This window comes from Pongo abelii, chromosome 19 (assembly GCF_028885655.2).
Source record: "Pongo abelii isolate AG06213 chromosome 19, NHGRI_mPonAbe1-v2.0_pri, whole genome shotgun sequence".
In the NCBI taxonomy this organism is placed as follows: Eukaryota; Metazoa; Chordata; class Mammalia; order Primates; family Hominidae; genus Pongo; species Pongo abelii.
In genome coordinates, this window is record NC_072004.2 from 27,038,439 (window position 1) to 27,110,527 (window position 72,089).

Genomic DNA, 72,089 nt, shown 5'->3' on the forward strand with positions numbered 1-72,089 from the left:
CGGAAACTCACCTACCCCATCACATTTCTACCACTGTGGCTGAGCTGCAGTCTCCGACATCACCGACAACCACAGCGAGGCGAGCCATGGTGGCACAGGTTTCAGCCTCCAGCATGTGGCGGTGCCTTTTCCTTCTAGTCCTCAAGCCCAGCAGGAGAAGCTCCTGCTGCCCACCGCCCTCCTACTGCTCTATCGCCACCACCAACCGTAGCGAGGTAGTGACCCAGGCTCCAGGCTCCATCCATCCTTCAGCCTCCATCCATCCTCCAACCTCCAGCAGGCGGAAGGTTGCGGCCTCTTCCAGTCCTCTAAACTAGGCACAGAGTAGCTCCTCCCCTCGACACAGAAGAGCCTGAAATGACCTGATGCGACCTCAGCATACTTTATATAGGAGGTTATGCAAATGCAGTTCCTGGATTACATGTTCTGATTGGACAAGAAGAAAACCTCTAGGTCTACTCTGATTGGACTTTATTTTCATGCTGTGATTGGTTGTGTTAAGACTTGCTCTTATCCAATCAGAACATGATCATAAAGTCCAGTCAGAGTAAGCCTGGAGGTTTTTTTCTCATCCGTCAAAACATGCAGTCCAGGAACCTCCGTGGGCATAACCGCAGCATATAAATGATGCTGAAAAGTGATCATGTGTTTTCAGGTTCCCGTATATTCCTGTCGAGTTGCTTGCTGCCCAACATAGAGGACTAAGAATCAGGAGTCATTGGCCGTATGCTGGAGGCTGGAGCCGCTGGAGCGCGGCTCGCCTCGCTGCAGCTGTTGGCAGCAACGGAGAGATAGCAGCGCGGCTGTAGCGGTATGAGAAGCAAGACAGTTTTGGGATAGATGGAGGGGAGTAAGGATGGTAGGTAGTGCCAAAGCGAAAAAAGGATAACTTAGCCAGAGAAGGCGTTGCAAAAAGATGGCGGCGAAAAGATGGTGGGGGAAAAAAATTTTTGGGTAGATGGAGGTGTAAAAACAGGGTGAGGAGTGGGAGAGAAGGAAGGTTTTGCAGAAAGACGGTGGGTAAAAAGTTTAAGGGTAGATGGAGGGGGAAAAGAGGGTGGCAAGTGGGAGGAGGAAAAAGAGGGAGGTGATGGGGGAAAACGGGGCGACCAGCAGGGCGAGAAGGTTTTGTGAAAAGACGGTGGGGAAAAAATACAGTGGAGGGGGGGGTTTGGCTTGAGGAGCAAAAGAGGGTAGCAGGTGGGAGAAGGGAAAAGAGGGTAGCCAGCAGGAGGAAAACAAGGTTTTGTGAAAAGACAGTGGTAGAAAAGAAAGACGGTGGAGAAAGAAAAGACGGTGGGTAAAAATGTGTTTCGATAGATGGAGGGGGGAAAGAGGGTGACGAGGAGGAGGAAAGAGGGTGGCGAGAGGGAGCCAGGGATAGGGGGTTGGGAAAATGACGGAAAAACTGTTTGGGGTAGATGGAGGGCAAAAAAGAGGGTGGCAAGCAGGATAGGGGAAAGAAGAGCACGAGTGGTAAAGGAGGGAGACTTTGAAAAGGGGGAAAGTTTTGGGGTGTAGATGGAGGGGGAAAGAGGGAAGTGAATAGGAGTGCCCAGAAGGCTTTGTGAAAAGACGGGGGAAATGTTTTTGGGTAGATGGAGAAGGGAAAGAATGGCAAGGAGGAACAGGGTGGATGAAGGGGGAAAAGAGGGTAGTGAGCATCAGGAGTGCAGAGAAGGTTTTGGGAAAAGATGGGGGAAAATGTTTTTGCTTAGATAAAGGAGCAAAAGAGGGTGATGAGAGCGGGATGGGAAAAAGAGGGCGGCCATGGATAAGGGGGAAAGACGGTGGGAAGAAACTGCGGAAAGGGTTTGGGTGGATGGATGGGGAAAAGGGTGTTGAGCAGGAGAGTAGAGAAGGCTTTGTGAAATGAGGGTGGGCAAAAAATGATGAAGTTTGGGGGGCAGATGGTGGAAGAAAATGGGCGGTGAGAGGGAGGGGGCCAAAGGCGGTCGGGAAAAGAAGGTAGGGAAATAATGGTGGGGGACAAAGGTTTTGGGTAGATTTTTTAAATAAGATCATTTGTATTTTTGCTTTTGAGTAGTTTGAGTTCTTTATATATTTCGTGTATGAACCCCTTGCCTGATGCATAGTTTGCAAATACTTGCTTCCATTCTCTGGGTTGTTTTTTCATTTTTTAAAAGTTTTAATTTAATTTAATTTTTTTTAGACGGAGTCTTGCTCTGTCGCCCAGGTTGGAGTGCAGTGGCGCGATCTCCGCTAACTGCGAGCTCTGCCTCCTGGATTCACGCCATTTTCCTGCCTTGGCCTCCAGAGTAGCTGGGACTAAAGGCCCCTGCCACCACGCCCGGACATTTTTTCTTCTTTTTAGTAGAGACAGGGTTTCACCGTGTTAGCCAGGATGTTCTCCATCTCCTGGCCTCGTGATTGGCACCCCTCAAGCTTCCCAAAGTGCTGGGTGTACAGGCGTGAGCCGCCGCTCCCGGCCTGTTTCTTCATTTTACTGATTGCTTCCTCTGCTTTGCAGAAGCTGTTTTTTTTTTGTTTGTTTTTTTTTTCCTGTTGCCCAGGCTGGAATGCAATGGCATGGTCTCAGCTCACTGCAAGCTCCGACTCCTGGGTTCACGCCATTCTCCAGCCTCAGCCTCCCCAGTAGCTGGGACTGCAGGTGCAGGTTACCAAGCCCAGCTAATTTTTTGTATTTTTAGTAGAGTCAGGGTTTCACCCTGTTAGCCAGGATGGTCTCAGTCTCCTGATCTCGTGATCTGCCCACCTCGGCCTCCCAAAGTGCTGGGATTACAGGTGTGGGCCACTGCTCCCGGCCTGGAAACAACTTTATTTTCTAGTGTTGTATTTGTATATATACATTAATAGCCCTGAGTTTTAATAAAGTTGCTTTTAAAATATGTATCTTATTTTTCAGAAATACACCCCTAAGGCATGTGATTAGTTGGGTGTTATGTTCTTTAGTTTTTACAATTGAAGGATTGTCATTCCTTTATACAAAAAAAAAAATCAAAGGTGAATTTTTATCACATACTAGAGAAAAGAAGGCAGATACTAAATAATAAATACCGTATGCTTCCATGTAAATAACATTTGAAATTCCCAAGACAGAATGCATTAAACCTTCTGGGGTTGAAGTGGGGAATTTCATTGGCAAAGGTCGTCCAATAAATGTGTAGGTGAAGGGAATATTCTATATTTGATTGTGTAGGTGATTATCTAGCTTTATAAATTTGTAAAACAACTGGACTAAAATGTGTGCCTTATACGCAAATTCTATGAAATTGATTAAAACTAGTTAGGAGACAATCAGTCAATGGGAAAAGAAAGAAAAGGCACGTGAAAAAACAATGCCAATGCACTAGAATTATCTTGGATGACATTAAATATAGCCTGGCCTTCTCTTAATCCTTTTTAAAATTTGTGCAGATTTCTCAATCCTTTGATACTTTTTCCTCAACGCATCTTATATTCTTATATATGTTAATGTATGGCAACGTAAGAGAGGGCTCTCTTACAGTTGGACTGGAACAGCTGGATATTTATATCTAGAGATGCATTGGAAGCATAACACTGACAGTGAGCAAGATGAAAATGGCATGTGCTAGTTACTGATTCATAATATGTTGCTTTAAGTTTAGTGCCAACTGGTCTACATCGTTTAGAATGTTTAGTTTGATGGTTTACACAACGTGGCTTAAGAAGTATATGACCAACAATGTATGAGGGAGCCTGCTATAAAGACTTTTCTGCACTTCTCTTAAATTATTATAGTAAGCTCAAATCTTGAAGGTTCATAATATGCAGATAAAATGTGTCCGTGAGACTGAGAAAGGATCCTGAAAGACAGACTTTCAATGATTTCCTGCATTTTATTTCTGTTGTACTTTACCTTTACCTTTATTAAACATTAACAGGGTTCTTATAGGGCCTCATAGGCCTTTTTAGTTTTCCAACCTATTTATACTTGCTGCAAACCTAGTAATTTTTTGCATGATAGTATTGGGATTTTACTCTGAGGCTAGGCTTCACACTGTAAAAACAGCTTTTTGGGACGCTATCATTTTCAGTCTTTCCATCGTGTTCCATTGTCCCAGCCACACACACACCAGATAAGATGAAAAGCAACCTCAAAAGGAAACACATCTGTACTAGATGTTTTTACCTCTTGTAAAATCTAAGGAAAATATACTAAAAATGAAGGCATCAGTAAAATAGTATCATTTTATGTTGACCTCGAGTATTTCAACATAAGTCTAGCTTCAGAACAATACATTTGCAAGGGGAAATGGGGTACTTTTGTGTTTTTTTACACCTGTTATTTCAATTGAAATAGAAAAAAAGAACTAATTTGAACTAACTATAAACATAAAAAGATTTTATCAGTATTGAAATAAAATAACAGAAAATGCATTTGTGGGTCTGACCTCAGGAAGGATTTTAAATACTCAATGCTACCTCTCTCATTCCCTCTTCTCTGAGCATCAGCTTTATTCTTATTCCATCTTTCTTATTTTGGCACTGACAGATACAGACTCATTCTTACAACATATACCATCAGAAGTGAAACCTTCACTCTCTCCAACTCTTGAAAAATCTGAGATGCACTTTGACTATTCTCAGATCATGGATCTATTACTTGGATCAAAAAGTACTGCACAGGGAAGTAGATACTATAATCTCTGACATTACAGTTTCAAGGTTGGAGTGACAAAGGGATAGCTCCCATAAGGAGGGAGTATCATAGAAATGATATTTTCATGGTCATACTTTCGTGAACTAGGCAGACATCCCTTCATGTCAACTACATCTCTACTTTGAACAGATAAATATCCATGCATATACAAAATTATACAGTAATATAAGATGACTTTTCATTAAAATTTTAACCAAAACAGTCTATTTAGGTGAATAAATACCGATACAGGAGATATTTCTGCTTGAATGATCCTTACCCTTGGGGAGACATAAATAAAATAATGTCATACTTTATTATGAAATGACTATCCAGCATATTTATGTGTAAACTTTCATAATAAATTTCTTTATTGTCTAAAATAAGCACAAAAGCCCTTTTAATTAATGTCTCTTTTTAATATACAGAATAAATATAAGAAAATAGCACAAATGGTATTATGCCAGCACACAGAAATAGTTTCAGTTAAAAGCCAATCCTGTATTTTGAGAACTTGACAAAATCATAATTGAAAATAGTGTATTATCTTACATGCAGATGTTGTGTAATCAGGGACATCCAAATAACTTACATCCAACTATTTCACAATTAGTCTTTGACATATTCTGTGAAGTATTACAAAATCATGCCCTCAGGAATATAAAAGCACAAAGGGAGGCAGGACTCCATATAGCCATTTATTCGTTTCCTAAGGTTAGGTACAATGAGGACTGCATTTTCAGCATTATCAGGGCCATACAGACATTGGAGCTTAAGGATAAGATCCAATTTCATAGCAATCTGTTAAAGTATAAGCCAGTGTAATGACCCAAATGTTCACCATAATACCATCTTGAGTGATGATGCTATGAATACAAAGGAACACTGCATCTCTAAAATAAACTATGTTTATATGACATGAGACCAATTTGATGAAAAGAAGGCAAACTGTGAATGGTAATTTTGTTTTTTTAATTGTTCTCATTGTGTGTACTCATATCTGAAAATATAGTACCATGTAATTAGAAAAGTTATAACAAAATAAAATAAGACTGGAAGCCTTAACTTTTTATATCAAATGTTTTGCACACAAATATAGCCTTTTACTGATGATTTATGGCTCCAAATTATTGGTAGCTATAATTATGCTTTGTAAAACAGAAACTATGAATGCCTTACTACAGAAAGACACAAAATCATTTCCTTACTCATTCACTGCTAGTAGACCCTGCGGCACAGCATTTCCTGCCCAGATACCTGATTATTAATCCAGTTTTGGGTAGGGGGTATACTAACATTAACTAACGGAGATCGGTGTTTAAACCAGTTAATGTAAAGAAATGCGTAAGAACTGAAATATTCCTTTTAAATTAACAAAAGTGTTCTTTCTAGATAGACAAAGTTACATGAGAACCAAAATGCATACCAGAACATCATTTGATGAATATGGAATTAATAAAAGAATGTTTTGTTATATGGTTTTAGTACTTCGTTGGTGCCAGGTTAAAGACATGTGGCCCTAGATAAGATAACTCTACAGAAGAGAATTTAATTTGTTTACCTGCTTCACCAGAAATCCAACAATGAAGTCAGTGACTCTATTTTCCAATATTCATTTCCTCCATTTTCTCATCTCTTTTTGATTGATGGTATCATTTCGTTATTTTATTTTCATTGACATGGAATTCATTTTGGCTAAGATGACTTTTTGACTACTTGTATATATATACATGCTTTTAAAATCAATGAACGATATTGTTTCTCTATTTCCAAGATTATCCCTCTATATTCTCTAAAGTCGATACTGTGAAACAGTCCAGATATGCGTCTAGGAATGGCAGTACAAAATACTGTAAAACTGGAAGCAACTTAGTAGGTAATCAATAGGGAAAATGAAACTCAGTATAATTGACTCTAGTTAATGATGCATTTATTTTATATTTTTCTTGCATTCCTGAGATAAGTCCTGCCTGGTTATAGTATATTAGGTTTTATGTATTGCTGGATTTTGATCATTAGCATTTTGCTGAGGACTTTTTTTCATCTATTTTTGTTAAAGATATTGTTCTGTGGTTTTTTTTGGTTTTTTTTTGATGCTTTTGTCTGGTTTTGTTATTACGGTAATACTAGCTTCATAGAATAAACTGGGAAGTGTATTCTCTGTATTTTTTGCAAGAGTTTGTAAATAATTGTATTAATTCAACTTTAAAAGTTTGGTAGAGGCATTCTTGGCTAGAAGATTTTGTTGCTGTTGTCATTGTTTCCCGAGGTGGTAGCTTTGATTACTAACTTAATCTCTTTACTTGATAAGATTTTATATTTCCCCTTGACTCATTTTTGCTAATTTGAATGTTTCTTAGAATTTGTCCAGTTCTTAAAAAATATCTAAATTTTTGATATAATTGTTCGTAGGTACTTTTATAATAATTTTTTATTTAAGTTTAGTGTCCTTTTAAAAATTTCATTAATACTTGAATAGTTTCTCTTCCTCATTGGTCAGTCTATTTAAATTGTGGCCACTGTTGATGTGTTCAAAGAAACAATTTTTGGCTTTGTTGAGGTTCTCAATTGTTTTTCTATTTCAGTAATTTGTATATCCCTAATACTTTCTTGTGGTTGCTGTAGTTTCAATTCGCTCTTTTTTCAGTGCCTTATGGTGGCAGGTTAGAGAATGTAATTTTTGAGTATAAGAACTACTTTTATTGCATCACTTAGGAGATATGCATTCTTAAAGTATTTTCTAATTTATTTCTTCTTGGACCCATTGGTTATTTAATAGCATGTTGTTTAATTTCCACATAATTCTGAGTTTCCCAAATTTTCCTATTGCTGATTTATTATTTTACTCAATTATCGTCTGAAAATATACTTTGTATTATTCCAATGTTTAAATTCATTGAGGTCTATTTTATGGCCTGGGATATGGTATTCCTGGATAATGTTGCGTGTGCACTTGAGAATCTACTGTTGTTACAGTGTTCCTTAAATATCTAATCAGTCTGGTTATGTTATAGTATTGTTCAAGTGTTGTATTTCTTTGTTGATCTTCTGCCTAGTCATTTTATCCATTTGTGAAAGTGAGTATCCAAGGCTGCAAGAAGTATGTTAAATTGTCTAATTAATCTTCATTTTTGGAGGTTTCTATGTCAATGGATTTTGAAGCCTTTCATCACACACATATATATGCTTATAATTATTTATTTTTGAGATATTGGTCCTTTTATTTTTATGAAATCTCTCTTTACCTCTGTAACCCCTTTTGTTTCAAAGTCTATTTTTTTCTGATATTAATATAACAATTCCAGCTTTCTTGCGGTTACTGCCTGCATCATATAACATTTCCATCCTTTTTTGTCTATGAATTTTCATCTTCAGATCTAAAATGTGTCTCCTGCAGACAACATGTAGATGGATCTTGTTTAATTAATTTGTTTTTCCTCCAGTCTGACAATATTTCCTTCATTTGAATATTTAAATTCATTTTCACTTGAGGTTACTAGGATAGTTAGATTTACATCCATCATTTTACTTCAGTTTTCTGTATACCTTATGTCTTTTCATCCCTCTATTCCTCCTTTACTGCTTTCTTTTGAATTAGGTATTTTTTATAAAACATTTAATTTAAATTTAATAATTTATCTATATTTTTTCAATGTTTCCCTTGTTACTTTAGGGTTTACTGTATACATCTTAACATAATCAATTTTAGATGCATAACAATTCTAGTGATCTATGTATATATAAATTTTTCTTTTGTTCACTTTTGTATACTTTGGCTCTTCTTCTGTTTGTGCTATTATTGCTGTACACATTACATCTATATATGCTATATACCCAATAATTTATTGTTATAACTGTTACTCGATGATATGGTTTGTTGTTTTGTCCTCTCCAAAGTTCATGTTGAAACTTAATTTCAATGTGACAGCATTAAGAGCTGGAACCTGTCCTCATGGATGGTATGAGTGTCTTATAGAAGGGCTGGAGGGAGTTAGAACCCCTTTGCCTTTTCATCCTTTTCACCATATGAAAATACAGCATTCATCCCCTCTGGAGGATGCAGTATTCAAGGCACCTGAGCAGACATCAAACCTGCCAGCAAATTGGTCTTAAGCTTCCAGCCTGCAGAACTATGAGAAATAAATTTCTTCTTTACAAATTTCTCAGTCCCTGGTATATATATGTGTCAGCATGAACAGACTAACACACTTGACATAATTTTATATCTTAAAAAAAGAGATAAAAAGAAACATACTATGTATTTACAGCTTTTGTTATATTAACAGTCTTATTTATTATTTCAGGTCTTTTCATTTGTTCAGCATTTGAAACTTGTTCCTGACACCAGAAGGGCTCTTCTTAGCTGTCTTTTTCCTGGGTTATTCCTGGTAAACTAGCTGACTTTTGTTTCAAAGCATATGTCTGTAATAAAGTGCCAGTCTCTCTTACTTGCTTTTTACCATCACTTCATTGTTCAATGAAGTTGAAATTTCCTCAGACTCTTCTTTTGGGAAAAGCTTTACACTCTCTGCTGTATGTTCTGCCCCTTCCTTTGGGCAAAACTTCTGAACTTTGGCTCTGGTGATTGCAGCAAAGAGAGCAGCATTCTCCTCTCGGAGTGACAGCCCTACATTGAGACTGGGTCACTGGGATGAGAAGTAGCCATTGGTAATCTCAGCCTGCGACTCCTGGAATGAGAACTTTGCCTTACAAACCAGAAAGAAGGCAATCAGGGCTCAGTGTTCTCAGTGTGTTGCACCCAAACAGTCCTCATTCCATGAATTAAAGCTGGTAGGAAGAAGTGACATCCTACTTCTTGGCCACATTCAACAAAAGCTTAACCTCAAGAACAGGTGGTAGTGGCAGCAGGTGGGGGTAGAAATGAAAAATTCTATTGTACTGTTACTCCCAAAAAGATACTACAGCCTCTCAATAGGGTCTAGTAAAATTCCTGTGTTCTTGGCTACATTGCATTGAGTAGAGTTTATATCAAGATAGGCTGTGAGAAAGAGAGGTAAGAATGGGTTGTGGATCAAATGCAAAAAAAAACTCTCACTGTTCTTAGTGAGTTTCAGTAGATTTTCTTGAATAAATACTTCATTTTCTACGTACCATTATGACTTTTCAAGTGACATAGGTGATGGTTGTTTTATAATTTTCAACAATTTTATAAAAGATCCATGGAGCTCTTCACATTGCCATTCTAGAGGTGGAACATCTGCATTTATTTCTTATGCAAGGAAATTAAGGTTTTCTTTTATTTTTCTTCTTTCTTCTAAAATATGCATTGGAATCTCACTCTCTACAGCAAATTGGGTCTCAGTGTATTTCTTTCTCCAAGAGAAGTCTACAAGATATTCAAATAATTTTTGTTTTATATTGTTATCTTTGAAAAGTTGTTTTGTTGTTAAACAAAAGACAATAGGAAGATCAACATGAAACCCTGACATTCATTGTATGAATATTATCTTTTCATTCAGAAAGAGTTACAAAATATATTTGAGTGCTCATGAAGCTTTAAAAAGAAGTGGATTAAGTAATCAATCTCCGTAGACAGATAAAAAAGCACATGATATTTTGGTATTCCCCAACTTCTATTATTTGACTTTCATATTCTAGCAAATAACTTTCAAGAATTTGTCAACTTATTTGCACAGTCATTTGTATTTTATATTATTTCCATTATATATGATATAATGGAATTATATTAATTCTATTATGCATGTGTTGAATAGACTTTAATATATAGAGTAGATGTTGACACACTCGAATTTGTAACAAAGTGAAAAATTACTTTGTCAGAAAAAAAGTATGTATCAAAATTCTGAAGTGCTTTTCCATGTCTTCTAAAACAACATATAGAAAACGTTTTTTTCTCATTATTAAACATATGACTCGGAATACAGCAAAACTAATTGGGTATAAAGCAAACCTTTAAAAGAGAATAGTTTGATGAAAAATATAAGCATTCTTAGTTATACATAAGATCCCACAGAGCCAATTTAACTTTTTGTTTCAGATTTATGTCCCAATTTAAAACTTTTAGTTCTACTGTCTAAGCATTGTGGCTAAAAGTTTGAGATAATTAATTACTCCTGACATCCAACTTTTGTGATCATAGTAGGTGACATTCCTTTGAAAAAAATAACTTGAAAATTTTCTGGTAAATGTTATGTTTGTGTGTGGGTGTAGAGTTTCATTTTCAAAACAAGCTCTCACATATCAAAGTTAAGTGTTTCAGTTATATTGTAAGAGTATGTCCTTGGATGCTATGCTTATGCCAATATTTATACATGTTGAATATACTCAACTTTCATTTAACTTACATAGCCATAATGTTTAACTTTAATCAGAGATTCCTTACTAAGTCTGATGAATGTTGGTAGAAAATATGCTGAAAATAAAATGTTCGAATAGTTTTTAATAAAAGGATAAAAGGAAAGAAGCTAGCAGAAGAGCCAGCACCACAGAAAGGAAAGTCACATTCTGGATCCAAGCAACCTTTCCATGAGCAAAGAAGCAGCAAACTGAATTCATGAGACAGGGAGCAGAAGCAAGAGAGTGAAGAGGAAGTAGACTTGTTTTTGTTTTTGTTTTTTGTTTGTTTTCTCATGAGAAGAGTGTACCAGTAGTAGAAATAAGTTCTATGAATGAGACCAGAAAGACATAGGTAGAATATCTGGACCCTCTGTATAGGATAGGTAGTTATTATATTGTGTGTTCTGGAGGTAAGATTTATATAAATTCAAGCCTACAGTAGTATCAAGGCCTATTAAGCAAACATCCATTAGACAGCAAGAAAGACTAAGAGGCTTTCAAACTACAAGTGTCAATAGTTAAATGTGAAGCAAATATATAGACATTTGAAACTATGACAAAAAATAATATGAGAGGTTTATCATAATATAATATTTTGTTCTTCAGTTTAGTAATTATATAAAGCTACATACTAGTTTTTCAAAACTTAACCAATCCTTTTAATTTCTATGAAATTTCCTGCTATACTTGGGATAGAGTTTGGAGTGTAAACTCAGTTTGTAGGATTTTTTTTTTTTAAATCATGAAACAACATAGCGATAAATTTAAATAGTTTTGCCAGTTGTATCGTGTGTGATAAAAAGGCTTTATATTTCTGTTTCCTAAATCAGGGCATGACAGTACAAATCATAAATCAAGTATTCTTATGTCTGTTATATAATTATAGAAGAATAATGCCCAAACTTTTTTGAATGAGGGTATGTCGTGAGCATCAAAAGGGAAAAAAAAGTATGAAAATCCCTAAAAGTTTTAGTCTGGAGAGTCATATAGATTGTGCATTCTTTAGCTAACATTTTAAAACTAATATCTGAAATCACTTGCTTAACCCCTTTGAATAATATACTATTGCCCTTAAGAGAAATTTGGTAATCTACTAAAGGTCCTTTTCATATAGCCCTGACTTCTCTCTCCAGTCACGTGTGCTTACTGGTGTCTATGACCCAAACACACTAGTTGTCTCTCAATTTTGCTAAGATGTTCTGCATTCTTTCTTCTCACAGCTTTTATGTCTATTGCTGCTGCTTCAAGGCATACTTCTCTAATATTCATTAGCTACTGTTTATTATTTTGAATCAGTTTAATGGTTTATTTTCAAAGAGACAAGGGCAAATTTTGCTGCTCTATATTCCTATACTATTGTGGTCTTTTTATTAAAAATTCATCAGGCTAAAAATTGTTTGTGATTCCCATTTATTTACCTGCTAGATTCTAAATTCCATGAGGACTGGAAATGCAACCATTTTATTTACCTGTGTATCTCAAACTTTGTATTCTTCCTGTGAGATAGTCATGTGTTTATTAAAATGAATGATTTTGTTATGTCTATAGACTGCATTACCAATACCTCTTGCACTATGAAATTTTCCTTAATTTCAAAAAAGCCAAACATTATTTTTTTATTTATATAGTTTGAAATTCTTTTCTGGCACTAATGTTTCACCTATAAAAGGACCTATTAAAATTTATTTAATAAGGGGAGGGATGAAATAATTATGCATTTTTTTGTTGAAAGCAGAGTTATGTCTGATACTTTAATTATGCTATCTAATTTAACCTTTCATAAATGCCCAGAATATGAAAATATCATCCATGATTTAAATACCAATTGCCAAAATTGACAGCCATGAAATGGAAGACTCAGGTTTGTCCTATGCCACATTTTCTCCTCTTTCCTTTTTGTCTTACTTAAGACCATCATCTTCCAAATTGTGGAGAAAGAAAACATTTCTATTTGTGATTGCTTCTGCTAGTTATTTCTGCAAAACAAACTGCTCAAATTCAGTGGCATGATGCAATAACCATTTTGTCATCCTCATATATTTTGGGGTCAGGGGGTTGAAAATGCAAAGCGGGGTGACATTTCTGTGGTCTACAGCATTTGGGGCCTCTGAGAAGTCCTAGATGTCTAGGAATGAATTAAACGTTGGACAGTGAAATCTTCTGAAAGCTTCTTCATTTACATGTTTGCCTTCTACATTGGTATGACTTAAAAGCTGGGCTCAAAATAATCTCTTAACCAGAGTGTCTGAATATTGCTTCTTCATGTAACTTGAGCTGCCTCCCAGCATGGAATCATACAGGTAGCTGTCCTGAGTGTTTCAGTTAATGGGTCAATGTATTGCCTTTAATAATCTTGCATCAGAAGTCACATAGAATTACTTTAATGCTCAGTTAGTTTAAGCAATCACAGCCTGTCTGACTTTAGGGGGAAGAAACATGATGTCTACCCTTTGATGTCAGGACATTCAAAGTATTCGTGGCTATATTTTTAAAATGCCACAGTTATCTTCTTTTTAAAGAGATGCCATATCCTTCTTATCAGCAATAGAATCAGGATATGAAAATAGTTTTTATGCTACATATGCATTTTTATAATCATTCTTGTTGTTATTATCTTTTTCAGAAAGGGTGATGGGGTAAGGATTATGTTTCATTCTTAAATCTTGTGCTCTATTAGTATTTTTATTTTTTGTCCATAATTGATTATGGCACAAAGGTAACTCAAAACTACAGTGTAGAAACATAAAAAATACAAGTTCTCATATCCAAGCTGTGGATAAGATATTCAAATATAAAAAAGATTTTGAATTTGTTTTAAAAATTAAGTCTTCTTATTTTGTAAAAAGAACTAAGATAATTGTCCAGTAATCACCCATTAAGCCTTCTCCTTAGTTGTCCTTCCACGAAGGATATTACCATCTATGATTAATTTGGATTCCAGAGGAAGAAAATATAGTTTGAGGAAAATTGACTGTGGAGCAATCTCAATGCTAACTACTATAAAATAGCGTATTACTTGAAAAATGAGGATATTGTATGAATTATCACTAGTCAATCGGTAGCAAAAACAAAATTTAAGTGATTGTAAATATGTCATATTTAAAACTATCTTGTAAAGATGATATATACAGAGATACTATATGTTACTAGCTTCCGGATTCAGAAAAATATCTACCTGGAATAGGTTTAAATTGGGTAATTGTAGTGTGTTTAATAATTTCAATACAAGGTAAAAACATTTTCTGTTGAAAATCAGTTTTAATATTTAGGTTTTATTTAGATTTTGAAAATTTAAGGACTCTTGAATATTCTCAATTAAATTGCAATTTAATGCAATTGTAGTTATACTCAGTAGTATAGTTACACTTGACTAAAGCCATTATAAAGGAGATGTAATCCCATACTGATGATCTTCACGTTTCTTTGGGTTAAAGATCAGTTTATTTCAGTGAGATTACAGTTCAGGAGAAAGGTTATTGACTACATGTATCAATAGTGTGGTCTAAGCAACAGTTAGGAGTTTAGTTTGCATGTTTACTATTTTTGAGAGTACATCAATGTCATGAAATATATTTAAAATGTCAATGTAATGAAATATATATTTAAAATATCAATGTAATGAAATATATTTAAAATTGTACATAATATATACATAATTATATATATATTTATTTTTTACAACAGTGTTTATCCTTGGAGATGATTCAATCAAATTGCAGAAGAGACACTTCTAATTAGTTATTGGGAAGTACAAGCTAGGATTATTGTTTTCCTGAACATTTGTGACTAGCAATGTTCTCTTACAGACATGGGGGTCAGGACACTTGGACCTTAAATTGGAAATGGTTAAAAAATTGTTATCCAAAGAATGACAATGGTTTGTTTGCCAAGACTTTTTGTTTTGTTGTGCTTTGTTTTTTTTTTTTTTTTTTTGAGATGGAATCTTGCTCTGTCACCCAGACTTGAGTGCAGTGGCATGATTTTGGCTCACTGTAACCTCTGCCTCCTGGATTCAAGCAATTCTCCCACCCTAGCTTCCTGAGTAGCTGGGATTACAGGCAACCGCCATCATGCCCAGCTAATTTTGTATTTGTAGTAGAGATGGTGTTTCACTATGTTGGTCAGGCTAGTCTTGAACTGCTGACCTCAATGAATCCATCTGCCTCAGCCTCCCAAAGTGCTGGGATTACAGGTGTGTGCCACCGCGCCCAGCTACCAAGTCTTTTTGTGTTAGAATTGGTGTTAAATATATCTGGTGTTTTCATTGAAGGAAATACTTAAAAGCCATTTTAGGGGCTGGGTGTGGTGGCTCACGCCTGTAATCCCAGCACTTTGGGAGGTGGAGGCTGGCGGATCGCAAGGTCAGGAGATCAAGAGCATCCTGGCTAACACGGTGAAACCCCGTCTCTACTAAAAATACAAAAAATTAGCCTGGCGTAGTGTCAGGAACCTGTTGTCCCAGCTACTCGGGGGCTGAGGCAAGAGAATGGCGTGAACCTGGGAGGCAGAGCTTGCAGTCCAGTCTGGGCGATAGAGCCAGACGCTGTCTTCAAAAAAAAAAAAAAAAAAAAAAAAAAAAAAACAAAGCCATTTTAAGGTAAAATAAGCTTTCTCAGAACTATCACTATACACATCTTCCTGTTTCTCTGATCCCTGTTCTCTCCTTTAGTTTTAACCTTTTGTAATAGCTCTTTATGCATCTTCTCCTTCTGGGGTCATTGGAGATGTGTTCTGTCTTATTGATGTCTGTTACCACTAAGTACTTCTTATCCCTAAACAGGTAGTTTGATTTTAAGACCACCCAGACACAGACAACTCTTAAATAAAATGCAAGCATGTGCTACTTTTCTCTACTGTACACTCATAAACTTCAAACAATTCCCTCTTCTGCCCGCATCTTCCAATAAGGATATAGACTTAGAACTTTAAAAATCAGTAGATAACCACTCTTTACTGCAAGAGTGGAATACTATATTGGACGATGATTTGGGCAAGATCACCTAAACAGAATGGATAACTTTAACTCTACCCTGTCGGTAAGTACTCACTGTGCACTCTCCTAGTAGTGTCTATTTGACAGAGAAAAGTATTAGAAGAAAAATGAACAACTTCATTGTCATGATTTCTAATATGTCATCATAAATATGAGGTCCTTCATTTCTGTTAAGTGGAAAACCAATGATGATACTGCTTAAAGAAAGATCTGTCCATGTTCATCTATATCAACAAACTTCCAGGCATTGTGCATTGGCAAATGCTGTTATTTTTGTCTTTGCCAGTGTTTAACAATGTCAGGTGATTGTACTTCTTCCCAGGCAGCATATTCTATAAAATTCTCAATGACATGTTTGATACTCTGGAAAGATATTTTTATTCTTCACAGGGTAGAACATGCATTACAAATTCTGTAATCAGTAAAATACGTGCAATGAAACGGTTTCAATTTCATGTATGAATAATTTTTTGATGGTTATATAATCTAAAATATTTGTATTTCAATTAGTGTTTTACTTAATACTTTGTATTACTCCCTTTTAATCAATCAAAAAGGAGACATTACCTGTCCAATGGAAGCTTAGCTATGTATTACCCATTGGAGACTACATTAAGGAATTCACTAGGCAATGAGTTCTAGGTGTTAAAAGAGGCATTAATTTAAAAAAGAATATTAAAGATGCGAAATTTTTAAACCCTCAGTCTTAGATATTTCAGGATTGGTACTGGTAAACTAAAAGACATGAATAAAAAGTTTAACGAAGAAAATACTGTGTTGATTGAACAGTATTTACTTTTTCCCAAATGACTAAGCTTTCAAATCAGAGACTAATCATGAAGAACCACATGACTTATTTTTAAATTAAAAACCAGATTGAAATATATTTTTCTGGTTGTGAAGAGAGTGTTATTCTAAAAAGAAAAAATGTCTATGAAGCAAAAAAGTAAAGAAAACATATGCTCTCTTATGTTTGCTCAAGCAGAATTTACCTCTGCAACTCATATAATTGGTGCTATAATTATGTACAGATATTTTGATACTTCAAAGAATCTATAAAATTCCCTAAATGAAAATTATTTTAGATTAAACATGATCTTAATGATCAAGACAGCTTTTTGTGTTTATAAGCAAGTTAGATTATATTGCTTATGAAAGTTAATTTCTTATATTTTTATTCCATGGGTCATGCAAAAAATCATGCTAGACAATGAAAAGATATCGTGTTTTCTTCTTTTTGCCTTATCATTTTTTTTCTCTGCTTAATTCTGCCTTTGCTATATAGTTTGGAAATATAAAGAATTACAAGAATTGCTCAGATGTCTTTTTCAAACCTCCAGGTTGCCAATATATTCACCTCATCACTCTTACCTGATTACCACACATTCCTCTGTGATCCTACTGAGCAGTATGTTTATTGTAAAATCTAACAGACCACCCAACTATGGTTTGCAACATCAAACTATATGCTTCTTGTACACAATATATTAGAAAATTGGGTTTTTGTATATCAGTGTAGAAATATATTTCATACATATTTGAGGCATACTGTTATATTTTTAAATAAATAATATTTTATTTAATTGAACCAACATGATTTTTACTATGATGTAATTACTGACTGACCATCAAGTCTACAGACAGCCTCTACCAGAATCAAGATACACATAGGTAATCTATTTGGAATATTTTTTGAAATCAGGGGTGCTCAATTTGATCCACTCAGATTACCTTAACTAGTATACATGTATCGGTCATTGGCATACTTTTTAAAATGAGATATAAAATTATACAAAGATCTATAAGTTCTCTACAACATCTTTTCCTAGCAGCATTTTACAGCAGACAGAGGAGGTTGCCAGTAGGTAGACAAAATGAAAAACAGAAACACTTCTTTTTAAGCATACTTTTTTTTACATGTCATAACATGAATCTACTATCATTTTTTTTACTTTCATATTCTGAAAAATGTTAAAATTGGTTATTACCATTGTTTCTCTGTTCTTTCCTAATCATGTCCTTTTTCTCTATCGTCAGCATTTTAAAAAACATTCTTGATCTCTAACACCTTTCTAGAAAATTCTGCTGACAAATTAAGTGGCAGCTAGAACAAGAGGAGATATAAAGAATTGTTGATAATGAAAACAATGAAGTATATAGTTGGCATGGGCAAGTTGCATGTTGACAATGTATCATTGCATAAATGTTTGAAATTTTTTTTATGAAGTAATTGTCATCAAGATTGAAGCTATTGAATATATTTCCTGTATAACATTTTATATAAAATAGATTTATATTGCTTTGAGCTGATACAAAATAGATTTATATTGCTTTGAGCTGAGCAGATATTTGCAATGAAATTGTGCTTGGTTAGAGATGCTATGCCCATATTATTTTAATTTTTTCTACTAAATGTCATTGGCAAAAATGTATCTAATACCTTATCTCTCTCCTCTTCTCTTTCCCCAAATCACATACAACTGAAAGTTGCTAGATGTTAACAGTTCTGGTAAAGTAGTCTTCTAAAATACTTTTTCATTTATTTCTAGAGAGAAAAATGTACAAAAATTCAGGACAGATTTTTCTTCAAGGTATCAAGAGTAGACGATACATATATTTTTTTCCAATAAATTTCTAAAGCTATATTTTAGAATTCAGAAAAGAAATATTTGCATTAAGACCATTATTCCCTTAAATTTTTAGAGGATTCTGTTTGACTTTGGCATGAATAAAGTCCATTCTCTTATTTGCAGTGCTATTAGATATGAGGAGTTTTAGCAGAGATCCTGGAACAACTGCTGCCTATCACGGTGTGAAATCAATGACATGGAGTCCTGTAGAAACTATTTACTTTGCTATATCTACTCAATATATGTATATACAAACAAGATCTTTGGCACTGGCTGGAAATCCACAGCAAGAGGTACACCAGGAAGCATCAAAAACTATTAAGTATATACAAAAATAGTTGAATGCGTACCTCAGTTAGCAATGTTAACAGAGTTTGTGTCCCACAACCATTAGATTTTGCTACCCACTATTATCAGACCAAATTAAAGTAATATGAACACTCCACTCAAGGACAGTATCATTGCAAATATCTGCTCATTTCAAAGCAATATAAATATGTTTTATACAAAATGGCACATAGTAAATGTATTTGATAGATTAAATCTTGATGCCAATTACTTCATAAAGGAGCAGATGTTGTCAAATATTTATGTAATGATGTATCATCAACATGCAGCTTATGTCCCTTTAACATAGTAAATGCTTTCTTCTGAGAGAAAAGGGCCCTTGATTCTTCTATTTACTCATTCTTGCTGGAAAATTTTGCAAATATAGGAAGAAAAATGAATCTAATTTTCTTTTTTTTTTTGACGGCATTTTGATTTTGTTGCCCAGCTTGGAGTGCAATGGTACAGTATTGGCTCACTGCAACCTCTGCCTCCTGGGTTCAAGCGATTCTCCTTCCTCAGCCTCCCAAGTAGCTGGGATTATAGGTATGCGCTAGCACTCCTGACTAATTTTGTGTTTTTAGTACAGACGGGGTTTCTCCGTGTTGGTCAGTCTAGTCTCAATCTCCTGAACTCAGGTGATCGCTGCCTCGGCCTCCCAAAGTGCTGGGATTACAGGTGTGAGCCACTGTGCCCCGCCAAACCTAACAAATTTTTAGAACCTCTTTCATGCAAGCCAGACATTGTCCTAAGCATTTTAGAGACACTATCTCATGTATGTGTTTGAAAAAGTTATCTCTATGAAAGCTAATGTTTCTAAACTGTGAAAGATACCTTATTTGCTGCTTTAGATTCATGTGCCATTTTTTCCCATTACCTTTTTTAATGTACATTGTGTCTTCTGCATCCTCTGACTCCTGATTGGCCTCAGCTCATGGTGAACCTGTAACAGGAGCTGCGAAGGATGAAGAGTTAGACCAATATACTAATCCATCTTACCTCTTCCCTGTAAGTAGCTACATCTTTAACCACTGATTCAAACAAAACACAGACTGTACAGGATGTTTTACTTCTGATTATGAGTAATGCACCTTCTCCTTCAGATGTGCTTGTGGTAAGGAAATGGCTGCTAGAAAGTGACAGGTTACTTCACTATCCTTTGTGGTATCTCTGCCCCAACCCTAATCCATCCATTTGTAAATTAACCCTTCAGGAATTATACTAGTCTCCATGTTCTGTGTGTACTGCTTATGAACTGACATCTGTGTAAACTATTGAGAATTCGAGAAGCTTAACTCAAACATTGTTTGGACATCTTATGGAAATAGAGGGTGTGTCTCCACATTTCCATGAATATTAAGAATGATGATTTCACTCTGTTGATTTTTAGCTTCTGTAAAGGTAATTTTTATTTTTGTATACTTATTTTTATCATATGACTATTAATGGCTCCCAGGTAATGTGGACTAAAAGGGCTTTCTTAGTTTATGCACACTCATGGAAACACATACACAGATATGTATGCACACACGTGAGACATTTGCAATTGTAAAACCTACTACGGAATGAAAAGGAAAGGGCATAGGCAAAATGCCATGGCTTACCTACAACTACAATTTGGATATTAGATATTTATCTTTTGTTCTTTCTTCATAGAATTGCCTTGACTACTCAGGCTTTTAGAGGCTCCAAATGAATTTTAGAATCGTCTTTTTTTTTTTTCTAATTCTGTGAAAAATGATATTCATAGTTTCATAGGGATAGCATTGAATCTGTAGATTGCTTTGGACAATATGGCCATTTTAACAATACTGACTGATTCTTCCAATTCATAAGCATGGAATAATTTTGCATTTGTGTCATATATGAGTTCTTTTACCAGTGTTTTACAGTTTTTAGAGATCTTTTGCCTCCTTGGTTAGATGTATTTCTAGGTATTTTAATTTTTGTAACTATTTTAAATGAGATTATGTTCTTGTTCTCAATCTTAGCTTGAACGTTATTGGGGTACACAAATGTGACAGATTTTTGTACATTGGTTTTGTATCCTGAAGCTTTCCTGAAATAATTTATCAGTTCAGGAGCCTTTTGTAGGAGTCTTTAGGTGTAGAATAATATCAGGTGAAGAGAGAGAGTTTGACTTCTTTTTCTATTTGGATGCCTTTTTTTTTTTTTTTCTCTTGCTGATTCCTCTGGCTAGCACTTTCAGAACTATGTTGAATAGGAGTGGTGAGAGTGGCCATCCATAATTTGTTACAGCTCTTAAGGGAATGCTTCCAGTTTTTGCCTGTTCGATATGATGTCAGCCATGGGTTTGTCATAGATGGCTGTTATTAAGGAGCATGTTCCTTTAATATCTAGTGTCTTGAGAATTTTTATCATAAACAGATGTTGGATTTTATTAAAATATTTTTCTGCATCTCTTGAGATGGTCATGTTTTTTTGTTTTAAATTCTGTTTATGTGGTAAATCACATTTATTAAATCCCGCATGTTGAACCAACCTTGAATCCCAGGAATGAAGCCTACTTAATCTTGGTGAATTAACTGATGTGGTATTGAATTTGGTTTCCTAGTAATTTGTTGAAGATTTTTGCATCTCTATTAATCAGAGATATTGGCCTGTAGTTTTCTTTGTTGTTGTGTCTTTGCCAGGCATTGATATTAGGGTGATGCTGGCTTTGTAAAATGACTTGTGGGGGAGATCCTTTCTTCTTAATTTTTTGAAATAGTTTCAGTAGAATTTGTAACAACTCTTCTACATACATCTGGTAGAATTTGGCTGTGAATCCAGTTGGTCTAGAGTTGTTTTGATTAGCAGGTTTTTTTTTTTTTTAAATCACTGATTCAATTTCAGAACTCAATATTGGTCTGTTCAGTGTTTCAATATCTTTCCCATTCAATTTTTAAAGATTGCATGTTCTCAGGAATTCATTTCTTCTAGATTTTCTAGTTTTTGTGCATAGAGGTGCTTATAATAGTCTCTGAGGATCTTCTGTATTTCTGTGTGATTGGTTGTAATGTCACCTCTCATTTCTCTTTGTACCTAATTAGACCTTCCCTCTGTTCTGTTAATCTAGCTAGTGGTCTAACAATCTTGTTTATATTTTCAAAAAATAAACTTTTGGTTTTGTTAATTCTTTGTATGGGTTTTGGGGTCTCAATTTCATTCAGCTCCACAATGATTTTAGTTACTACTTCTCTTCTGCCAGCTTTGGAGTTAGCTTGTTATTGTTTTTCTAGTTCCTCTAGATGTGATGTTAGATCATTAGTTTGCAATCTTCCTAAATTTTTGAGGTAGGTGTTTAGCTATAAACTTTCCTCTTCACACTGCTTTCACCATATCCCAGAAATTTTAATATGTTTTGTCTCTCTTCACTTGTTTCAAAGAATATTTTTCACTTCTGCCTATATTTTGTTGTTTGCTTGAAAGTTATTCAGGAGCAAGTTGTTTAATTTCCTTGCAATTTTGTGATTTTAAGATATCTTCTTGGCATTGATTTATATTGTTTCCTCTGTGTTCCGAGAATGTGGTTGGTATGACTTCTATATATTTTTTAAATTTATTGAGACCTGCTTTATGGCTGAGCATGTGGTCCATCTTGAAATATGTTCTATATACAGATGAGAAAAATGTGTATTTTGTCGTTGATGAATGGGAAATTCTGTAGATGTCTATTAGGTCCAGCTGACCAAATGTGAAGCTTAAGTCCAGAATTTCTTTGTTAGTTTTCTGCCTTGATGATTTGTCTAATAGTGCTGGTGAGTTGTTGAAGTTCCCCACAATTATTGTGTGGGCTGTCTAGGGCTCCTTGTAGATCTAGAAGTATGTGTTTTATGAATATGGGTGCTCCAATGTTGGGTGCAAATATAATTAAGATAGCTTAGTCTTCTTGTTGAATTGAACCCTTTATCATTATGTAATGCCTTTCTTTGCTCTTTTTTACTGTTACTGGTTTGAAGTCTTTTTTCTGATATAGGAATAGTGACTCCTGCACTTTTGTATTTTCTGTGTGTGGTAGATCTTTCTCAAACCCTTTACTTGGAGCTTATGGATGCCATTGCATGTGAGATGGGTCTCTTGAAGACATCAGATAGACAGGTCTTGGGTTTTCTTTTTTTTTAACATTGATCATATTTTAGAAAGGTATTGAGAAAAGTTGTCTTCCTGAGAAATGTCATACTTTAGTAAGTAACAGCTTGAGATTCACATCACAGAATTTGCCTTTGAGGTTGAGCAATAATAACCTTTTTTTGACTAGGCTTGTAGCTTCTCTAAAATTTCAGAATCTGGCCGGGCATGATGACTCGCGCCTGTAATCCCAGCATTTTGGGAGGCGGCGGCAGGTGGATCACGAGGTCAGGAGATCGAGACCATCCTGGCTAACATGGTGAAACCTCGTCTACTAAAAACACACAAAAAAATTAGCCGGGCATGGTGGCGGGTGCCTGCAGTCCCAGCTACTCAGGAGGCTGGGGCAGGAGAATGGTGTGAACCTGGGAGGCGTAGCTTGCAGTGAGCCGAGACTGCACCACTGCACTCCAGCCTGGGCGACAGAGCAACTCTCCACCTCAGAAAAAAAAAAAAAAGGAATTATCACTCAAAAATTTTATATGCAAATTTTTTTAATGTTTTACTTATACAAAGATGCATAGCATATAATGTACAAGTAATAAAATATTAGTTCCCTTTTCAGGGGGAGTTTTTGTTAATTTTTGCCTGACTCTTAAATCCATAGATAACTGACTGCAATTAGCAAATGAATAGAGTTTCAATATGAATATTGGTTACTATTTTTATATACGTTAATGGTAAGATAAAGGTAAAATTAAAACCTTTACTTGTTCACCAATGATACAATCACTGTTCTGAGAATCATAATTTTTTAATACAAGGATAATATGTCTGTGTATGTTGGGGCGGTTCACAATATAATGGTTACAGACGTAATTTAAAAAATAATTTGCATTATTAACATACTTTTGTTCATTGTTTATTTTTACTTTTATTAATTACTTTTATTCTACACAATCAACAAAATATTAAATCGAACCCTGATATGTGGTGTTAATTTTCATGCTGTAAATTCTCTCTTCATGACTGAATTACAAGCTACAACCTGAGGACACTAATAGGAAGTTGGAGAGCTGCACATTAGCTTGCCATTATATAGTGTTGCCATGATACAAACGTATGTAAATATTTTCGGTAGCATAAATCACAGCAAAATATAGCAAAATACTTGGGAAGTGATGAATTTAAGTAATTTATTTTCCTTATTTTTAATATAATTTAATTATAAATTAAAATGTTTATTTTAAATAATTTCTGTGTCTAAAAATGACCTCACAATATTTCCAAAAATTTAATAGTCAGATCTCATAAGTTGATATGAGATAGCTCTCCAACACAATTGTGTATAACTAAAATGTCTAGAATTAATAGCTAGTTTTAGAGTCAGGAAATAAAATGATGTGGTCAGAATTTTATTTCTCTCATCTAGGGAATAGCTAAGATTTAATCTTACGTCTAGATTGGGTCACATGTTCATATCTGGACAAATTAATTACAACCATCCAGTTAGAATGCACTAGTCAGAACTGGGTGATGGACAACTTCTAGAATTTGCAGATTTATCAGGTTCACCTAAACCTCATTGATTCAAACTTAGAAACATTATTCCATCAAAGAAAATTGACAAAAAGAACTGCTAAATATTTATTGCATACTCTTTCCAAAAATATACACCTACAGTATAAAATACTAACTAGTAGTGAGAATATATTCATTGAAAATTTACTATATTTCAAACATTGTGCTTAAAATTTTACATATTATCTCATTTGATAAAATAAGACAACTTTATCAATATTATTATTTATCTTCATTTTAAATATGAGTAAGTCTCTAGTTATATCTTTCTATTTAAGATCATATATGGAAAGTATTAGGATGGTGCAAAAGCAATTGTGGTTTTGCCACTAAAAACAATGGCAGATTACTTTTACTTTGTAATGGTAGATTATAATATATGTTAAAATCTGTATTCCAATCTTGACTCCAAAACTTACATTTTACATGTAGAATGCAACACACTTAGTGAACCCCACATTCTCATCAAAAGTCCATTCACTTTTGTTCGTGGCACTTTTGATCATAGTTTCATAGAATATTTTAGCTGCAGAACAAAGCTACCCATTGCCTAGAACATGAAAATAAGTGAGAGGTACTATCAATCTATGATAAAAACTGTAGAACAGGGTTCTAATATATGAAGAATGTCTTCTTTAGGAGATCAATAAATAGTAAGTTGATTAGACAAAAACATGTGATTGACTATGTTTCAATAATGAAAAAAGAAAGAGAAGACTAGAGTGGCAAGTAATAAGCGGAAGCTGGGGACACATGAAAAATTAGTAGAAAAAAACTTATCAAAAGAAAAAGTTGCAAATGCCTTTATTTTTGTTTATTTTAGGTCTATCTGGCTTGATGAAGCTTTTCTTCCCAAATCCGTATATTCCAGGTAGATAGTGAACTTCATTAGATTTGCTTCCAATAGTTTGTAGTCACTGTTTAATTGGGGATTTTTCTGCTACTCCAAATATATGGAATCCCAGTCATCTCTAAGTGTCTTTTTTAAAAATGAATTTGCCAATATTTTATAGGTAATACAAGTCCAAAATAGTAAAATTATCCAATAAAGGCAAGCCAACTAATCAATTAATCTGAAAATAAAATTGTCACCTGAAATTCTACTATGTAGGGGTCATTGCTGTTAAACATTCGGGCCCTCCACTGTTGTGGGGCCAATTTAGTTCTATACACTTTCTGATACTCTCAACTGTGTCACTATAACATATATCCCTTGTCCCGAACACCAAGTCTTTTTCTTATTCTTCTACTCGCTCAAATTCTGAAAATTAGAACCAACATTGTCTGAAGGAAGAACTTGGGGCTGGGAATTAGGATCCTATCAATGAAAATGATGTAATCTAAAGGTCACTGGATATCTTTAGGTATTTATTAACATAGATGAAATATGGCTAGCAACATAGTTAGAAGTAGAAGATATCGTGAACAGAAAATAAGAAGATAAAATTATCTAAAATACGAAGTATAAAAAAAAATCAAGGACATCGGAAGTCAGCCTGGGGGAGCAAAGTTTATCTTTTAAATAATAATTTTCTTTCTTTTAATAATACATTCTTTAGAAATTATAAGGCTAGGTATTAAAATTTGTGATACCAGTGTGCTGAAATTATGTCTACTCATTGGATATTCTCACTTTTATCTTTTCAATTTATCTTTTAGAAAAATTACTTGTCCCTGTTTAAATGTATATTCATTGCAATATAAAATACATAAATAAAATGATATAGTAGGCTGAATACTTTAAAAAAAAAACTTAAATTCTAACATTCTGTAGTTCTTCCACATCTCATTTGTAAAACAAGTAATTGATTTTTAAATTAATGCCCCCATAAATAGGTTAAATTTATTTTTAAATTTGCCCTCCAGAGAAAAGGGTTGTAGCATTTTATTTTCAACATATAAAATCAATCTAGATATTGAAATAACCTTGTCATTGGCAGATATTCTAACGGATGATCTAACCACTAATTTTTGCCTATGATTTATAGCAATTTTTTATTTGAATCTATAGGATGTAAATATTTTTACCCTGAACATGTCACCAAATAGTACAATACTTTAAGCTAAAAGTAGCTAGGAAATACATAGGACTCTTAAGGTGTTTGAAACAAAGATTTTATGAGGCTTACCATCTGCTGAAAGAAAAAAAATCATTTCTTCATTTCCGATAATGTCAGAATAGATAGGCCATTGTTGCACACACAACTGAGTCTGACTGTAAGAATGAATTATCCCAAGTGAAATCCTCTAAATGCTTACTTGACACCATAGGATGAAAATTTGCAAGCAAGAAAAGTTGAAAAGCAAGCCTTGGGGGAAGGAACAGGGTATCAACATCACAATGAAATCTGCATTTGCCATTTTAAGTAGGATCCTGTAGCAGGACTTAGAGAAGCCTGCTGTGTTTAAAAATGATCTTTTGCCCTTGTGTGTATATGTTTCAGGATTGAAATAATCAGTCCTCTTTCAAATGTAATTTGATAGCATAAAGTAGCACAACTTTTGAAGCTAAGCTTTTCCTTTTCCTTGTGCACTTAGAAATTTTTTCACTTGTATTTGATAGCCTAGACCAATTGACTTAAAATTCCCTGCCTGATATTGTAAAGAATTTACTTCTATTTATGCCTTTTAACACATAAAATGTTCTAAACTGTCACCTCTAGTTATGGTAGCATGTAGGCAATGAAACCTAACAGGACATCAGACTAAACTAGATGTGACATGTTAGTATCGCAATACATCAAATTTGATATAATGCCCTTTTTTCACTTTATATTATAAAATATTTGATTTTGCTTTTTCATATTTTTTGCTTTTCTTTTAAGATACAGTAATATATAAAAATATCAAGTTTTAAAATTTAGTGAACCCAAGACCTAACGCTTTGAAGTAATTAACAAATGAGACAACATGTCTTTGCCTTTGCATATGCATTTAAACATATTAATACAATCATGTTGGAGGGCTTGATTTACACAGCATCTTTTAGATATTCAGAGGTTACTTCGGAGTAGCCTATACTTTTGACCTTTAGCAGTGTTCTTGCAAACCAGTCATTCAATTCTACTGGAATGAGATTAAAACAATCCAAGTATGGCTGTGTATTCATATGCTTCTCCTTGTGTCGCTCTCCCCTCCCACCACCCCAAGGCTCTGGAAAGAAATGTTTGTTTTTGTTCTCCAGACTCCTTATATAGGTCTAATCTATTACTCTCTATTCACCAATGTCTGTATATTATAGTGACTAATTTCTTAATTCCTCTACCGAGACTCTTCTGCAAAATTCTTGAGAAAATGAATTCATTAAGTCTTCTTACATTCTGGTTGCAGTTTATGGTTGGCCCTTAGATTTTGGGATTCAAGTCTACCATTCACAGCCTAGAGAGACAAACATGATAGCAGTTGTTTTCTTTTGGATAAAGGAGTTAAAGATTTCTTCCATATAAACAGTTGGGGAAAAAGCAGACATTTTTATTAGGCCCTATTTAAGAGTTTATTGACTCTGTTTAACAAAATCATTAAAAACTTCAAAAAAAAAGCACAGACAGTGTGGAAGTAACTTTCAATGCTCAACATTGAACATTGAAACTTGAACATTAAAGCTTGAACATTGGCTTACAAACACCCAACAGAACAATTAATATATGTATATAACTTTGTATGAATTTACTGCCAACTTGTAGATTTTTCTTTGTAGAAAAGAAAACATGAAAGATTAACATATTATTTTATAGGCCGTTAACAAGTGCTGTATTTTATCTAGCAGTCTTATTTTAACATTTCTCCCTACATTGTCTTTCTTTATATGCCAGTTCCACAAAATGTATTTTAAACCAGTTTTACCTTCTTTTTGGTTCCCTCATTAATGAGTTGTATATAGTCTTATAATACGTTTATCCTAGGTTTGTGTGAGAATCATCTTTTTAATATTGAACTTCTAACTTTTGGTTATGTCCCAGATAACAGAGGAAAAGAAATGATTGTACTTGAAGCATTTTTTTATTCCAATTAATCTCCATAATACATCTATTAAATTTAGCTCAAGTTATATTTGTGGAATGACTACTTATACAGTTAATGTGATAGCACCTGAAAGGGTAAAGGTTTCCTTGTCCCCCTTGCAGGGCATGTGACAGAGGAAGTGGCTTGCTGCTTCAGTGCCCTGCTGCTCAAACCTCTCGGGGAGGATACAGATGGGCAGGCTGTGGGGCTCCGACCCCACGGCAGTGTCCAGGGGTGAATGTTTACAGCTCCTGAAGCCCCAGTGGGCAAGTGTTACAGGGTGCTCTTTTAGTTTTGCCGTCTATAGGCTTGTGTTAACCACCTCAATTATACCCCCTACTTTCTTGAAAGGACAGAGGGCTTTTCTGTACCCCAGGTTCTTGAATTGATATACTGGAAGAATTGGCGCACACCTGGGCTTGGAGAATGAGTGCAAGGTTTTATTTAGTGGCAGTCTCTCTCAGCAGATGAGGGAGCCAGAAGGGAGATGGTTTTTCCCTGATGTGGGGCTGTGGAGCTTCTCCAACTGCTCTGGCCAAATTCTGCATCATTCTGCTGGCCGATGGCCTGCTGGACTGCCGGTATCTTCTACTTGCGTGCTCCTCTTGACATCCTCTCGATGTCTAGCCGCTTGTGTGTCTGCCTGCTAGGGTCTCAGAGATTTTTATAGACACAGGATGAGGGCTTAGCAGCCAAGAGTGGTCTTAGGAAATGCAACATTTGGGCAGAAGGCAGGTGAAGCCCTAGGCAGGGACCATGCCCTCCTTTACCCAGCACTTCCCTTCCCCACTTCCGTATCATTTAAAGGGACCATGCCCTTCCCTTCCCAGCACACCCACATCACAGCTACTCATAAAGAGTGTCTACCATCTGGTCGCTTCACTCCAAGAGATCCATATAAGAAATGTAAAAGAAGATATACAAGATAATAAATGATAAACATTTATAGATAGATAAAATGGATAAGAAAGGTGAAAGGCTGTAGAAACTGATTAAATAAAAATAACTTTTATCTACAAATTCAGAGAATACACCATTCCTACTAAAAATTAAGTACATATTCAACTTATGTTAAAAATGACACTGTAACCACTCTTCTACTCTCGATGAAATCAACTTTTCTGTCAAATTTAAAGGATGCTACTATACAGCATTTCTCACTAACCATATTTTTTCAACTTTTTTCTATTCTAACAACCCTTTAATTTTCTCAATATTCTTGGTCGATGCCTCTTACTTAATGCACCAAGCATTCAACAGTCAGCTACTTGGAATGTGACTGATATGGTGGATATGGATGTTTCCACTGCCATTAAGGACATCAATTGTAACTGAACAGTAACCACAGACAAAAAGCCTTATGAGAAAATAACTGGTTCTCCACAATTTAACACTCTCAGTAAAAACAAGCCATGATTTCATAATGTAACATTCTTTATTTTGGTATAAATATGAAAAAAATCAGATTCATAATACATTGGTCTTGAATTTTTTTTACTCATGAAGAAGAATTTTATCAGGAATGGTCACCACTTCTACTGCCTCAGCTATTAGGCATCATTTCAGATGCAAAATTGTTTCTTAAACGAGGTTTTATATTGATCTCCCATTATACTCAAGCACTCCCTAACATAAAAAACTCACAAGTACATAGTAAGTTTGAAGATAACAGATTTATAATTTTGATTTTCAGTAGAAAGTACTTTATCCTAATTTACTTAGAAGAGAATAGCATATTTAGAAATGAAAACTAGTTTTCACTTTTTAATGCAACCTAGTTTTCACTTTTTAATGCAACTAGTTAAAAATAGTTAACTGACTCTCATAAGGGAAAGGTATTTTGTAGTGCTTAAGACAAAAATGATATACTTGAAAATGTTGCAGAGACACTTTAAAGTTGACAAAGTATTCTCAGCCATTTTAAGTTATAATCTGTCAAAGACAAAATTATGCCACTACAGAGGATCCAAGATGATAGGTCTGATCTGTCAGTCATCAAGGTTTATAACAAATAGTATAGATTGAAGCAGATCAAGCATGAAGTCCAAGAAAATCATCTAATGCTCTATTGTGTTGGCAAATTCCAAAGGTTTGGAGATTATAAAATTAGAAACTGGCTAGTGAATAGTTTGAGAGACAGTGGGCTCATCAATGGAGACATGACATAAATAACAGAATTACTTTACAAAAGGAAAATGGACATTTTTCAGAGACTATCCCACCTATAATTGCTTTAATCAGTGCACAAATGACTTCCTAAGATGACAGGTATCAATCTTTCATCAACCTTTCTCTGCAGTGATGCATAGAACAGATGGTGTTAAGGTATCCAATGGAAGTGTTAAGGTCAATAACATAGGACATAATAATATAAAATCACTGCAATACTTATTCCACTGTTAGAAAAAAAAGATAACAAAAAATAACATACCAGATTACTGGCATTGAGGTTGAGCATGACTTTGCAGAAGTGACCAGGGCCTAAAATATGCGGCTCATTTATTTCAGTGGGTATTTATGAAGCCACAAGTCTGTTCATATATTAGACAAGGTGTTGGACAAAAAAGAATGAGAAAAAGAGAGGTGTGGTCCCTCCCTGCTGTCACAGAGTTTACTCAAGTAACGTGTACTCAAGCAAGTAAGCAACATAGCATATTGCAATAGTGCTTCAATAGGAAAATACAAGTTAACTGCAGCAGCACATTTAGGAGAAAACAATTTTCCAGGAAGGATTTTTGGAGACATAGTTATTACAGGAGTAGTTACTCATCATACTTAATACATATATACATTTATAATAGGTTGTACTTCTGTATACTACAATTCAAATTTGTCAACTTATTTTTTTAATCTATACGAGTTTATTTTCTTTAGTCTATATGAGTTTATCTTACCCCATTACTCCCACTATTTAAAAAAAGAAGAAACATACACACATATGCATATACACATCTATATGTATATGATAACTCAGTCTCTACTGATTTAAAAATAGTTAATACTAATCAATTCAAATGTTCTCTCAAAGTCAACCAAAATTAATAGCCCCTGCTCAGAAATCATACATAAATCTAAAGTCTTCACGCTTATGCGGTACCTTCATGAATTTTTGTTCAGGGAAATCAATATTTTATGACAAAAATAGAATGCTTCTTAGAAAATAATTGAAAGAAGGAAATTCATTGTAAAACAGAAGAGTAGCAGTTGATTGAGACAGATTGTTGTATGCATGAGTTAAAATGCTTAATTGTGTTTGGATCCTATATCAGAACTAATTTCCTCTCTTTTTAGGTTAGCACTGAGGTGAATCCCTTGATGATAAAGCCATATCATCACCTGTTTTACTCTAAACAAAGAGATTTATAAAAATGGTAAACCTGATTATATTTCATAGTATTAAGAAAGATTCTTGTGTAAGATTGTTATTAATTTTTACAATGCTCCTAATGTCAGCTGAGGTAAAATCAATTAGAACAACCATATCTTAGGAAAATAGAGTCAATGAGCAAAGATTATCACATATTTAAAGGAAGTAAGAGCAGATGAAAGCTGTTCCTGAGGAACGAAGTAAAGAGAGTTTGAGACAGTGGAAGATGGAACAGGAAGACAAAAATAAGATAAAATGGTGACATCGCTCAAAATCGTTTGGAAGAGTCATTTACACACTATGGATGAATAGCAATTTATTCCTGGAAAATCCTTGTTGCCCAGGTTGTGCAAATTCTCAGTTATGGATAGATTTAGTTATTGATCAATCATACTGCTTTCGAGAATTTTAATCTGTTTTGATTTCTTAAAAAGTTCCCATGTATATAAACAAAGTTCATTTACTTGATGGCATTATATTAGCCTCAGGATATTTGGAGGACTTGCATACTTGGAGAAAAGGGCATTCCAGGTGTCATATGTTTTCAGGACAACTCTCTCACCCAGTGAGACAGATTGTATGTTTTTTCCACTGTGGCTTGCTCCTATTTATATTTCCTTCAGCCCAGGAAGCATTATTGTAATATATCAAGTTCATCAGCATTTTTTAAATTCTTACATTAATCTATTTAATTTGAGGTTCTATTTTACCTCAAAGATATCTATTACCTGTATTTATCTATCCAATGGAGAGTTCTTGCCACATAATTTTTTTTTTAATTTTGCAATTCTTCTGAAGATTTTAAAGATGTTTGCTTGCTGGTTAGAATAATCCTCAAGCTTTTCTAATCATAGCACTTTTATTTTCTCATTCTTCTGATTAAAATTCAATCCTCTTCATTTACAAAGGTGAATATATTTGGAACTGTCATATCCAATGAATGAAAAGCAATTAGAAACCCTAGAAAAGATACTTGAAATAATTATTAAACCATTTTATAATTTGTTAATTTTTCCAGATTTCTATAAAAAGCAAATGCACATACGAAAGAAACAAGAACAGGGCTTTCATATATTTTCCAGTCTGAGTTGACTTCAAGACTTGAAGATTAGCTAGTGATAAACAAGAGAAAATAAATTTAAAATAAGGAGGATGATAAATGTAGAAGTTATCAAAGATTACAGTTTTTTTAAATCTCAAAACTTTTGTTTAAAGACATTCCTATCAAAGGAATTTGTATCAAAAAGAAAATGAATAAAGCTGAAATGTAATTGGAATCAATAAGAAAATACCAGAGCTGGAAGGACATTAATAAATCCTTAGTAAAAATAGCATTATACAGATAAAAAAAAAAGTCAGGGGTCAAGAAACTTAATTGATTTGTCTAAGGTCACGTTACTATGTCAATTCATTTCCAAGACCAGTGTTTCTCCAAATAGAGATTAATGAAAAGAAGAAAGAAAAAGAAGAAAAAGCAGATCTCCACTTTTTTTTTTTTTCACCTGGAGGTCCTGATTCATTTGGTGTGGAATGGAGCATCCAGATTTCCTGTTGTCTTGTCTAACAGCAGAAAACTATTAAATGGAAGAAAAGATGTGAACTGAAGTGGTAGAAAAAAATAAATGGAAAAAAAAGGAACAGGAGACTTTGTTTTTGGCAGTTTTTTTTATTATGCATATATCTCCCTCAGCAGCCACATGAGGAGGGATGGCTGGGTATTTCACCATTCTTTGGGCAAGTGTATTTCAAAATATGTTCAAGAGACTATCACATCCAAATCACCAGACAGGAGATCATAGCTATTCTCAGGCTTTTTTCAGTGTAACTTAATAAAATCTCTGTGAATAGTTCCCCAAATTCTGCATTTTCAACAAGCTCCCCACTTATGGAGCTGTCTCCTTGAGTGCAGGAAGGACAGGCTGTTTTACTTTATAACTGGGACAGCAAGTACAGATCCTGGTTCATAGGAGGTGTCTAGAAAATACATGATTGGGTAAATAGTTTAATAACTATAATAAGCAGTAAAACTTAATAAATGCTAATTTTTTTTTAAATTGTACATGTCTACTACTAGATATAAATTTTGGTTGGTGGTGGTCTTCATTTATGAAAGTTGGTTTTTACAGTTTTCCAAAAAATGTCAATTGCTATTCTGTACTCTATAATCAGAAGGAAGTCAGTTTGAGCACATAAAAATGACATAATATTCTGTGGCATCAAGAATACACAGCTTGATACTTCAGATTTATTTTTATCTTTGAAAGATATTAATCAAATAAGTAATTTTAAAAAATGGAGAGATTTTAATAATTGACACAAAAATACTAATTATAAGAGTAAACATGTAATGTAGCTGTACGTTGAAATAAACTTGAAACAGTCTAGTGTCTGTATACGTATACCTTTTGCTTTCCCCAAGAACTATTTCTGCAAAATATCCACTAGCCTGCAGAGATAACCCACATAGACTAAATTATTAATATGCAATCTTCCTTCCTGAAACAGTTTACATATGCAGTATACAGCATCTGGACTTGTAATTGAATTTTCAAAGTTTGCTGTGGTTTGGGAGCTGCATACGGGTCAGTAATCATTATCCAAACGCCATCATTTATAGTACAAATACAACTAATCATTAATTACAGAAAAAGAGTCTCAGGGAAGGCTAGTACACCTATTTCTTAAACAAATATGTTACCTTCGAGCTGTAACAGTAGCATTTCCATTAGCCATTGCCTTAGATTATTAGATATTTTTTCTGGCATCTTTTAAAACAAGGCCCATAAGAAGAGTCAATATAAAAATCTTCAGACATAAGGCCTGTCATATATATTCATAGAATTTAATCGCTTTCTGGTTAAATCACTGCTCAAGTCAGCTTTGGATCTTTATTTTCTGAAGCTAATGTCAATAACACTTTATTTTTAATTTAACTAAATTCAGCCAACTGTAGGAGAAACAAATCATGCTTCTTTTTATTAGTAGTTTTAGTAGATGGTTGCCAGGGCAAAATTGGTAATTAGGGACAATAAAGTAATCTTCACATATTTTTTTCTTGTTATACATTTGTAAGCCCAGGAGGTTGTTAAATGGAGATACATTATAGATGCAGAAAGGAAGAAAAAAGATCAGTAAATATATGTTCTCACATTCTTGGCTCATTAGCTAACCTGACCAATTTCCTTTCCTCTTTGTCAATCCCATTTTTTTTTCTGTTTTTTCCCTACTCCAAGCAATTTATCTTCATGTTGCACTGACTCACGTTATGACCTACAAAACTCCTTGTAAAAAGACACAGAACAGAAAAAGAGGCTAATTGTGTAAGATAAATGCCAACCTAAAATAATGATAACATATAATTTAATTGCAGCTTAAGGAAGAGAGAGGAAGGGCTATTTAATAGAGTTTTTGTTAAATATACGGTGAGCTTAAGGAAGAGGAACAGCTATTTGCCATCTTCACTGAAGTCAGATGTAGCTTAGACTTCATATGAGAAACATGAAGAAGAGATTTTTGTCTGTAGATTTGCAATGGGAATTTTAGTCATAGGACCATGCAACCATATAGTTTTATTTCTTGTAATATGTGGAGACATATGAGATAATTTATGAGCCATTCAACTTAAAGGTAGGAGGAAAGATCAATTGGTATTTCAAGTGTTCCTCTTTTGTGATACCACCTTGTCCTGACTTCTCTGAGCCTCAGTTTTCCGTCTCTGAGCTCCTTTGTTTTGAAGTTATAAAATACCACAGAGATCAAGGCTTACACTTTTAGCTGTTTGGGACAATGTCTGGTAGAACATGAGCAATGACCAAGAGTAAGCCGAGATCCTGAAGTTTTAGAGTTGTCTCTTTTGTCTCAAAATTTAACCCTTTCAAGTGCTTTTAGAGGGGGATTGTGCATGAAAGAGACACCTGCTGCTTACTTATTATCTAGACCTTGTCTATATCAATTAGATGTATTTCTCTCTCACTGAGGTACACTCCAAAATACTATGTTTTCCCCAGTTCTCCCTGTGCCCTTGTTTCATGGCCAGTTGTGAAATTTTGTTCTACATAATGCTAAGAAAATAAATGTACAATGTGATAAGTGGTGTTATGGAAAATGTGGGAGTTGTAGACTGAAGAAAGCATCTGGGCAAAGAAAACATAATAAAGTCAACAAAATGTTCAAGATTGATTTAAATTGTTATAAAGAGGAAACAACATAAAAATATGGTATGTGAAGGTAAAGAATTTCATGGAGGTTTCCAACTACACTTTAGCTATGGATATCTTTCTTTTTCAAAAGAAAGCTTTTCAGCTACTTTAACATGGACCTTAGATAAGCATTGAAGTTCAATTGGAGAAACAGGAAATTTGAAGCTTCTACTAAACCTCAGGGAATGTGAAAATAGTTTCAGGAACCATGCATTTCCACTCACATAACCAGTTTTAAAACCATAGCCCTCAATGTTACAGTCAAGTTTTAATGTAGCAAAAGGGCATAATTATATTTACATTGATACCTTTAATATACAACAATATATGATTTCTTTAAACCACGTAAATGTAGACCATTAGTATTCCCTTTATGTCTTTTGCCTTAAACCAGCTATCATCAAAACACAGTGTAATGCCAATAAGACCATGAGAAAAGAAGGGAAGTGGTATTCTGGCCCCCTAATTCGGAGCAGAAGGGAGGGAACTACCACCTATCACTCCATGTATATGCAGGGCCAATTAAACCATGCAAGAATTTCTAAGATGAATAAGTAGCTAAAAACATCCTGTTTCTTCTACTTAAATTAATGAAAAAAAGTTTTGAGATTTATTTTAGGGTTTATTACCCTTTTCTTAAAATATCCATTTCTAGGGTACTTGTGCACAATGTGCAGGTTAGTTACATATGTATACATGTGCCATGCTGGTGTGCTGCACCCATTAACTCATCATTTAGCATTAGGTATATCTCCTAATGCTATCCCTTCCCCCTCCCCCCACCCCACAACTGTCCCCAGAGTGTGATGTTCCCCTTCCTGTGTACATGTGTTCTCATTGTTCAATTCTCATGTATGAGTAATAACATGTGGTGTTTGGTTTTTTGTCCTTGCGATAGTTTACTGAGAATGATGATTTGCAATTTCATCCATGTCCCTACAAAAGACATGAACTCATCATTTTTTATGGCTGCATAGTATTCCATGGTGTATATGTGCCACAATTTCTTAATCCAGTCTACCATTGTTGGACATTTGGGTTGGTTCCAAGTCTTTGCTGTTGTGAATAGTGCTGCAATAAACATACGCGTGCATGTGTCTTTATAGCAGCATGATTTATAGTCCTTTGGGTATATACCCAGTAATGGGATGGCTGGGTCAAATGGTATTTCTAGTTCTAGATCCCTGAGGAATTGCCACACTGACTTCCACAATGTTCGAACTAGTTTACAGTCCCACCAACAGTGTAAAAGTGTTGCTATTTCTCCACATCCTCTCCAGCACCTGTTGTTTCCTGACTTTTTAATGATCACCATTCTAACTGGTGTGAGATGGTATCTCATTGTGGTTTTGATTTGCATTTCTCTGATGGCCAGTGATGGTGAGCATTTTTTCATGTGTTTTTTGGCTGCATAAATGTCTTCTTTTGAGAAGTGTCTGTTCACGTCCTTTGCCCACTTTTTGATGGGGTTGTTTGTTTTTTTCTTGTAAATTTGTTTGAGTTCATTGTAGATTCTGGATATTAGCCCTTTGTCAGATGAGGGGGTTGTGAAAATTTTCTCCCATTTTGTAGGTTGCCTGTTCACTCTGATGGTAGTTTCTTTTGCTGTGCAGAAGCTCTTTAGTTTAATGAGATCCCATTTGTGAATTTTGGCTTTTGTTGCCATTGCTTTTGGTGTTTTAGACATGAAGTCCTTGCCCATGCCTATGTCCTGAATGGTAATGCCTAGGTTTTCTTCTAAGGGTTTTATGGTTTTAGGTCTAATGTTTAAGTCTTTAATCCATCTTGAATTAGTTTTTGTATAAGGTGTAAGGAAGTGATCCAGTTTCAGCTTTCTACATATGGCTAGCCAGTTTTCCCAGAACCATTTATTAAATAGGGAGTCCTTTCCCCATTGCTTGTTTTTCTCAGGTTTGTCAAAGATCAGATAGTTGTAGATATGCGGCATTATTTCTGAGGGCTCTGTTCTGTTCCATTGATCTATATCTCTGTTTTGGTACCAGTACTATGCTGTTTTGGTTACTGTAGCCTTGTAGTATAGTTTGAAGTCAGGTAGCGTGATGCTTCCAGCTTTATTCTTTTGGCTTAGGATTGACTTGGTGATGTGGGCTCTTTTTTGGTTCCGTATGAACTTTAAAGTAGTTTTTCCCAATTCTGTGAAGAAAGTCTTTGGTAGTTTGATGGGGATGACATTGAATCTATAAATTACCTTGGGCAGCATGGCCATTTGCATGATATTGATTCTTCCTACCCATGAGCATGGAACGTTCTTTCATTTGTTTGTATCCTCTTTTATTTCATTGAGCAGTGGTTTGTAGTTCTCCTTGAAGAGGTCCTTCACATCCCTTGTAAGTTGGATTCCTAGGTATTGTATTCTCTTTGAAGCAATTGTGAATGGGAGTTCACTCATGATTTGGCTCTCTGTTTGTCTGTTATTGGTGTATAAGAATGCCTGTGATTTTTGTACATTGATTTTGTATCCTGAGACTTTGCTGAAGTTGCTTATCAGCTTAAGGAGATTTTGGGCTGAGACAATGGGGTTTTCTAGATACACAATCATGTCATCTGCAAACAGGGACAATTTGACTTCCTCTTTTCCTAATTGAATACCCATTATTTACTTCTCCTGCCTAATTGCCCTGGCCAGAACTTCCAACAATATGTTGAATAGGAGTGGTGATAGAGGGCATCCTTGTCTTGTGCCAGTTTTCAAAGGGAATGCTTCCAGTTTTTGCCCATTCAGTATGATATTGGCTGTGGGTTTGTCATAGATAGCTCTTATTATTTTGAGATATGTCCCATCAATACCTAATTTATTGAGAGTTTTTAGCATGAAGCGTTGTTGAATTTTGTCAAAGGCCTTTTCTGCATCTATTGAGATAATCATGTGGTTTTTGTCTTTGGTTCTGTGTATATGCTGGATTACATTTATTGATTTGTGTATATTGAACCAGCCTTGTATCCCAGGGATGAAGCCCACTTGATCATGGTGGATAACCTTTTTGATGTGCTGCTGGATTTGGTTTGCCGGTATTTTATTGAGGATTTTTGCATCAATGTTCATCAAGGATATTGGTCTAAAATTCTCTTTTTTTGTTGTTTCTCTGCCCGGCTTTGGTATCAAGATGATGCTGGCCTCATAAAATAAGTTAGGGAGGATTCCCTCTTTTTCTATTGATTAGAATAGTTTCAGAAGGAATGGTACCCATTTCTCCTTGTACCTCTGGTAGAATTCGGCTGTGAATCCATCTGGTCCTGGACTCTTTTTGTTGGTAAGCTATTGATTATTGCCACAATTTCAGAACCTGTTATTGGTCTATTCAGAGATTCAACTTCTTCCTGGTTTAGTCTTGGGAGGGTGAATGTGTCGAGGAATTTATCCATTTCTTCTAGATTTTCTAGTTTATTTGTGTAGAGGTGTTTGTAGTATTCTCTGACGGTAATTTGTATTTCTGTGGGATTGGTGGTGATATCCCCTTTATCATTTTTATTGCGTCTATCTATACATATGTAACTAACCTGCACATTGTGCACATGTACCCTAAAACTTAAAGTATAATAATAAAAAAGAACAGTTTTTTCTACCTACTAAATCAAAACAAAGTTTTAACTCTGTGAGATGAACTCACACATCGCAAAGCATGTTCACAGATAGCTTGTTTCTAGTTTTTATCATGGGATGTTGGATTTTTCACTGCAGACCTCAATGGGCTCTGAAATGTCCCTTTGTAGATCCTACAAAAAGAGTTTTTCCTACCTACAGAATCAAAACAAAGGTTTACCTCAGTAAAATGAATGCAAACAGCACAAATTATTTTCACAGATAGCTTGTTTCTAGTTTTAATCACGAGATATTCGCCCTTACACCGTAGGCCTGAATCGGCTTAGAAATGTTGGTTTGTAGATTCTAGAAAAGAGTTTTTTCAACCTGCTGAATGAAAGCAAAGGTTTAACTCTGTAAAATGAATGAACACATTACAAAGCATTTTCACATAGAGCTTGTTTCTATTTTTTATTGTGGGATATTTTGTTTTCTACTGTAGGCCTCTGTAGGCCTCAATGGGCACTGAAATGTCCCTTCACAGATTCTACAAAAAGAGCATTTCTAACCTGCTGAATAAAAACAAAGATTTAACTTTGTAAAATTAATCCACACATCAACAAATATTTTCACGGATAGCTTGTTTCTAGCTTAAATCATGAAATATTCGGTTTATTATTATAGGCCTCAATGAGCTCCAAAATGACCCTTCATAGATTCCACAAAAAAAAAGCATTTCCAACCTGCTGAATCAAAACAAAGGTTTAACTCCATGAGATGAATCCACACATTGCCAATCAGGTTCACACACAGATTGTTTTTAGTTTTTGTTGTGAAATATTCAATTTTTTACTGTAGGCCTCAATAGGCTCCAAAATGTGTTTTTTGTGTATTCTACAAAATAACTGCCCCAACCTTCTTAGTGAAAATAAAGGTTTAACTCTCTGAGATAAATCCACACATTGCAAAGCATTTTCACAAATAAATAGTTGTTAGTTTCTGTCATAGGATATTTTGTTTATCAATATACATGCACATGGGCTCTGAAATATCCCTTTGTTGATGCTTCAAAAAGGGTGTTTTTAAACTGCTGAATCAAAATAAAGTTTTAATTCTGAGATCCACATATTAGAAAGCATTTTCACAGATAGCTTCATTCTATTTTTTATAGGGAATATTCAGTTTTTCACCATAGGCCTTGATGGGCTCCAAAATGTCCCTTTGTAGATTCTACAAAAAAACAGTGTTCCTAGCCTGTTGAATCAAAACCAAAGTTTAACTTTATGAGATGAATCCACATATCACAAAGCATTTTCACAGATTGCTTATTTCTAGTTTTCATTGCAGGATATTCGGTTTCTCAATATAGTCCTCCATGGGCTCTGAAATGTTGCTTCATGGATTCTGAAAATATAGTGTTTCCAACCTGCTGATTCAAAGCAAGGGTATAACTCTGTGAAAGAAACCCACACAACAGAAAGCATTTTCAAAGATAGCTTGTTTCTAGTTTTTATCATGGGATATTCAGTTTTTCAGTGTAGGCCTCAATTTGCTCCAAAATGTCTTTTCGCACATTCAAGAAAAATAGTGTTTCCAACCTGCTAAATCAAAAGAAAGGTTTGACTCTGTGAGATAAAATCACACATTACAGAGAATTTTCAGACATAGCTTTTTATAGTTTTTTATTATGGGACATTTGGTTTTTTACTGTATGCCTCAATGGGCTCCAAAATATCCCCTCATAGATTGTATAAAAGAGCATTTCCAACTTACTGAATCAAAACAAAGGTTTAACTCTCTGAGACGAATTTACTCATGGCAAAACATTTTCACAGATAGCTTGCCTTGAGTTTTTATCACGGGATATTCCATTTTTCTCTGTAAGCCTCAATGGGCTCCAAAATGTTCCTTCATAGATTTTACAAAAAAAGTGTTTCAAAACTACTGAATCAAAACTAAAGCTTAACTCTGTGAGATGAATCCACACGTCGCAAATCATTTTCATAGATAGATTTTTTCTAGTCTTTATTGTGAGACATTGGATTTTTTGCTGTAGAACTCAATGGACTCTGAAATATTGTTTCATAGATTCTATAAAAGCAGTATTTCCAACCTGCTGAATCAGATGAAAGGTTTAACTCTGTGAGATGAATCCACACATCACAAAGCATTTTCACAGATACATTGCTTCTAGTTTTTATTGCGAGATATTCCGTTTTCACTATAGGCCTCAAATGGCTCCAAAATGTACCTGCTTAGATTCTACCAAAAAAAAAGTGTTTCCAACCTGCTGAATCAAAACAAAGTTTTAACTCTTTGAGATAAATCCACACATCACAAACATTTTCACAGATAGATGTTTATAGTTTTTATTGTGGGATATTGATTTTTCACTACATGCCAAAATGGGCTCCAAATTGTCCCCTTGTAGAATGTACAGGCAGGGTGTTTTCAAAGTGCTGATGTAAAACAAAGTTTTAACTGTGTAGGATGAATCTACACATCACAAAGCATTTTTACAGATACCTTGTTTCTAGTTTTTATCACAGTATATTTGGTTTATCACTATATGCCTCAGTTTGCTCTGAAATATCCTATCATATATTCTACAAGCTCCACCTCCCGGGTTCATGCCATTCTCCTGCCTCAGCCTCCTGAGTAGCTGGGACTACAGGTGCCTGCCACCATGCCTGGCTAATTTTTTGTATATTTAGTAGAGACAGGATTTCGCCATGTTGGCAAGGATGGTCTTGATCTCTTGACCTCGTGATCCACCTGCCTTGGCCTCCCAAAGTGCTGGGATTACAGGCATGAGCCACCGTGCCCGGCCAAAGAGTGTTTTTAAACTGCTGAATCAAAAGAAAGGTTTAACTCTGTGAGGTAAAATTACGCATTGCAAAGCATTTTCAGAGATAATTTCTTTATTGTTTTTATAGCAGGATATTAGATTTTTCATGACAAGCCTCAATGGGCTTTGAAATATCTCCTAGTCGATTGTAAAAAAGGAGAGTTTCCAAACTGCTGAATCAAAAGAAAAGTTTAACATCATGAGATAAATCCACAAATTGCAAAGAATTTTCACAGATAACTTCTTTCTGGTTTTTATCACAGGATATTCAGCCTTTCACTATAGTCCTCAGCTGACTGAGAAATGTACCTTCATAGATTCTACAAAAAGAGTGTTTCCAACCTGCTGAGTCAAAACAAAAATTAAAATCTGTGAGATGAAATCACATATTGCAGAACATTTTTACAGAGATCTTGTTCTAGATTTTATCATGGCATGTTCGGTTTTTCACTATAGGCCTCAATAAGCTCTGAAATGTCCCTTCATAGATGCTACAAAAACAGTGTTTCCAACCTGCTAAATGAAAAGAATAATTTAACTCTGTAACATGAATCCACACATTACAAAACATTTTCACACACAGCTTGTTTCTAGTTTTTATCACGGGATATCTGTTTTTTTTAGTATAGGCCACTATGAGCTCCGAAATTTACTTCTGTAGATGCTACAAAAACAGTGTTTCCAACCTTCTGAATCAAAACAGAGGTTTAATTTTGTGAGATGAATCCACAAATCTTAAAGCATTTTCACAGATAATGTTTTTTCAGTTTTTATTGGGGGTATTTGCTTTTACATGATAGGCCTCAAAGGACTCAGAAATTTCTTCTTTTAGATTCTACTAACAGAGTGTTGCCAACCTGCTGTATATAAACATAGGTTTAACTCTGAGATAAAGCCACATATCACAAACATTTTCACAGTTAGTTTGTTTCTAGTTTTTATCAAAAGATATTTGGTTTTTCACTATAGGTCCTAATGGGCTCCAAAATGTCTCCTCATAGATTATACAGCAGTTTACAACCTGCTGAATCAAAAACAAAAAAGGGTTTACCTCTGTGGAATAAGTCCAAACATTTCAAAGATAATTCATAGGCAGCTTGTTTCTAGACTTTATCATGGCATATTGGTTTTTCACTATAGGCCTCAACAGGCTCAGAAATATTTTTTGGTTGATTTTACAAAAAAAGTGTTTCCAACCTTTTGAATCAAAACAAAGTTTAAACTCTGTGAGATGAATTCACACATCTCAGTGTGTTTTCACAGATAGCTTGTTTGTAGTTTTTGTCAAGGGATATTCATTTATTTATTGTCGCACTCACTGGGCTCTGAAATATCACCTCATAGATTCTACAAGAAAAGCATTTACAAACTGCCGAATCAGAAGAAAAATTTAACTCTGTGAGATGAAATCACACATCATAAAGCATTTTCAGAGATAGCTTCTTTATAGTTTTTATCAAGATATATTCAGTTTTTCAGAATTGGCCTCAAGGGGCTCCAAAATGTCCTCTCATACAGTCTACAAAATTAGTGTTTCCAGACTATGGAATCAGAACGAGGGCTTAACTCAGTAAGAAAAATCCACACATTGCAAAGCATTTTCACAGATAGCTTGATTCTAGTTTTTATCAGGGAATATTTGGTTATTTACCATAGGACTCAATGGGCTTTGAAATGTCTCTTCTTAGATTCTACAAAAAAAAGTGTTTCCAACCCTCTGATTTAAAAGTAAGGTTTAACTCTATGAGATGAATTTGCACATCACAAAGCATTTTCACAGATAGCTTGTTTCTAGTTTTTATCATGGGATATCCAGTTTTTACTATAGGCCTCAATGGGCTTCAAAATGATCCTTCATAGATTCTACTAAAAGGGTGTTTCCAACCTGTTTAATAGAAACAAAGGTTTAATTATGTGAGATGATTCCACACATCATGAAGCATTTTACCACACAGCTTGTTTCTAGTTTTTATTGGTATTTTACTATAGGCCTTCATGGGCTCTGAAATGTCCCTTGGTGGATTCTACAAAAAAAGCATTTACCACCTGCTGAATCAAAACAAGGCTTTAACTCTGTGAGATGAATCCACACATGGCAAAGTGTTTTTACAGATAGTTTTTTTCAGTTTTTATTGGGAAATATTTGATTTTTCTTTACAGGCCTCAAAGGGCTCAGAAATGTCTTTTTTCTGATTCTACTAAAAGAGTGTTTCCAACCTCTGTTTATAAACATAGGTTTAACTCTGTGAGATAAATCCACACATTGCAAAGCTAATTCACAGATAGCTTATTTCTAATTTTTATCACCAGATATTGGTTTTTCAATATAAGCCTTGAGATCAACTCACACCTTGAAAAGCATTTTCACAGATAGCTTTTTTAAGTTTTTATCAAGGGATATTCACTTTTTTATTGTATGACTCAATAGGCTCTGAAATGCCCTTTCATAGATTCTACAAAAAAAAGTGTTTCCAACCTGCTGAATCAAGAAAAGTTAAACTCTGTGAGATGAAATCACACATCAGAAAGCATTTTCAGAGATAGTTTTATTATAGTTTATACCACAAAATATTTTGTTTTTCAGGATTGGCCTCAACAAAATTTTAACTCTTTGAGATGAATCCACACATCACAGAGCATTTTTCACAAATGGCTTGTTTCTGGTTTTTATCGTGGGATAACTGGTTTTTCAATATAAGCATCAATGGGCTTCAAAATGTTCCTTCTTAGATTTTACTAAGAGACTATTATCAACTTCCTGAATACAAACAATGGTTAAATCAGTAAGATGAATCCACACATTACAAAGCATTTTCACAGATAAACTTTTTTTAGTTTTTCTCATGGAATATTGCATTTTTCACTATAGGCCTCAATGGACTCTAAATTACCCTCTCTTACAATTTACAAAAACAGTGTTTCCAACCTACTATATATAAAGAAAGGTTTACCTGTCTGAGTAGAATCTGCACATGCGAAGCGTTTTCATAGATAACATGTTTTCAGTTTTCATTGCAAAATATTCAGTGTTTCACTATAGGTCTCAATGGGTTCCAAAATGTCCCTTCGTAGAGTCTACAAATAAAGTGTTTCCAACTTGCTGAAACAAAACTAAGGTTTAACACTGAGAGATGAATCCACACATTGCAAAGCATCTTCACAGATAGCTTATTTCTAGTTTTTATGATGGAATATTTGGTTTTACACTACAAGACTCAAAGGCCTCAGAAATTTATTCTTTTAGATTCAAGTAAAAGAGTTTTTCATACCTGCAGTATGAAAACAAAGGTATACTTCTGTGGGATAAACTCACACATCACCAAGCATATTCACAGATAGCTTGTTTCTAGTTTTTATCACAGGATGTTTAGTTTTTCACTAAGGCTCAATGGGCTTTGAAACATCCCTCTATAGATTGTACAGATTTGACCTGCTGAATCAAAACAACGTTTAACTTTTTGAGATGAATCCACACGTCTCAAAGCATTTTCACAGAGGCTTGTTTCTACTTTTTATGGCAGGATATTGGTTTTTCTCTACAGGTCAATATTGTCTTTGAATTGTCCCCTCATAGATTCTACAAACACCAAGCTTCCAAGCTAATGAAGCAAAAGAAAATTTAACTTTGTAAGATGAATCTACATTTGCAAAGCATTTTTAAAAGATAGCTTGTTTTTAGCTTTTATTGCTGGATATTCAGTTTATCACTGTAGGCCTCAATTTGCTCTGAAATGTTTTATTGAAGATTCTACACAAAGAATGTTTCCAACCGCTGAATCAAAAGAAAGATTTAACTCTGTGAGATTAAATCACACATTGCAAAGCATTTTCAGGACAGCTTCATATAGATTTATCACAGGATATTTGGTTTTTCACTGTAAGCTCAATCAGCTTTAAAATGTCTCTTCATAGATTGCACAAAAAAAGAGTTTCCAACCTGCTGAATAAAAAAAAAGTTTTAATGTTGTGAGGTGAATCCACCTATTGCAAAGCATTTTCACAAATATCATTTTTTCTAGTTTTTATCATGGAATATTCAGTTTTTAAGTGTAAGCCTCAGTGGGCTCAGAAATGCCCCTCAAAGATTCTACAAAAAGAATTTTTCTAATCTGCTGAATCAAAGCAATAGTTCAACTCTTTGAGTTGAATCCACACATCACAAAGCAATTTCACAGATAGCTTGTTTCAAGTTTTTATCACGAGATATTCGTTTTTTTACCATAGGCTTCACTAGCTCAGAATTGTTCCCTCTTAGATTCTACTAAAACAGTGTTTCCAAAATGCCATATAAAAATAAAGTTTTAACTCTGTATGATGAACCTACACGTTGCAAACCATTTTCAGACATAGATTATTTCTTGTTTTTATCATGACATATTCTGTTTTTCACTATAGGCCTCAAAGGTCTCCAAAATGTCCCTTTGTAGATTCCACAAAATGAGGGTTTTCAACCTGCTGAATACAAACAGAGGTTTAACTCTGTGAGATAAATCCACACATCACAAAACATTTTCACTGATAGTTTTTTTTCTAGTTTTTATCGTGCAATATTTGATTATTCACTATAGGCCCAATGGGATCCAAAATTTCCCTTTGTAGGTTCTACAAAAATGTATTTCCAACCTGCTGAATCAAAACAAGGTTTTAACTGTATGAGATAGATCTACACATCATAAAGCACTTTCACAGATTGTTCTAGTTTTTATAGGGGGATATTTTGTTTTTTACTATAGGCCACAGAGAGCTCAGAAATGTCTTCTTTTAGATTCTGCAAAAAGAATGTTTTCCACCTGCTGTATATAAATATAGGCTTAACTCTGGGAGAAATATCTGCACATCACAAACATTTTCACAGATGGCTTGTTTCTAGTTTTTATCACGGGATATTTGGTTTTCCACTAGAGGCCTCAATAGGCCCCTAAGTGTTCCTTTGTAGATTCTAAAAAAAGTATCCAATTTGCTGTATAAAAACAAAGGTTTAACTCTGTGAGATGTGTGCACACATCATAAAGCATTTTCACAGAAGGATTATTTTTAGTTTTTTCATAGGATACTCTGTTTTTCATTTGAGGTCCCATTGAGATCTGAAAAATCCCTATGTAGATTCTACAAAAAGAGTGTTTCCAGCCTGCAGAATCAAACCAAAGGTTTAATTCTGAGAGATCATTCCAAACTTTGCAAGACACTTTTACAGATAGGTTGTTTCTAGGTTTAATTGTGGGATATTTGGTTTTTTAATACAGGCCTCAAAGGGCTCTGAAATATCCCTTCATAGATTCTATGAAAATAGTGTTTCCAACTGGCTGAATCAAAACAAATATATAACTCTGAGAGAGAAATCCACACATCACAAAGCATTTTCGCTGAGAGCTTGTTTCAAGTTTTTATTGCAGGATAATCAGTTTTTGACTATAGGCCTCAATGGGCTTTAAAATGTACCTTCATGGTTTCTACAAGAAGAGTGCTTCAAACCTGCTTACTCAAAGCAAAGGTTTAATTTTGTGAGATGAGTCCACACATCACAAAGCGTTTTCACGTATAGTATGTTTCTAGTATTTATCACTGGATATTTGGTTTGGTTTTTCACTGCAGACCTCAATAGGCTCTCAAATATCCCCTCATAGATTCTACAAAAACAAGTGCTTTCAACATGATTAATCAAAACAAAGTTTTAACTTTGTGACATGAAATGACACATCATAAAGAATTTTCATAGATAGCTTGGTTCTGGTTTTTATCGTGGGTATTCAGTTTTCCACTACAGGCCACACTGGGCTCCAAAATGTCCATTCAGGACTACAAAAAGAGAGATTTTTGCCTGCTGAATCAAAACAAGGATTTAGCTCTGTGAGGTGAATCCACAGATCTCAAAGAATTTTCACAAATACCTTGTTTCTAGTTTTTATCACAGGATGTTGGTTTTTTTCATATGCTTCTTCATGGGATCTGAAATGTCCCTTCATAGATTCTACAAAAAATATTTCCAACGGGCTGAATCAAAACAAAGGCTTAACTCTGTGAGTTGAATCCACACATCACAAAGCATTCTCATATATAGCTTGTTTCTAGTTTTTATCTTGAGATATAAAGTTTTTAACTGTAGGGCTCAATGTTCTCTGAATGTGCCTTCTTAGGTTCTACAAAAAAAGTGTTTCCAACCTGCTGAATCAAGATAAAGGTTTAACTCTGCGACATGAATTGACACATTGCAAAGCATTTTCACAGATAGCTTTTTTCTAGTTTTTGTCACCAGATATTCGGTTTTTCACTATTGGCCTTTGTGGATTCCAAATTTCATTTCGTAGATTCTACAAAAAGAGTGTTTCCAATCTGCTGACAAAACAGAGCTTTAAATCTGTGAGATGTATCCACACATTGCAAAGCATTTTTACAAATAGCTTGTTTCTAGCTTTTATCATGGGGATATTTGGTTTTCCACTATAGACCCCAATAGGTTCCCAAATGTCCCCTTGTAGATTGTACAAAAGGAGTGCTTTCCATGTGCTGAATCAAAACAAAGGTTTTACTCCATGAGATGAATCCACACATTGGAAAGCATTTCCACAGATAGCTTGTTTCTCATTTTTATTGTGAAATATTTGGTTTTTCACTGTAGGCCTTAATGTGCAGCAAAATATCTTCTCGTAGGTTCTACAAACAGACTGTTCCCAACCTGCTTAATCAAAACAAAGGTTTAACTCTGTGATATGAATTAACACATTCTAAAGCATTTTCACAGATAGCTTGTTTCCAGTTTTTATTTCCACATTTTTTTTCACTATTGACTTCAATGTGCTTTAAAATGTTTCTTCATAGATTCTACAAAAAGAGTTTTCCAAACTGCTAGATTAAAATGAAGGTTTAACTTTGTGAGATGAATCCACACATCACAAAACATTTTCACAGATAGCTTGTTTCTAGTCTTTATCATGGGATATTTGGTCTTTCACTGTAGGCCTAAATGGGCTTCAAAATGGCCTTTAGTAGATTCTACAAAGAGAGTATTTCCAATCTGCTGAATGAAAAGGAATGTTTAACTCTGTGAGATTAATCCACACAATGCAAAACATTTTCAGAAGTAGCTTGTCTTTAATTTTTATTGCAGGATATTTGTGTTTCAATGTACTTTTTTATGGGCTCCACAATGTCCCATTGTATATTCTACAAAAAGAGTGTTTCCAATCTGCTGAACAAAAACAAAGGTTTAACTCTGAGAGATGATTCCACACATCACAGGACCTTTTTACAGATAGCCTGTTTCTAGTTTTCATTGCGGGATATTTAGCTTTTCACTATAGGCCTCACTGAACTTTGTAATGTCCTTTAGTATAATCTACAAAAATAGCATTTCCAGCCTTCTGAATCAAAACAAATATTTAACTCTGTGAGATGGATCCACACATCTCAAAGCATTTTCATAGATAGCTTGTTTCTACTATTTATGAAAGGATATTCAATTTTTCTATTTACTTCTCCATGGGCTCCGAAATGTCCCTTCATAGATTCTACAAAAAGAGCGTTTCCTAAATGCTAAATCAAAACAAAGGTTTACCTCTGTGAGTTGAATCCACATATTTCAAAGCATTATCACAGATAGCTTGTTTCTCATTTTTAACGCAGATATTCAATTTTTACTATAGGCCTCAATGTGCACCAAAATGTCTTGTCGTAGATTCTGCAAACAGACTGTTTACAACCTGCTTAATCAAAACAAAGTTTTAATTCTGTAATATGAATCCACACATCACAAAGTATTTTGATGGATAGCTTGTTTCCAGTTTTTATCTCCACATATTTTGTTTTTCACTGCAAGCTTCAATGGGCTTTGAAATGTTTCTTTGTAGATTCTACAAAAAGAGATTTTTTTTTAACCTACTGAATTAAAACAAAGGTTTAACTCTGTGAGATGAATCCACACATCACAAAGCATTTTCACAGATAGCTTCTTTCTAGTTTTTATTGCAGGATATTTGTTCTTTCACTGTAGGCCCAAATGGGCTCCAAAATGGCCTTTAGTTGATTCTACAAAAAGAGTGTTTCCAACCTGCTGAATCAAAATATTTAACTCTGTGAGATGAATCCACACAATGCAAAGCATTTTCAGAGGTAGCTTGTTTTTAGTTTTTATTGCGGGATATTATATTCAGTGTTTCAGTATACTCATTTATAGGTTCTGAAATGTCCCTTCGTATATTCTGCAAAAAGTGTTTCCAACCTGCTGAATAAAAGCAACTGTTTAACTCTGAGAGATGATTCCACACATCACAATATCTTTTGATTGATAGCCTGTTTCTAGTTTCAGCAGGGGATATTCAGCTTTTCACCATAGGCCTAAATAAGCTTTGTAATGTCTTTTCATAGAATCTACAAGTAGAGTGTTTCCAGTCTGCTGAATCAAAACAAACATTTAACTCTTTGAGATGGATTCACAAATCCCAAAGCATTTTCATAGATAGCTTGTTCCTACTTTTTATCAAAGAATATTCACTTTTTCCATTTATTTCTCTATGGGCTCTGAAATGTCCCTTTATAGATTCTACAGAAAGAGTGTTTCCTATCGGCTAAATCAAAACAAAGTTTTACCTCTATGAGTTGAATCCACACATCACAAAGGATTTTCACAGATAACTTGTTTCTCGTTTTTGATATGGGATATTCAGCTTTTACTATAGGCCTCAATGTGTAACAAAATGTCCTGTAGATTCTACAAACAGACTGTTTACAACTTGCTTAATCAAAACAAAGTTTTAATTCTGTGATATGAATCTATACATTGCAAAGCATTTTGACAGCTTATTTCTAGTTTTTATCTCCACATATTTTGTTTTTCAATACAGGCTTCAATACGTTTTTAAATATTTTTCATATATTATACAAAAAGAGTTTTTTTAACCTGCTGACTGAAAAACAGGTTTAACTCTGTGAGATGAATCCACACAATGCAAAGCATTTTCATAGATAGCTTGTTTCTAGTTTTCATGGCAGGGTATTCGGTCTTTCACTGTAGGCCTCAATGGGCTCTGACATGGCCCTTAGCACATTCTACAAAAAGAGTGTTTCCAACCTGCTGAATCAAAATGAGTGTTTAACTCTGTAAGATGAATCCACACAATAAAAAGCATTTTTACAGATAGCTTCTTTGTAGTTTTTATTGCAAGATATTCAATGTTTCAATATACTCATCCATGGGCTCCAAGATGTTTCTTGGTATATTCTACAAAAAGAATGTTTCCAACCTGCTGAATAAAAACAAAGATTTAACTATAAGAGATTATTCCACACATCATGAGACCTTTTGACAGATAGCTTTTTTCTAGTTTTCATCGTGGGATAGTCAACTTTTCACTATAGGTCTCAATTAGCTTTGGAATATCCTTTCATAGAATCTACAAAAAGAGTGTTTCAAGCCTGCTGAATCAAAACAAGGGTTTAACTCTGTGAGATGGATCCACACATCCCAAACCATTTTCACAAATAGCTTCTTTCTCCTTTTCATCAAAGGATATTTACTTTTTCCATGTACTTCTCCATGGGCTCCGAAATATCACTTCATAGATTCTACAAAAAGAGTTTCCAACCTGCTGGATCAAAACAAAGGTTTAACTCTGTAAAATGAATGCACACATTTCAAAGCGTTTTCACAGATAGCTTTTCTCTATTTTACGTTGCGGGATATTTGATTTTTTGCTATACTTGTCCATGGGCTCCGAAATGTCCTTTTGTAGATACTAGAAAAACAGTCTTTTTATTCTGCTCAATCAAAACAAATGTTTAACTCTGAGAGATGAATCCCTGCATGGCAAAGCATTTTTACAGATAGCTTGTTTCTAGTTTTTATTGTGGGATATTCAGTTTTTCACTGTAGGCCTCAATGGGTTCTGAAATGTACCTCTGTAGACAAAGGGACAAAAAGAGTGATTCCGTCTTGCTGAATCAAAACAAAGGTTTATCTTTTTGAGATGAATTCACACATCACAAAGCATTTTCACAGTTTCTTTCTAGTTTTTATCGTGGGATATTCAGTGTTTGACTCTTGGCCTTAATGGACTCTGACATGTCCCTTCATAGATTCTATAAAAAGAGTGTTTCCAACCTGCTAAATCAAAACAAATGTTTAACTCTGTGAGAAGTATTGACACATCGCAAAGCAATTTCAAAGATAGCTTGTTTCTAGTTTTTATTGTGGGATATTTGGTTTTTCACTATAGACCAAAATTGGCTCCAAAATGTACCCTTGCAGATTCTACAAGAAGAGTGTTTCCAACCTGCTGAATCAAGACAAAGGATTAACTCTGTGAGATAAATATACACATAGCAAAGAATTTTTACTGATAGGTTGTTTCTAGTTTCTTTAGTGGGATATTCGGTTTTTCACTGTAGGCCTCAATGGCCTCTGAAATGTCCCACGGAGATGGTACAAAAAGACTGTTTCCAATGTGCTGAATAAATACAAAGGTTTAACTCTATCAGATGAATCCAAACATCACAAAGCATTTTCACAGGTAGGTTTTTTCTGGTTTTTAATTGTGGGATATTTGGTTTTTCAATATTGGCCCTAATGGGCTCCAAAATGTCTTTTCTTAGATTCTACAAAGAGATTGTTTCCAACCTGCTTAATTAAAACAAAGATTTAACTCTGTGAGATGAATCCACACATTGTAAAGCATTTTCAGAGATAGAATTTTTATTATTTTTATTGCAAAATATTCAGTTTTTTACTATAGGCATCAATGGGTATGAAATGTCCTTTGTATATTCTATTTTAAAAAGTATTTTTTAACCTGTTGAATAAATACAAAGGTTTAACTCTGTGAGATGAATCCACATATTGCAAAGCATTTTCAAAGATAGATTGTTTCTACTTTTTATTGCAGGATAATCAGTGTTTCACTATGGGCCTCAATGGGCTTCAAAACATCCCTTCATAGATTTTACAAAAAGATATTTTCCAATCTGCTGAATCAAGACAAAGGATTCAATCTATGAGATGAATCCACACATTGCCAAAAATTTTTACTTAGAGCCTGTTTCTAGTTTTTATCATGGGATAATGGGTTGTTCATCAACGTGCTGAATCACAAAAAGGTGTAACTCTGTGAGATGGAATCACACATGGCAAATAATTTTCAGACATAGTTATTTGTTATTGTTGTAGTGGGCCATTCAGCTTTTCTCTGTAGGCTTCAACAGGCTTCTAAAACTCTTTTCATAGATTGTGCAAAAAGAGTGTATCCAAAGAGCTGAATCAAAACAAAGGTTTAATTCTGTGAGATAAATCCACACACCGCAAGGTATTTTCACAGATAGCTTGTTTTTAGTTTTTATTGTGTGATGTTTGGTTTGTCAATGGGCTCTGAAATGTTTCTTTCTTGAATCTACAAAAGGAAATTTTTCAATCTGCTGAATCAGAAAAAAGGTTTAACTCTGTGAGATGAATCCACACAATGTAAAACATTTTCACAGATGGCTTGTTTCTAGTTTTTACCACGGGATATTCAGTTTTTCACTACAGGTCTCAATGACCTCCAAAATGTCCCTTCTTAGATTCTCCAAAAAAAATTGTTTCCAACCTGCTGAATAATAACAAAGGTTTAACTCTGCGAGATGAATCCACACATGGCAAAGCATATTCAGAGATAGATTTTTTATTGTTTCTATCACAAAATATTTGGTTTATTACTATAGGCATCAATGGGTGTGAAATGTCCCTTTGTATATTCTATAAAACAAGTGTTCACAATCAGCTTAATAAAAGAGAGGTTTAGCTCTGTGAGATGAAATCACACATTGCAAAGCATTTTCAGACATAGTTTCTTTTTAGTTTTTGTTGATGAATGTTTGTTTTTTCACTATACTTCTCAAGGGGTCTATGTACCTTCGTAGACTGTACAAAGAGTGTATCCAACTTACAGAATCACAGCAAAGGTTTAACTCTATCAGATAAATCCAAATATCACAAAGTGTTCTCACAGATCACTTGCTTCTAGTTTTTATCATGAGACATTCTGTTTTTCACTATAGGCCTCAATGGGCTCCGAAACGTGTTTTCCTAGATTCTACAAAAAAAAGTCTTAACAATCTGCTGAATCAGAAGAAAGGTTTAACACTGTGAGATGAAACCACAGATTGCAAAGCATTTTCACAAAAAGCTTCCTTTTAGTTTTTTATTGCAAATATTCAGTTTTTCACTATAGGCCTCAATGGGCTTCCAAATAACTTTTCTGAAATTCTATGAAAAAGGAGTTTCCAACCTGCTGAGTGAAAACAAAAGTTTAACTCTGTGAGATGAATCCACACATTGCAAAGCATTTTTACAAATAGTGTTTCTAGTTTTTATGGTGGGATAATCAATTTTTCACTATAGGCCTTAATGAGCTACAAAAAGGCTCTTCATAGTTTCCACAATTAAAGTGTTTGCAACCTGTTGAAACAAAACAAAGGTTTAACTCTGTGAGACAGATCCACACATTGCAAAACATTTTCACTGATAGCTTGTTTCTAGTTTCTATCACAGGATATACAGTTTTTCACTATATGCCTCAATGGGCTTTAAAATGTCCCTTTGCAGATTCTACAGAAAGAGTTTTTCCAACCTACTAAAAAAAAAAAAAAAAAGTTTAACTCTGTGAGATGAATTCACACACAGGAAAGTGGTTTCACTGATTGCTTGTTTCTACTTTATATCGTGAAATATTTGGTTTTTTAGTATAGGCTTCAATGGGCTCTGAAACTTTCCTTTGCAGATTCTACAAAATGAGTGTTTTTAACTTATTCAATCAAAAGGAAGTTTTACCTTTGTAAGATGAATCCAAACATCACAAAGCATATTCACAGATAGCAAGCTTTTAGTTTTCATTGCAGAATATTTTGTTTTTCACTATATGCCTCAATGGGTTCCACAAAGTTTATTCGTAGATTCTACAAAAGGAGTGTTTCCAACCTGCTGAATCAAAACAAAGGTTTAACTCTTTGAGATGAGCCCACAAATCCTAAAGCATTTCCACAGATAGCTTGTTTCTAGTTTTTACCATGGGATATTTGTTATTTCACTATAGGACTGCATGGGCTCTGAAATGTCCCCTCGTAGATCCTACAAAAAGAGTGTTTCCAAACTACTGAATTAAAACAAATCTTTAAATGTGTGACATAATTTCACACGTCACAAAGCATTTTCACAGAGAGCTTGTTTGTAGTTTTTATCACGGGATTTTCGGTTTTTCACTATAGGCCTCAATGTGCTTTGAAATGTCTCTTCTTAGGTTCTGCAAAAAACGTGCTTCCAACCTGCTGAATCAAGACAAAGGTTAACTCTGTGAGATAAATGCACACATTCTAAAGCCTTTTGACAGATAGCTTGCATGAAGTTTTTATCAGGGGATATTCTGTTTTTCTCAATGGGTATCAAAGGGCAGCCAAATGTCCCTTCACAAATTCTACAAAAAAAGTCTTAAAAACTGCTGAATCAAAACAAAGATTTAGCTTCATAAGATGAATCCAGAAATCGCAAATCATTTCGCTGAAGGCTTATTTCTAGTTTTTATCACAAGATAATCAGTTTTTTACTATAGGACTCAATTTGCTCAAAAATGTCCCCTCATAGATTCTAGAAAGAAAGTGTTTCTGACCTGCTGAATCTCAGGAAAGGTTTAACTCTGTGAGATGAGATCAGACATCAGAAAGCATTTTCATACATAGCTTCTTTGTAGTTTTTATCCCAGGATATTCAGTTTTTCACTATATGCCTCAAAAAATTTTGAAATGTTCCCTCATAGATAGTACAAAATTATGAGGGGACATTTCAAATGAGGGGACATTTCAAAAGATTGTACAAATCTATGAGGGGACATTCCAAATGAGGGGACATTTCAAAAGAGTGTATCTAACCTTCTGAATCAAAACAAACGTTTAACTCTATATAATCAATCCACACATCACAAAGCATTTTCACCATATCCCCCAAAAAGGAAACTCTTGTTCTCCTTCTCCTATTGGAGGGCTGCATGATTCCTATAGGATGAAAAGCAGGCAGCCGTGGCTGGCTTTTGCCTGGTAATCTAGGCTCTGTTTCATTTCGTCTGCACGTCCTTTCTCATAGCGGAGAGGCTCTTTCATTGGGCTGTTGCTGGGTGGGACTGCCTCTCGCCACAGTTCTATTGGCTGCCGGGGATTTCAGGGAGCAAAAGGGACTTCGGGTAGGCAGGCTGTGCTCCAGGTTGTGTATTATGATCTCGTTGTGGTGCCTGAGGTTGTTTCCACTTTGCAGGAGACTTTTGGGTCCTCTGACAGGAATCCTTGAACGTTGCTTGGACTCCAGCACAGGTCAGCTCGTTCTCTCATTCGAACCTTGATTTTCCCTTGTTTTAATGGGGGGTCAACAGTGCCCCTCAACAGCACTGCTGGACACCCTTTCCCTGCTTGCAATCGCCACAGACAGCCTCTGAGACAATGTCTCAACCTCCTCTGCACCTGTGAGAGGCCAGTTCAAGGTGTGAGAACACTGCTATACCTTGGACTTGCCTTTGCCATAGTTCCTGCCTTTCCCAGGGAGCCCCTGCGAGGCCCAGGATGAAGGGAGGCAATGAGGTCAAAGGCCCGGCCATCTTTCGCTGACACCCGCCTCTGGGGTCTCAGGTATGAGTTCATCACCCAAAGACCCCTCAACAGCTCACTAGACTATATTCCAATCCCCATGGGACCCAGTTCCTGAACGCAGCCTCTTTCGGGAAGGGAGTCAGAAGAGCAGTTTCCAGAGACCAACTCAGACTCTCCAAATGCCTCCTTCTTCCATGGGACTCGACCACGGAGACGGCCCGAGGGGGCCCTACGGCCGAGACTTGTACGGTCCTGCAGTGGGTTATCATAGGCAGCCTCTTTCCTGATACCAGGCCAGCTCTGCCTGTACCATTTTCCTCCGCTTAAGCAGGCTGACAGCTCTGACATCTGGGCGCCGGAGACTGCCTCGCTAATGCGCATGCGCTAGTCTCAGGGCACCAGGCCTGAGCTGTAAATTCTGGCTAGCATCACAATGAATGCCACCGTCACCTAGCGACAAATCCCTGCGGCTTGGCGGAGACAGAGACCTTCGTGGAGGTGCCTAGGCGGTGGACTCTCCCCTGTCTTCTCTGTGGGATCCACGGGATAGTCCCATGATCCTAGGAGAGGGCAGACGTGAGCCAGCCTGAAGAAACGTCAAGCAGAGCCCCAGGAATAAACCGTGAAATCACTAAGGATCCAAAAGGATCTGCAGGATGCCTCAGGCCTGCCTAGTCATTGTAGGGGTGAGTCTTTTTGAAACTTGCCCCACTGTGATTTTTAGATACAGCCCACCTGTGTTCCTCAGGGTTGCTCTCTTAGGTGGGGCTTCCTTCATAAACATGCAGCCTCAGAAGCTGCCGGTCTGTGTGTTCTGTGGGAGTGTTACGAGTGTTGGAAGTCTGCATGTGTGTGTGGCTTTGTGTGTGTGTGTGTGTGTGCCTGTAAGTGTAGTCGACTTAAAGGAATGTGGCTAATGCACTGCAGCGCTTCTTTTTTTTGAGTCTCCCAACCTTTTGTTGTCCTGTCTGCGTGGCTCCGCTTGGTCTGCGGGGCTCGGTGTTCTTTTTTTTTTTTTTTTTTTTATTATACTTTAGGTTTTATGGTACATGTGCACAATGTGCAGGTAAGTTACATATGTATACATGTGCCATGCTGGTGCGCTGCACCCACTAACTCGTCATCTAGCATTAGGTATATCTCCCAATGCTAACCCTCCCCCCTCCCCCCACCCCACAACAGTCCCCGAAGTGTGATGTTCCCCTTCCTGTGTCCATGTGTTCTCATTGTTCAATTCCCACCTATGAGTGAGAATATGCGGTGTTCTTTATCTTTCTGTGGATCATGAATCCGCAGTGAATTGGGAGGCTGGCTGAGACCGACCTGGGTCAAAATAACCTCCACTGCAAAAAAAAAAAAAAAAAAAAGCCACGCTTCTAGAAAGAACAGGAACACACCACACCCAAGAAAGGACATATACCAGTGTTTTACTGTCTTGCTTCCAAGTCACGGAAAGACACTAGCAGTTCTGTCCGCGGGGCACCTTGAATTTACATCGAATTTGGTTCCCAGCCGAGCAGGTACTTCCTGTCGTGACGGGGCACTCCTCCATCATCTTCGGATTTCATTCAGGGACAGAGAGTGTGAGCAGCAATAAGGTCAGATAGGGGAGAGGACACAATCTGTTGTGGGGTGGATGAGGTCCCACACCTTTACCTGCAAAAAAGGTGAAGACAGATGAAGGTGCTTCCAACTGCATCCCCTCAATACCTTAATTGCACAACCAGTACACCCATGGCCCAGTGTTCATGTGGGAGTACTCCAAGGTGCAGGGAACATTTGGAGTGCAAACTGAGGCCATCCTGGCAAACTCCTGATTTGGGGGCTTTCATACCTAGAGCCAAATAGAAGTGTGATGGGTTGATGCTGGGTAGGATGTGGCCACCCCACTTGCCTCTTCTTTTGCTGACTTCCATGTTCCTCGTCGGCCTAGGGTTTCCTGGGGCTGGCTCAACGTCTTACACACTAAATGTTTCCCAGTTCACAGAGGATGATCCTCATGGGAATCCATTACATGAGTGTTTTCTTCTAAACGCTGTCACGTTTTAATGACTGGCAGCTGTTATACTTTTAAAACCATAAATTCCCATTACATTTGCCAACAGGGAAACTCTCCTTCTCCCACTTCTATTGAAGGGCTGCATGATTACTATAGGATGAGTAGCAGGCAGCCATGGCTGGCTTTTGCCTGATAATCTAGGCTCTGTTTCATTTCATCGGCACGTCCTTTCTCATTGTGGAGAGGTTCTTTCATTGGGCTGTTGCTACGTGGGACTGTCTCTCGCCATAAATCTTTTGGCTGCCAGGGATTTCAGGCAGCAAAAGGGACTTCAGGTAGGCAGGCTGACCTCCAGGTTGTGGGTCGTGGTCTCCTTTTGGGGCTGAGGTTGTTTGCACTTTGCAGGAGCGTTTTGGGTTTTCTGACAGGAATCTTTGAACATTGCTTGGACTCCAGCACAAGTCAGCTCGCTCTCTCAGGCGAGCCTTGATTTTTGTTGGCTTTCATGGAGGGTCAACAGTGCCCATCAACAGCACTGCTGGGCACCCTTTTCAGGCTTTCAATCACCACAGACAACTTCTGAGACAATGTCTCAACCTCATCTGCAGCCATGAGAGGCCAGTTCGAGGTGTGAGAACACTGCTCCACCTTGGACTTGTATTTGTCACGGTTTCTGCCTTTCCCAGAGATCCTCTGCGAGGCCCAGGATGAAGTAACGCAGTGAGGCCAAGGGCCCGTCCATCTTTTGCTGACACCTGCCTCTGGGGTCTCAGTTTGGATTCCATCACCCAAAGACCCCTCAACAACTCACCAGACTATATTCCAATCCCCATGGGACCTGATTCCTGCAAACAACCTCTTTCAGGAAGGGAGTCAGAAGAGCAGTTTCCAGCGACCAACTCGCACTCTTGAAACGCCTCCTCGTCCAGCGGGACCCGACAAAGGAGACGACCCGAGGGGTCCCTAAGGTCAAGACTTTTAGGGTCCCGCAGTGGGTTATGGCAGGCAGCCCTTTTCCCGATACCGGGCCGGCTCTGCCTGTACCATTTTCTTCTGCTTGGGCAGGCTGACAGCTCTGACAGTCCGGTGCTCCGGCCTGCCTCGCTAATGCGCATGCGCTAGTTTCAGGGCACCAGGCCTGAGCTGTGAGCTCTGGCTAGCATCACGATGAATGCCACTGTTGCCTAACGACAAATCTGTGCGGCTTAGCTGGGAAGGAGACCACCGTGGAGGTGCGAAGGCGGTGGACTCTCGCCTGTCTTCTCCATGGGATCCACAGGATAGTCCGAGGATCCTAGGAGAGGGCAGATGTGAACGAGCCTGAAGAAACGCAAGGCAGAGCCCCAGGACTAAACCGTGAAATCCCTAAGGATCCTAAAGGATCTGCAGGATGCCTCAGGCCTGCCTAGTCGTTGTAAGGGTGAGTCTTTTTGAAACTTGCCCCACTTTGATTTCTAGGTATAGCCCCCTGTTTTCCGCGGGGTTGCTGTCTCCAGGTGGGGCATCCTTCAGAACCACCCAGCCTCAGAAGCTGCCAGGCTGTGTGTTTCTGAGGGAGTGTTGCAAGTGTTGGATGTCTGCGTGTGTGTGTGGCTTTGTGTATGTGTGTGCGTGTGTGTGTGCCTGTGTGTGTGCGCGCCTGTAAGTGGAGTCGGCTTAAAGGAATGTGGCTAACGCACCACAGATTTTTTTCCCCCACCTTTTCGTGGCCTATCTGTGTGGCTTTGTTTGGGCTGTGGGACTCCATGTCCTTTGCGTTTCTGTGGTTCCTGAATCCGCGATGAATTGGGAGACTGGCTGAGACCCGCCGGGGTTTAAGTCACCTCCCCCTGCAAAGGAGCCACTCTTCTAGAAAGAAAAGGAGCACACCACACCCAAGAACAGACAACTCCCAGTGCTTCATTATCCTGTGGCCAACCCAGAGCCAGACCCTAGCAGTCCTGTTCACAGAACTCCTTGAATTTACCTCGGATTGGGTTTCCAGCCAAGCAGGTGCTTCCCATCGTGAGGGGGACACTCCTCCCTTGTATTGGGATTACATTTAGGGATGGAGAGTGTGAGCAGCAATAAGGTCAGGTAGGGGAGAGGATACAATCTGGTGAGGTATGGATGGGGTCCTGCACCTTCACCTGCAAAAAAGATGCAGACAGATGACACAGAAGGTACTTCCAAGTCCATCCTCGCATTCCCTTCATTACAAAGGCAGTCCACACATAGCCCGGTGCCCAGTTGGGAGCACTCCAACGTGCAGGGAACAGCTGGAGTGCAAACTTGGGTCATTCTGGTCAGCTCCCGATTTGGGCTTTCATTCCACTTGAGATTGGGATGGATGGATGCTGGGTGGAATGTGGCCTCTGCACTGGCCTCCTATTTTCCTGGCTTTCACTTCCTTTCTCAGGGTCTTGGCTTGTTCTTTCGCCCAAAGGGAGTGGGGTGGACAGATTACCTCTGAACCTTGGGTGCCTTTGATTTCTTTCTTTGTAGTTGATGTCATTACAATGAACATTGATGCCTGCCATGTGCCAGGCCTGAGTCCTGGATGCCCAGAGGAAGGAGGCACCGTTCCCCTGAGCCTGCTAATAGGTCTTCCATCCACCCTTCTCATTATAATGCAGAGTTCAGGTTTTGAGACTAGGAAAACATGAATTTGACTCCACTGGGTCACCTGCCAGCTGCTGACAGCCACTTAATTCCTCCAGGCCCAACATCCCTATATGTAAGCACAATACACAATTAGGGTTGCTGTGAGCCTTATGCAAGGGGAGACTTGGAAGTGCTTGGCAGCAGCAGGTGGTCCACCCAGACTCTCTGGGTAGGCCTTGGTCTGCTTCCCTCCAGGTCTGTGCCACCTTCACTCAGGCTCCTGCAGAGGCAGCCCGTCACCTTGTGACCAGGCTGGAAAACAGCAACTGGCAGGAGGGCATAGGGACTAAGCGGGTCCCTGTCTGGAGCCCCTGCCAGTCGGCCAGGCAGCATCTCTGGGATGGGTGGCTGGATGCCAGTGCTCTTGTCCTGGCACCCCTCTGTTTCCTGCACTGGCTCGTGGTGGCAGACTTCCAGGCCTCTCCACATTCTCTGTCCTGGTGATGGTGGGAGTGTCTGCCCCTCTGAAAGGTGTCCCTGGAGGTTGGGAAATGACCGTGCCCTTTGAACCTCACTTCTGGCCCAGTATCTGGCTCAGATAGAGTGCACAGTGTGTGTGTTGAGGAGGGTGGAGGAGTGGCAGCCCTTTACCTATGAGCCAGTGCTCTGCAGGTCTGCCCAAGGGCCAACATCCCAGGGTCCAGGCCCTAAGATGAACGCGGCATCCCAGGTCCCAGCATCTTCTGAGAAGACATCATCCCAGTACCAGGGTCCCTGTTGGATAGTGCCTCTGCCCATCTTTCCTCTGTCTCCCAGCAGGTTCATGGTTGCAGTGGCCTGTGCGGGAGGGGTGCAGGTGATGGGGCCAGGGACTTTCGCAGGAAGGAACTAGGACATTGGCCAAAGAGGCTGCTCCCTGAGCCCAATTGTGTCCCTAATTTACTGTGTGACCTCCACAAGTCATTCAGTATCTCTGGTCCTGTTTCCCCCACCCCCACCCCTACTATGTGATGGGTACAATAATACCACAGTCCCTGTGACTGTGTTTTATTCAGGAGTCAGCTGTGGGCCTCCCTGACACTCTATCCCCAACAAAGTCCAGTGTCGGGAGTTAGTTGGACCTCCACCCCTGATCTTATATTTTCCAGCAGCATTTTGGGAAGGAATATCCTGAAAGGTGAGCCTGCCTGTTATCTCCTCAGAGGGTTCAGGAAAAGCCGGCCCTCTCTATCCCCTTTCCCCACCATGATCCTCCAGGTCCGTTCACCTAATCATTAGGCATGAACTAATTGAACACCTGCCAAGACCCAGGTGAGCTTTTACATCTAGAGAGAACTAAGACACAGCCATGGTCCTGGGGGTCTCACCCTCTTAGATGGGAGGCCAGCAGGAGAGGACATGTGGGTCAGGTTCAAGAGTGGAGTAGGGAGTTGCAAGTGGCTAGTGCCCACCTGGGCATGGTCTCATGGGCCCTTGCCAGCAATGTGCATGCCATCCTGTTTCCATTGTAAGGCTTTTAGCAGAGAAGGGTGTGGGATTGAGAAAAAAAAATTGCCATGGCCAGGGCTGCAAGAATGGCTAAGATCCTTGGTGGTACCATGGGCACGTGGCAATGACCGGAGGTTTTGAGAATTAGAGTAGGCAGGGTCTGGTGGTCAAGGGGCATCTAAGGGAAATCAGACCAAGTTCTAGCTTCCCAGTTTGCAGTCATGGGCAGACAGTGGTGCTATTTACTGAGGGGAGATGACTTAAGGAAGAGTAGAATGGAGGAAACACCGGGCCTGCCTGAAGGTAGATGCCAGACAAAGGGAGGAAAAGAGAAGCCTGAGAGGAAGCAGCAGGCACAGATCAAGGAGGAGAAGCACAAGAGTGCTGGCCCAAAGGGCAAGAAGTGTCCAGAAGAAGGGGGCTACAGAAAGGTCAAGTTAGATAAAGGCCATAGTACACCTATCCAATGTGGCCACCAGAAGGCCAGCTGGTCAAGGGTGTTGCTGAAGGCAGAGGACAGTGGGTTAGGAGTGAAGGTGAGGATGCGGATTGAGAGTGTAGACAACAGGCAGAAGGGGAGGGAGATGGTGTGGATAGAGGGGGTGTAGGGTCATAGATGGAAATATCCCCAAGTTTAGGTGGATGGGCAGGAGATCATTGCTGAGAAGGGATCTCGTAAGAAAGGAGAGGTGGAGCAGAACAGAGGGGGCAACGATGTGAGGGTGGCAGTGACACAGGGTCATTGGGGAGTGTGTGGGGACACCTGTCTGTTGGGCATCGGCTCATGGCTGAGGCCAGGCTGCTGGGCAAGCCCACAGACCCCTAGAAGAGAGGAGCTCCTGCCATGTATGGCGCAGTCTTGTCATTCACCATGCACTCTAATTTCACATATTGAGTACTTGGTATGTACTGGTCACTGTGTTGGACACAGGGGACATAAAATATGATAAGACACAGTCCCAAAGGGGCTAAGAGTACTGTGGCCTCTTACTCAAAAGCTTGCACCCAGGGTTAAGCTTCTAACAAGTCGGAAGGCAGACATAGGCACCTCCATTTGCCTTGAGTACAAACAGATGTTTAGAGAGGTTTAGTGACTGGCCGAAGGTCACGCTGCCAGGAAATGGCTGTGTCCAGGACAGTTCCAGGTCTCCTGCCCATAAAACCCACCCAGGCCACCAGGTTCAGTTTCAGCCAGGTGGCCTTCAGGGTTGACCACACTGTTCGACTCGGCAAGAAGAATGCAAGCCAAAGGCAAGCACGTGCTCATTCTTCTGAGCATCCTCTGTGTGCCCAGCCCTGTTGTGGGCATGGGAAGCAGGGCAGGAGACAGGAATTCCAAATTGTGACCTTGCCATCTGCAGCTGAGGGTGTAGTTGGCGAATTTGGTGTCCCAGGAGAGGGATGTCTCCTGTTCCCTGGCTGCCTAGGAGAGGGCAGAAAGCAAGCTCTCTTGAAGGAGAGAGAGGGTGGCAAGGGGAAGGTAAGCAGGGACAACTCTTCCCCTCCCTTGAAGGAGGCCACTCAGGAATCCCAGGGAAGCCAGGCAAAAGCCCGTGGAATAAAGGGGCCTCTGAGCCTCCTCCCCACTGCTGTGGTCCTGACTCGGGGATTTCAGGGTGCAGTCATCATTCCCACCTCAAAAGGAGAAAGCCCAGCCCGGCAGAGCGAGGCTGCTGCAACTTCTTGTACAAGCAGCTCCGGAGGCCCCACATCTGAGCTGGCAGCCCGGACTGGAAGGAGCTGGGAGCCCTTGTTCCTCCTCCTCTTGTGGGAACTGTGAGTGAGCCCTCACCCATGAAGGACCAGGAGAGGGCCGCAGCAGTTTCCTCACTCTCTCCCCTCCCTCCTGAACTTCCACCTGGACCTCCCCTTCCCCCATCCTGTAACCCATCCGGTGACCCCTCCTCTCTGGATCCAGGCCCTGTACCCACTTCCTAGGTCAAACTCCAAGGGCAGCCCAAAGTCGCTGTGATTGAGAGAAAGAAACTGGCTTCAGGACAGACCCATCTGTTCTACTCCAGGGCCAGCTGGGGGCCTTTGGAAAGGGAAGCTGGTATCAGCAGGAAGCTGAAGCCAAGTTGAGGGGACTCCAGCGAGTCCCCTTGCCTGTACTTCCTCCTACAGCAACTCCCCCACCCCCAAGCTGGAGAAGCCACCCTGGGGTGGTTCAGCTGGATTACGCCTGGCCCAACCTTTCCCTCCCCTGACTCACCTGCTGACCCAGGCTGACCCAGAAGCCCCGCTGCCTGTCTAGTGTCTGACCTCTGAGAGAGCAGGTTCTTGGGTCTCCCTCCATCTTCACTTCACATTCCTCTCCACCAAGAGCTCTCCCCATCCACCCCTCCCTTCCCTTCAGGCCCCATGGTCCTCTGGGGATCTCCCTGAAGGCTACACCTGTTATTCATCTCTTAGTCCCTGGCTCCCTGCAGCCTGCAGGGGCCTGAGATGGACCAGGACAAGCTCATCTGCCCTGTCGCATCTTTCCCCAGCCACAGCAGTTGCCCTCATTCTAGATGGATATTCTCTGCCCTTCCTAGAGCTGACTGTGTCCAGTAGAGGGAGGGGTGGGCATTAGTATGGTATGCCAGCCTAGATGGATGGTCAGTGCCAGGCTCTGGGGCATAGGAAAGTCCTTGGTCATGACCAGGGATAGGTGATCACCAGGAATGCAGTTGGGCCTCCATGCCCGAATGCTAGGGAGACTCATAGCTGGATCCTGGCCATGGAGTGAGGGGACAGTGGCTGTTGGTTTATATTGAGGGGAAGATGGGGCTGACAGGACTAAGGCCCTGGGGCTGAAGGGCATAGGAGCTCTTGCTAAAATTTAGGAGGCTCTGTTTGAAGGAATCTAGTGTTGATAGAATTTCCAGAGCTGCTGCCTGGGCCAGGTAAGACCCACGGGACCCTTCTCTCCAGCTTAGGCTCCCAATGGGTGCCCACCCTGTTTCATCACCTTCTCCTAGCTAGAGGTCCCCTATGAGGCATGAAGGTGGTGGGGCAGAGGCCCCTGTCAAGGCCTTCATGTCTGCCTGGGGGCTGGACCACCTGGCTGGAGAAAGGAAGCCGAGGTAGCAGAAGGGCCTGCCTGAAGATCCTCTGAGCCTTCCTCCTCCTTTTCTACTCCTTGGCCCAGGTGGTTGTATAAATTACTATTCACCCCTATAAAAATTGTTTAACTCCATCACAAATATTTGGATAATGGGGGAAATCTCAATCTAATTACTGTTAGCATTTTGGTTTCTTTTCATTTATTCTCCTTCCTATGTGTGTGTCTTGGGGATTTCCCATAGGGGCATCACAGAGTACTGATGATTGTGCATTCTGCTTTTTCACTTACCGTATTCACCTAGTCAGCCAGTGTCAGCTGCTGTACCAGGCACTAGGAACCAATAAAAAAGCGTGATTCCTACACTCAAGTAGCTTATTGTCCAGGACAGAATGGCCATCAAATCCAGTTAGGGTGTGGTATGCAGATATGATATCATATGGTTATGATATGATATCATATGGTTATGATATGATATGGTACATCTTCAAGGAGCTGTGTCAGGGACATGATGGAGAAGCCACTCTCCCAGGATCTTGTCAGCAAGAGGGAAATCCAGGAGTGCTTCCCAGAGGAGGAAGATGTTGACAGAGGTGAATTCTAAAGGTTTCTACAGTTCCTTCTCATGAAACCCTCTGGACCTGGTGCTTTTTTCAGTGGCAGATTTTTTTCTCATCAGTGGTAATTAAGTTTCTACTCATTGTCTAGTTCATTAGGGGCACTTTATATTTTATTAGGAAAGCATTCATTTTCTCCGAATGTGTAAAGTCTCCACTTTTAAAATTTATTATGAATTTTTTGTGGCCAAACAAATGATTTTTCTCAGATTTTCATAGATATAGAAAAAATGTATATTTTCTATTTAAGGGATATAAGGTCCCATATATACCAAATCAAGTTTTTGGTTATTCAAACTTTCACTTCTTTTGTATCCTTTGAGGGAGGAGGCTTTTACTCTAGTTCTAACAGAGATTTAGCCTTCCACTCAAATTTTCTCTATAAATCTCTTCTTTTACTAGTTTTTCCTTTTTATATTTACTGTGATGCTGTGGGGAGCATGCAGATTTTGAGTGTTCTCTGTAATTTTCTCTATAAATCTCACCTTTTACTAGATTTTGCTTTTTGTATTTACCGTGATGCTGTTGGGAGCATGCAGATTTTGAGTGTTCTCTCATTACAAATTGTGCCTATCATTACATGGTGTCCCTCTTTATCCCATTTCAGTGCTTAACCTTAAATTCCACCCCTCTATTATTATTATGGCCACTCTTGATTTTACTTTAGCTTTTGTGCTTTCCTGGTATCTCTTGGCATTCTTTTATTTTCTACCATTATCATTGTTTAAGTGTTTTTCTTGTATATATACATCACTGGGTTTTTTTGTTGGTGATGGTGTTGATTGAGACAAGGTCTTGTTCTGTTGCCCTGGCTGGAGTGCAGTGGCACCATCACAGCTTACTTCAGCATTGGCCTTCTAGTTTGAGGTGATCCCCCCACCTCAGCCTCTACAGTAGCTGGGACTACAGGCATGCACCATTACACCCAGCTAATTTTTTGTATTTTTTTTTCTTTTGGAGAGATGGGGATCTCACCATATTGCCCAGTTATCACTGTATTTTTAAACCCAAGCTGACCTTTGTCTTTCAATGGGAATTCATCTGTTCACATTTCATTAAACAATCGATCTACTGTAGTTGATTTTATTTCTTTTGGCTTATTTTACATTTATTGGTTTACCTTGTGGGTTTTTTTCCTCTGGTTATTGATCACTCCAGTTATTAATTTCCTTTTTCTTCCCTTGTTACTCTTTCCATTTCATTATTGGCTTCTACCCCTTCTCTGGAGTTCCTAATCAAACACATATTCTTTAGCATGTGATTCCATGGGGATTTTTTTTCTCAGCACTGTCATCTGGAGCTCCAACCTGTTGGTCTATAGACTCAGGTCTTTCTTTCTGCTTCAGTAAATCTATGTGTTGTTTGATTTGATTGTCATTTTTGTTGTTGTTATTGTTGTTTATTTTCTCTCTTCCCCTTTCTCCTTTCTTCTCTCTCCCTTTTTCCTTTTTCTTTCCCTTCTCTTCTCTCTCTTCTCTTCGTTCTCTTCTCTTCTCTCTTCTCTCCCTCCCCTCTCCTCCCCTTTTCTCCCTTCTCTCATCTTCTTTTATTTTCTTTCACAGGATCTCAGTCTGTCACCCACGCTGGAGTGCAGTAGTGCAATCATAGCTCATTGTAGCCTCAACCTCCCAGACTCAAGCATTTCTCTCAACTCAGCCTCCTCAGTAGCTGGGACTACAAGTGCATGCAACAACACTTGGCTAATTTTTGTATTTTTTGTAGAGACAGGGTCTCACTGTGTTACTCAGGTTGGTCTCAAACTCCTGGGGTCAAGCGATCCACCCACCTCAGCCTCCCAAAATGTTGGGATTACAGGCATGGGTCACCATGCCCAGCTCATTTAATCTTAGTTTTTATGTTAATCATTTAACCTTCATCATTCCTCAAATCTCTCTTTTAAAATACCTTATAAAGATGTAAATCACTATAACTCTTATGTCTCTTCAACTTTTTTATATAAAGTGACAACTCCAAATACATCTTTCCATTTAATGTTATTTAATAAAAACCATTCTATTTTTATGCTAATATCTCCATTTGGCCATAAAACAATATATCTAGAAACAAAGTGTGAGCTTCAAAGAAACAATGATCTACTGTTTCTATGAACTTTTTAATATCCATAATCCCTTTGCTTCCCATCTACCTCAAACAAATTGAAGTTAATTATCAACTTGAAATTTCTAGAGCTTATGCAACTTCAATTCATTTCTTTCCCTTGATATATTCAACTCTACTGCCAAAATTACAACCTTGGTTAAATGCAACTGTCTGTGTCTAATCCTTGCCAGCACCCATGCAGCTGAACATGCCCAAAAGAACAATATAACAATGATTTTCAACATTTTATATCCAGGCCAGAACTCTCCCCTGAGTTTCAGATTTATATATTTAAATGCTTACTTAACATCTCCAATTAACTACTTAATGGAAATCCCAAAATTAATATATCCATAACTGTCAAATTCTTCACCTACATCATCTCTCATTTTACAAAAATTCCATTTTTTCCTAATGAATATTTACCGTGTTCATCATTTTGCTCAAATGTTTCCTCAAAGTGGTGCCTACCTTAATCGTATTACTAGAAGTTTTTCTAAGCACTTCATTTTTGTGCCCTGCTTTGTTTTCCTCCTTAGAACCACCTGATGCACTGTATATTTTACTAATACACAGTTTGTTTCTCTTACCTGCTAGAATATAAATTATATAAGACCAGCGATTTTTTACGTCATGTTTACTTTCCAATGCCGTACCAAGATCAGTACCTGACACTGAAACAAAGGTAGATTATTCAATTTTTTTAAATGTGTTCTGTGGATTACTAGAACTGCAAAACTCACTTCAATAAGTCTACGACAGTTAAAAAATACATTCATGACACCTTATCTTCTTGAGGAATTACAGCGATTACTAGTCTTTAAAAGTAAGAAGACATAAACTTCAGTTTGAAAACAGGACTCATCATCCCACAGTTAGAGTTGGACTTCTTTGTGTGTTCAGGGACTACAGAGAGGTCAGGGGTGTTGACCTCAGCCTCTTGGACAAGGGAAGCGGGCACCTTATGAGCTCAGGACCCCTGTCCCTAGCCTGGATGATGGCAGAGTCTGGCTCAGCCAGGTCCCTGGCAGAGCCAGCAGAAAGCCAGTGGCACCAGGTGAACAAGCCCAGCTCAGTGACTGCCTGGAGCAGGTGTGGGCAGCCAGACCCAATGGATGTGGGCTTGGGAGCCTAGCCGCAGAGGATGAGCAGGACAGGGGCAGTCAGACAGCCCTTAGAAAGCCTCCGCCCCTGAGCTGCAGGAAGAGATCCCCTCATCCAGCTCCTCCCCAGGGGCCCACTCTGGATCAACAGGAAAATGTAGCCCCTGATGTGGTTGTGCATAACTGGACAGATGGGAGACACACAGCTGAAGGCCATGTTGATAACCGCCTGCTGGTATCCCAGTTTGACATCCCAGTACCACATATTGCTGAAACGCCAGGTCACCACATCACCAACAGTCAAGTCGATGTGAACTGTTGATTGTTGACGAGTCCCAGGATCTTTTCTGCTCTTGAGCCTGACCATGAGGTAGTAGATGCCAAAGTCAGGCAAGGATTGCCAGGCCTGATGGAGGCACAGCTGGGCCTGGTCGGCAAGAGCCAGGCCACATTCTGGGGGCTTCCAGGATCCGTGGGATGAGCTGCTTGTCCTTGAACATTTGTGGAAGTGCAGGGTTGGGGGTGTGGAGGGAGTACCAAGACCACAGAGGCTGAGGCCCCTGACAACGGCACCACTGCCCTGGTGGTGGTTGCCGAACCCGGTGCCTGTCTGCTGGAAGGCCTGCATCTCGCTGGCGGCTGTTCTCTGCAAGGTGCAACCCCTCCTGGGGAGCCAGTGGCAGCCGCTGCAGCATGCACCCGGCTGCTCCTGCCCCGCAGGTGGGGGTCGCTTTCCTCGGGTGAGTTGGATGCAGAACTTGAAGCCACAGACGCTAACACCAGAAATGCCCTCACAGCCCTTGAGGTTGAGCTGTGGAGGGTGTGGGGTGGGTGTCCACTGGGGCGTGGCCTGGCTCTCATGGCAGGATTGCATGTCTTGCTTGAACAGCTCCCAGTGCTGGCCTCAGCCCTTCGAGGTCAGCTTCTGGGGCTGGGAGATCTGGGGACACTCCTTGACTTCTGTGACAGTGGCCAGGCTTCCAGCCCGTCTATGGGTACCTAGCCCTCCAGCTTCTCCTCCAGGCTGCTGAGGGCTGCGTCCAGGCCATCCAGCCGGGTATCCACAGCTGGCTTGCCCATCTCCCCTCTCTGAGACAGCCTGTTTCCATAGGACTGCAGGGATGAGACACCATCAACCCCTCCTAGATGTAGCCCACCCCTCCAGCAGCAGATCTCACTGAGCAGCTCGCACAGCGGGATCCAAGCCGCAGAAATCTTGGGGCTGAAAGCACGGCCAGAGGCGCCTGGCCCTGGCGTCCCGTTAAATGAGGCACGGCAGGTACCAGAGCCCGCTGTGCAGCAGCGATTCGTCCAACGGGCGTTGGGCTCTGGCGGGCGAGGGAGGGTCGGGCGGCGTCGGTCACCGGCTCGGCAGGTGGTCGCAGGCCTTGGTTGGCCACTGTCCCAGAAGTGAGCCAGCCTCCCCGGAAGAGCGCTGGAGCGAAGCTCCCCGCTAGGACCACCTTGGTCAGGTTGCACACCTCCTCGTCCGGTTCCTTCTAGTCTCAGGAGCTGGAGTGGGGCTGGAGGCAAGCGAGCCCCACCTGCGGGGCAGGAGCAGCTGAGTGCATGCTGCAGGGGCTGCCACTGGCTTCCCAGGAGGGGCTGAACACCGCAGGGAACAGCCGTCAGCGAGGTGCAGGCCACCCTTGGCCTTTCAGGAGACAGGCGCGGGACTCGGGCAACCACCCCCAGGGCCTTGGCGCCTCCGTCAGGGGCCTCAGCTTCTGTGGTCTTGGTGCTCAGGAACTGGAGTGAGGCCAGCTCAGGGACGCCTGGCACTGTGGAGGCTGTAGGTGGCGGCTGCGGTCCAGAAGCACTGACGAAAGCGCCTTGACAGATCAAGTCAAAATGTTACTGAGGGCCGGGCGCGGTGGCTCATGCCTGTAATCCCAGCACTTTGGGAGGCCGAGGCGGGCGGATCACGAGGTCAGGAGATCGAGACCATCCTGGCTAACACGGTGAAACCCCGTCTTCACTAAAAATACCAAAAAAATTAGCTGGGCGCCATGGCGGGCGCCTGTAGTCCCAGCTACTCA

The 72,089-nt window shown here is 38.1% G+C and overlaps 1 long non-coding RNA gene across 3 annotated transcripts; it reads left to right on the plus strand.

Moving 5' to 3' along the window:
* The first annotated feature begins 525 nt into the window (after window positions 1–525).
* Window positions 526–33,642, plus strand: LOC129051302 (uncharacterized). Of its 3 annotated transcripts, none has more exons than XR_008515448.2 (6): window positions 526–859; window positions 18,710–18,879; window positions 19,845–19,921; window positions 25,389–25,436; window positions 31,859–31,938; window positions 33,354–33,642. It is a non-coding gene; the product is annotated as an uncharacterized LOC129051302 (long non-coding RNA). The 3 variants fall into 3 exon arrangements; XR_008515449.2 differs by having other exon boundaries at window positions 526–811; XR_010138143.1 differs by having other exon boundaries at window positions 526–811; window positions 33,374–33,642.
* Window positions 33,643–72,089: the final 38,447 nt, after the last annotated feature.